The sequence below is a fragment of the Orycteropus afer genome, unplaced genomic scaffold (assembly GCF_000298275.1).
Source record: "Orycteropus afer afer isolate SDZICR_OR568_19922 unplaced genomic scaffold, OryAfe1.0 scaffold00013, whole genome shotgun sequence".
NCBI lineage: Eukaryota > Metazoa > Chordata > Mammalia > Tubulidentata > Orycteropodidae > Orycteropus > Orycteropus afer.
The window spans coordinates 23263935-23335522 of record NW_006921600.1 but is presented as its reverse complement, the minus strand read 5'-3'; the positions used below and the strand labels follow the sequence as shown (position 1 = coordinate 23335522).

Here is a 71588-nt window from a genome sequence, read left to right as displayed (position 1 = left end):
CAAATCTGACTTCTAGTCTTGACTTACTATTGTATAACCTTGGGCAAGCCATTGACATTTCTGAATCTTTGTGTCCTCCTTAAAATGGGGATAATAATAGTACCTGCTTTATATGGTAATTATGAGAATTAAAATGCAAAAATAATGTATGTTAAATGCTCAGCACAGAGCCTGGCACATAGAAGGCACTCAATAAAAGATAACTGAGATGATGAGGATGATTGTAAACTTAAGTTCTAATGCTGGCTCTGTGACTTCTGTTAAAAGAGAGAATACAGTTGTTGTGCTCAATGTCACTGAGTTGTTGGGAGGATCAAATGGGCCGCAATAAATGGACCAAACCAAAAAACCAAGCTCACTGCGGTCGAGCAGGATCCGACTCATAGTGACCCCTCCTTGGGTTTCCGAGGCAGTATCACTACGGAAGTAGATTGCCCAAGCTTCCTTCCGAGGAGTGGCTGGTGGGTTTGAACCGCCAGCCTTTTGGTCAGCAGTCAAATGCCTTAGGCACTATGCTACCAGACCTCCCACAATAAATGAAGGTGCTTTGAAAATAAAATCCTATAAAAGTTAACAAACAAGCACGGGGATCAGACGGAAACTGAGTCCAATTCTGGCTGTGCTGCTAGCTTACTCTGTTATCTTAAACTAATTACTGAATTTCTTGGAACCTCAGTTATTTCATCTGTATAGTGGAGCTTGTCTCACAGGGTTGTAAAGATTAAATGACAGCCGTTACCAACTCACCTGGAACATTTTTTGTTGTTGTTGTTTGTTCCCATGGAGTCAGCTCTGACTGATGGCAACTCATGCAGCCCTGTTCTGCACCATCCTCATGACTGTTGGTGTGTTTGAGCCCATTGTTATGGCTGTTGTATAGATCCATCTCATGGAGGGTTTCCCTCGTTTCCATTGGTTCTCTACTTTACCAAACATGATGTCCTTTTCTAGCAATTGATTGTTCCTGACCACACGTCCAAAATAAGCAAGTTGAAGTCTTGTCATCCTTACTTCTAGGGAACTTTCTGATTGTATTTCTTCTAAGACCGATTTGTTCATTCTTTTGGCAGCCCACAGTATGTTGAATATTCTTCACCAATACTACAGTTTGAATGCACCAATTCTTCTTCTTTCTTCCTTTTTCATTATCCAACTTTCCCATGTGTATGAAGCTATTATAAAGACCATGGCTTATTTCAGCACATTAGTCATCAAAGTGACATCTTTGTTTTTCAAACTTTAAAGAGGTCTTTTGCAACAGATTTGCCAAATGTAATACTCCATTTAATTTCTTGACTTCTGCTTCCATGGACGTTGATTACTGATCTAAGTAGAATGAAATCATTGACAGCTTAAATTTCTTCTCCATTTATCATAATTTTTGTTTCTCCTTCAGGTGTAATCCATACTGAAAGCTATAGTTTTTGACTTTCATCAATAAGTTCTTCAAGTCATCTTTATTTTTGGAAAGGAAAGTTGTGTCATCTGCATAGCATAGATAGTTAATGAGTCTTCCTCCAATCCTGATGTAGCATTCTTCTTCATATAGTCCAGCCTTTTGGATTATATGTTCAGCATACAAATTGAAGGAAAGTTAAAGAATACAACTTTTTTTTTCATACCAACTAAAGTCTATAATTTATGCATACCTTCTTAATTTTTATCTAATGTTCTTTTTCTGTCCAGGATCCCATCTGGGATATAACATTATATTTGCTCATGGTATCTCTTTAGACTCTTCTTGGCTGTGACAGTTTGTGATAGTTGGAGCTGTGTGTCAACTTGGCTGGACCACAATTCTGTGTGGTTTAAGCAATTGTGATGTAGGTTGTTCCAATGATGGGATCAGATGTATATGTTTTGAGTAGCCAATCTGTTGAAAGGGAGTTTCCTAGGGATGTGACCTGCTTCCAGTATATTTATGGGCATCCTGGGAAAAGAGACACTCTTCTGTGGATCAAGATTCTGTTGTGCTGCCTACAACCGTCCGTAAGTGAACAATCCACCATTCGGCCTGGAGATCTTGGATTCGTCATTCGTTGGAGACAACAGCCAGTATACTGCCTGCAACCTGAGCTCATCAGTCCCTGCAGTTGTGTGTGTCAGGAAAAGCCTCCCGCTTGACGTTTGATCCAAGAACTTGGGACATGTCAGCTTGTATAAGTGTGTGAACCATTTTCCTAAGGTAGATTTCTTTTTCTCTCTCTATATAAGCTTTACTGGTTTTGCTTCTCTAGAAAACCCAGTCTAACACACAGTCACTTAGACTTTCCTTGTTTTTTATGACCTTGACAGTTTTGAGGAACATTGGTCAGGTATTTAGTAGAATGTCCCTCGATTGGGATTTGTCTGTTTTTCTCATGATTAGGTCGAGGTGATGGCACTTAGGGGAGGAAGACCACAGAGGTAAACTGCCATTCTCATCATATCATATCAAGGGAACATACATCAACATGACGTATGTTGATATTAATCTTGATCACCTGGCTGAGGTTGTGTTTGGCAGGCTTCTAAATGGTAATGTTGCTCTTCCTCTACCACTACCCCCCTTCAACTGCATGTGCTCTTTGGAAGGGAGTTATTATGCACAGCCCACATTTAAGAAATGGGGAGTTAAAATCCACCTCCTTGAGGGCAGATTATTTATGTAAATTATTTGGAATTCTTCTGTACATGAGATTTGTCTATTCTCCCTATTTATTCATTCCATCATTTATTTATATCAGTACTGACACATAAATATGTATTCTATACTTTTAGTTATAATCAAATATTTATTGATTTTACTGCTTAAATGTTCCATGTTTGGAACATTGGCTTCTGTGTCATCTTGACATATCCTTACTTTGAGTTTATTTCTTTTTAGCATTTCCTGACTTTCTGCACTACAAGATGCTACAGGTTCATTTTTGCTATTTCCTGCTCCAATCCTAGAATCAGCTATTTCTTCATGGAGCCCTTTTTCTTTCATTATTATATTATTATTTTCATTTTTATTGTGATTTGGGTGAAAGTTTACAGAACAAATTCATTTTACGTACAGCAGTTCATATACATTTTTGTTTCATGACATTGACTACAATTCCCCATAATATAACAGCTCTCTTCCCACTTCCTCCCTGTAGCTACCTCTTCTCTGTGTCCGTCTTTCCTATGCATTCCTGCCCCCTGAGCTATCTCCCTGTGCAAATACTACCCTTCTGTTCTCCCATGATTGATCATTCTAAGGAGTGTATCTACCTGATATAAATGTTCACCCTATATGCCTGTCTGTTGTTTGGCTGGAAGCTACAGGAGTGAGTTCAGTTCCAAACCTGACATGTAACTAGGGGTGATAGTCTTGGGGGTCTCACCAGGCTCTATAAGTCCCGTAAAGCTGGTCTTTTTATGATTTTGAGCTTAGTTACACATTGTTCTCCTGCTGTATCCAGGATCTCCTATACTGATCCTCTTCTGAGTGGTTGACAGTGGTAGCTGGGCACCATCTAGTTCTTCTGGTCTCATGGTCACATAGGCTGAGGTTTGCATGATCCACTAGTCCATGCATCTTTGGTTTTCTTCATTCTTCTTTGCTGTGGATGAGGAGAGACCCATTGTTGCATCTAGATGGCCACTTTAAGACCCTAGTTGCTACTCACCAAAGTAAGATGTAGAACAATGTTTTTGTGTAGTGTCTTATGCCAATTGAGCTTGATGTCTCCTGCAACCGCAACCATGGTCCCAAGCCCACAGGTCCAAATACTGACTCCCTCAGGGTGGTTGGCTGTGGCTAAAAGAACCCTTTTCCTTATATTGGAATGATATTAGAGATCAAGATCTGGGTGGTAGATGTGCTTGTTTTGTGTCATTGTTTGTAGGCCCTCTCAGCACCCTTGACGCACCAATTTTGAACCATGCATCATCTTCTTGTTCTGTTAGAACCACTGCCTCTTGATACATGTACAGGTTCCACATGAACATAATTAAGTGTTCTGAAGTTCCCATTCTCTTCAATAATACCCACAATTTATTATGATCCACAGAGCTGAATGCCTTTGTGTAGTCGATAAAACACAGATAAACATCTTTCTGGTATTGTCTGCTTCCAGCCAAGATCCATCTGACAACAGCAAATGATATCCCCCATTCTATATCCTTGCCTGAATAGACATGCTTAATGAATTTTCTTTCCTACCTAGAGTAATTACTCTTATGCAGATCATAAATTTTTCCAAAGATAATATTTCCAAGAATATTTTATTAGTTTTTGTTTGATTATCTACATGAATGTTTATTAATGTGAAGATTAAAAGTCTATAAAACTGAATTGCTAAATGAATTCTATTTAATTATACATCAAATATCTTTGCAATGCTGAATATTTCATCAGTGGCATCCCTGGCTGTTGTGATGTAGGAAACATATGGAGGAAAAACAATCAATTAAAAGGAATTTGTTGTAACCCCAAGTAGAGATAACCTTTGTTTTACTGCCAAGTAGAAGAACAAGGTTTTCCAGAAATGTTTTAGAGTATCTGACCCAAAGCCATGAATATAGTTCTGCCACAATGCATTTTCCATCAGTAAGATTAGAAGATTGGTATTCCTTTTCCAAATTGAAATTGTTTTGGTCTTTTATCTACTGAGCATTGCTGTATGGCCTGAAAGTTCAGTGAAACTCATTTTTTATTTATTTTTGTACCTTCTGAAAGTAAAACCTTGAAACAGATTATATTCTTATTTCACTGGGTTGATCCTGGATTGAGGAAGATGGATAGATTAAAACCCACCAATATCATTTTCTATGTCAACATTAGCTTGATAGAGGTTTTCTAGAAGATTCTGAAGCTTTAGTGCTCAAACATATTCAACTAGCTTAGTTCTGAATCTTTCCATATGTGCCAAGCACAATGCCTGGCACAAGGTGTGTGTTCAATATATGTTGACTGAAAGAAAATACCTCTTTTATTTCATCCCCCTGCCTGTCTTGCCTTTCTCATGAAGCTGGCTCTGCAGTGTGATGGTTTGATGAAGGTGAGGAGTAGGACTCTGAAACAAAGGTGGACAGAAGCCATCCTGGTCATGAGAACAGTACAAAATTGCAGAATTGAGAGGGACCTCTACCTATCAAACTTCACATAAACCTCTAACCCAACCCACTGCCATTGAGTTGATTCCAACTCACAATGACCCTATAGGACAGAGTAGAACTGCCCCATAGGGTTTCCAAGGCTGCAAATCTTTACGGAAGCAGACTGCCTCATCTTTCTCCCACGGAGTGGCTGGTGGGTTTGAACCACAGACCTTTGGTTAGCAGCTGAATGCCTTAACCATGCACCACCAGAGCTCCTTAAGTACTTAGAAAACAGGACTGGAACATAGCTGAGCTGTCTGCCTGTGGGATTCCTATCATTCTCCTAGGGCTGAGCTATGAAGCACCGATCTAGGCTCCTTCTAAAGCAGGGAGGGCTTAGTGATTCATTCAGGCAAATGTGCTGAAGGCATGCACACATTTTTTTCCTCAAGGAGTATGAAATTTTTAAGGGTATGAAGGAATATAGGGAAAACAAAGTACTAAATTTTAAACACCATAAAAATAAATTAACATCAAATGAAAGGAGCTCTGGTGGCATAATGGGTAAAGCATTTGGCTACTAACCAGAAAGGAGGAGGTTCAAACCCACCAGCTGCTCCAAGGGAGGAAGATGAGGCAGTCTATTTCCTAAAGATTTTCAATCTTGGAAAACCAGTGGGTGTTGCTTTGAGTTGGAATCGACTCAGTGGTAGTGGTTTTGGATTTTTTTTTTTTTGCAAAAGTTTCAAGAGTACCATATCCTAGCATAAAACATGATTATTTCTTAGTGCTCCTTCCCCATCTTTATCTGTGGTTTATTATGATTAAACCATAGAGTTTACATCATCTTTGATTCTTACAGCAGCCTTGGAAAGATGGATATTTTTATCCCTATTTTTGAGACTTGGATTAAGTCTACCTGGTTTTGTCTACATCTGTCTAGTTCATGATACAAGTTTGTCTGACTCTAAAGCCCTCGTTTTTCTAACTCTAAGTAAGTTTGCATTTGACTACTTTTATTTTTATATTACTTCATATCAGTTGGTTCTACAATCAACACCAACGGAAGCAGCAGTCAGGACATCAGAAGACATGTAGCACTGGGTAAGTCGTCTGCAAAGGACCTCTTTCAAGTGCTGAGGAGCAAAGATGTCTCCTTGAGGACTAAGGTGTGTCTGACACAAGCCATGGTATTTTCAATGGCCTCATATGCATGTGAGAGAAGGACAATGAATAAGGAAGACTGAAGAAGAGTTGAAGCTTTTGAGTTGTGCTGGTGAAGAATGCTGAAAGTACCATGGACTGCTAAAAGAACTAACAAATCTGTCCTGAAAGAAGTATAGCCGGAATGCTTCTTGGAAGCAAGAATGGCCAGACTTTGTCTCACCTACTTTGGTCATGTTTTAAGTAGGGACCATTCTCTGGAGAAGGATGCCATGCTTGGTAAGGTGGAGGGTCAACGAAAGGGGGGAAGGCCCTCAACAAAATGGATTGACATGGTGACTGCAAGGATGGGCTCAAGTATAGCAAGGATTGTGGAGCTGGTGCAGGACCGGGCAGTGTTTCGTTCTGCTGTGCATGGGGTCACTGTGAGTCAGAGACAACTTGACGCCACCTAACAACAACAACAACATTTTATATTATTTCAAGAAAGTTTTCTTCATGTTTCTATAAGCTGTATGATTATATTTCTCTCTTTTAATAGCAGTATAACATTCCATCATATTGTTATCCCATTGTTACCCACTGCCTGTTCTTAGACATTCAGGCATTTCAAGTTTTTCATTATTATAAACAATGCTGCTGAAACATTCTTTTGTTCATGTCTCTTGTTTTCTTCTTTTGAATTATTTCCTGAAGATTCATTCCCAAGAGGGTGTTAGTGAGTATAAGGGTACATGCATTTATGTGGCTCTAGCTAGATATGACTAAATCACCCTCAAAGAATTACCATGTTATTGCATCTTGAAAGAAAGTACTATCTCCTTTCACCAGCGGCCTGGGAGAGGTGATTTTACCAATGAAGAGAGCCCTTTGTCCCTATGTCTACTTCAGTGTGCCCCAGGGCCATATGAGACTCCCTGAAAATGATTTATGACATAAGTATGCATGATCCAGAATAAAATCTCACATGGCATGGTGTGATTCCCTCTTCCCAGGACAGACTTCCTTGAATAAGTTGTCTTTTTCTCTTTGAAGTCACAAGATCAGCAGAAAGTTTTTCAAGCAACTGACATTCTCCTCTGGTTCAGACAGTAGCTCCCCATTCCAGAAAAGGCGTGGGACCTGGCTTTTAGAAATGAAGACTAGACTTTAAACCGTGTTTGCCATTCCAAACTACATGCAAAAGGGCTGAGATAAGTTGAAGTCCAGTAAGTCAGACTTGAAGAAGATCTCAGGAACTGTCAGGAGGGAATGGAAATTAGAAAAAGTCATTTTAGAACAGGAAATGTTTGTTCTAACCTGTGGAATGTGACTTTGAGATATTTAGCCTTGCTGTCATTTTGGTTGTCTTACATGGGAAGTATGTCATTTGAGGTTATTGAAAGGTTTAGATCAAAATCATATGGTACATTATAAACCCTCAAGTGATGCTGCTGCTGTTGTTAGTCACCTTGGAGTTGACTCTGACTCATGGTGACCCCATGTGTGCAAGAGTAGAACTGCTCCATAGGATTTGCAAGGCTTTTAGAAGCAGATCACCAACCTGTCCTCTGAGGTGAAGTTCAGGTAAGTTAGTATTACTAATCTTTTGACTAGTAGTCAAGTGCTTAACTATTTGCACCACCCAGGGATCCATTCCAGTGATAGTTACTGTTATAAATAAACATGGTAGCTATAATGCAGCCTAGGAAACAGTATGCGTTGTAGGAAAAGTATGGACATAGAAAGCAGCAAGCAGAAGTGATTCAGAATCTTGGCTCCAGTCCTTTCTAGCCAGGTGAACTTGAGCAAGTACTAATCCTCTTTGAGTCTTAGTTTCCTCATCTATAAAATGGGGGTTATGATAGTCACCTTCAAAGTTGATTTTACAGACTAAATGGAGTAAGGTATGTATCCCAAGCATATAGTAAGCATTCAATAAATGGGCGCTAGTATTAAATTCACAAACCTATCAACAAATGTGACTAGCCAAGTCGTCCTCTACATCAATGTTTTTCAAACTTCACTGTACATAAGAATCACCTGGGATACTTATTTAAAATGCAGATTTTCATGTTCCACCCTCAAACATTCAATTTCTATCAGTTTAGGAGGGGACCCAGAATCTGCATATATAATTAAATTCCAAGGTGATAATGTTGCTGGTAGTCCATGAACCATACTTTAAGAAACATTGCCCTACAGACTCAGCAAATAAAAAAAAAAAAAAACACATTTTTCATCACTAATATGGCATGAAAACTCTACAGCATGCAGATGAAATATTAAAGAGATCGAAATATTGAATGGTTCTACTTTTAAGATGACTTATATAGTTCTTATTTACATAAAGACACCAGAATCCGCTTAAAACAACATTTTATGCTTTTAACACTCATGATGTGGGTGAGTATGTGTAAACATTTTTTCCTTGAAGTCATCCTGATCCCTCACTCTTACAGATAGATCACTCTCTTCTCTGGACCTGGGGTGCAGAATTATTTCTCCTTAAAGTGTTGCCAGTCATTACCATTTAAATATTATGTTGTCATTTTACATTTTGTGTCTCATCTCCAACTGCACTTTAAGTCCAAAGGCAGGGACCAATGTTTGCCTTTCTTTATCCTCCACAAGCTGCTTGTAAAACCGATGTACGTGGTATGTGATTCATGAATATATTTGGATGAATGTATGTATATTTAAAGACCAAATTCACTGCCATCAAGTCAATTCCAACTCATAGCGACCCCCACTGGGTTTCCAAGGCTGTAAATCTTTATGGAAGCAGATTGTCTCATCTTTCTTCCTCAGAGCAGCTGGTGATTTCAAACTGCCAACCTTCAGATTAGCAGCCAAATGCTATGTATTTAGCTGTAGACTAATACTCATTGACAAGATCTTCACCACAAGAGTGACTTGGAATTAGACACAAAAGAGTGAGCTAGTAATCTTCTAGGCTTTGTGAGTGCAGATCTCAGGCCTATGGAAGTTCTGAAACCTCTCTGAACCTGTTTTTTTCATTTGTAGAGTGAGATTAATAATACCTTGCCAACTTGTTGTGAGATTAAGAGAGTATTCACAGGTTTCCTAACAAAGTGCCTATTTACTTATGATTCTCTTTAACTGATAGCTGTTTACTTTAAAAAAAAATATATATATATCTGAATATAATGGAATAATAGATGGAACTGCCACAGATATTTAACTTCAGATGTAAAATAGTAAACCGATGGTTCTCTCTGAACAAAGCCGAGACTTTCTTTCTATTTTTTTTTAAGGTCTAACATTTTCAGCTTTAAGTAACAGATTGTCCAGAGGTTTGTATGGATTCCCTATAGAGATGGGAAAGGACACAAAGCAGCCATTTTACAAGTCCTAGGCTTTCACACAGAACAGTACAATCAGGGTTTAAGTTTATACTTCACAAACCCTCTCTGTTCATGGCCATGATCAGTACTGTGACTTTTCTTTCATTACCGAGGAGCAACAAACATCCGGAATGAGAACTATGTGTGCATACTACCTGAAATGAGGAGCAGGAACTTTCAGCTTTTCATACTACAGATATTAGAGTCAGTGTTCCAAGGGCTGAGACAGACCCTGGGATCTCCTGTGCAGGTCTTAGAGATGTTGTGAAAGAAATGGTTACAAGGGTGGAAATCTGCGTTTTCTTACTCTTTTAAAGCATTGCCAGTTATTTATCAAAGGAGCTCTCCTGGTGTAGTGGTTAAGGTATTTGGCTGCTAACCAAAAGGTCAGTGGTTTGAACCCACCAGCCGCTCCATGGAAGAAAGATGGGGCCGTCTGCTTCTGTAAACATTTATACCCTTGGAAACCCAATAGGGGTCGCTGTGAGTTGGAACTGACTCGATGGCAGTGAGTTAAATTTGGTTTAGTTATGTATTGGTGATTCTGTGTTATGGAGGAAAAATATATTAAATTTATGCATACATATAGTAATTGCAACTTTAACAAAGACCAAAAAAAAGGAAAACAACCAAGGGCATAACAATACAGTAAACAGTGGTTAAATAAACCATGATATATTCATTTGTCAGAATGTTAAACAGTCATTTTAAATATTTACTTAGATATACGGAAATATGTCCAAGTAATAATATATGGAAATGCTTCTGAATAAATTTTAAGTAAAAAAAAAAAAAAAGGAGAAAATTTGATTACAATTCTCTTTTAAAAACTCCACCTGTTTAAAGAAGAGAAGAATGGAAAGGACTCTGCAGAATGAGAGCATTGTTTTTATGTTGGAATGGTGCTATTTGCTTTTAACTTTTCTGTTTTCCAAATATTCTTTGAAGAATATGTATTACTACAAAAACAGCAATAGCCTTTATAAGTAGCCCGGCTAAAGTCTGTGGTTGCTCAGGGAGGGAAAACCAATATTCACACAGACATGGAAGCAGCTGAAAAATCCTCCAGATGGGTTAGAAAAACTCACATATCCCCTACCTGACATCACCACCTCCATTCTCTCCTGATATAACAGCGAATATATTTTTAGCTGAGGAATAAAATCTTATGCTTCCAGATAATAAATGAAATCATGGTGAGGGCTGGAAAGTTCTATTAGGTACTGGCTGTGGAACCACTAAATATCAGTCACCACATAGGCAACCGATAGGTCATTAAGGGGCTGAGAGCTTTCTCCAACTCAGGAGTGATGCAGAGCCTTCCTGGTCCTCCCCTGCTCTTACAATAGCCAATAAAAAGCCTGTACTTAGGTGGTGGGATTGTGACATCATCAACAAGTCGAGCCAATCTCCCTGATGGTTATTTGCATAGTTTACTCCTTCTAATCCAACAAAATCCAATTTCTTTTAAGGAGAGCATTGAGTGGAAGTGGAAATCTCCAACACAACGGAAAGAAAATTACATTAACAAAGGAATATTTGTAATGATGTTGGTATCAAAATATAGTGATCAAATTTATCATGTTTAGTTCTTTTACCTTTCAACCACTCAGTAGTATGTTAAATCTAAAAATAGCTCTCTGACAATTACTTACCCATTTAATGTTTAAGATTTTTTTAAAAAAGAATTCCGGCAGAGTAGGAAATCTAGTTTCGTTGAATAATCTGCAAGCCTCTTGCTATAGGCTAAAAGAAAGAGAAGTCTTTTATTTCTCAGACTTAATTGCTTGTTGTTGTTGTTGTTTGCCATCGAGTTGGCCACAAAGAGAAAAAAAAAAATCTACCTGTTGATCTTGGCACCTTATCCTCTATAGTAAACCTTCATTGGTTTACCAAACTAAATGAACTGGCTGTTGACAAGGGAGCAGGATTCCATAAATCTGCTCTTTGTCCTCCTGTTTACACGCTGGTTTAGCAAACATGATGCTGCCAGAAGTGCCCACCTTTCATTAACCTCACTGAGATCTTCTATCCACAGCAGGTATTAAGGTTACTGGGACAATTCTGCCTTTCTTACGTGACAAACTGGGGGCCTGGACAAATTTGCTAACTATGTTTCACTCAAGTTTACTGAACACATACTTTGTGTCAAGTGTTTTCACTTGAATCATCTATGTGAAAATAGGTATTAGCATCTATTTATAGATGAGAAGGTAAGTGATTTGATTGTCCAAGAACACACAAGAAGTAACAGAACTGGAATTCTTACATAGATTTTATGATGCCAAGTCCAGTGTTCAGCCTGTTACACCATGTTATTTATTTGCAATTAACTCCAAAAACAAACAAACAAACTCACTGCCATCTAGTCGATTCAACTCATAGTGACCCCTCCTTGGGTTTCTGAGGCAGTATGTCTACGGAAGTAGATTGCCCAATCTTCCTTCTGAGGAGTGGCTGGTGGGTTTGAACCGTCAGGCTTCTGGTTAGTAGTCAAATGCTTTAGGCACTATGCCACCAGACATAGTTGTGCCAAAACAGAATAAAAAATGCTATTCTTACATGCTGAGTATCACTCTTGCATAGTAAATCTTCAAATTTTTGTCTTATCTTGAACATCAAAATATAGTATGTGCCTCTGTTTCCTCAAAGAAGCTTAGAACAATAGAACAATCCACCCCTTTAAACAAAATTTCTATTACTCAAAGTACTTTCAGGTCCACTTATGTTAGGTACACAAGAATTTACTACAGCTAAAGTAAATTTGCTTCAAACAGGTGGTTGTAGGTCACAAAGGTCTCTACACAGACTTTTCACCCAAGCTTCTCTGGCAGCAGGGTATTTGTTCTACAATATGATGCCCATTGCTGTCAAATAGATTCCCAATCATAGCAATTTGATAGGATAGAGTAGAACTGCCTCATAGGTCCAAGGCTGTAATCTTTATGGATATAGACTGCCACATCTTTCTCTTGTGCAACAGTCGGTGGGTTTGAATCACCAACTTTTTGGTTAGCAGCCAAGTGCTTAATCACTCACTGTGTTACCTGAACTCCTTCTGCAATACAATACTCCTTGGTGAAAACCAGAAATAGGTGGGATACATTTGAACTCCTAAGGATAGAACCACTGGAACTGAATATGTAACCATTTTGAAAATGGAGGTCATGGCTCTCACTGTGCCAGGCAATGTTCTAAGGGCCTTATATATGTGTTTTATATATATTATCCAACACCATATTCTGTGAGGCAGGTACTGTTATTATTCCCACTTTCCAAATGAGAAAACTGGAGCATAAAGAGTTAGGTAACTTGCCCCTGGTCACGTGGTCAGTGGAAAACAGAGCCAGGATTTGTCCCTAAGCAGTCTGATGTCAGAGCCCGAGCTCAATACTACACTGCTCCAAAACAGAATATAAAGTATCAGCTAATTCATGAACACACCATGGACTTTTTTGTAGTCCTGCATCATGGCTTGCTGAATATGGCCATAAATTGGAAATATGGTCATCATGCTGCTTGTATATAACAACATAACAGTCAAACTCAAGGCAAACTTCACCTTAGTATAAAAATAAGGAGTAATTCATAATAATAATGATCTCTGCTTCCTTGGAGATTCACAACTAATCTGACCACTTTTCTTCACTTTAGAGTCAGGTTGTGAACCTGTGTTAACATGTGCTTACCATTTGCTGCCCAAGACTTGCCCAGGGTCTGTGAGGCCTCTGCACTCTTACACTTCTCTGGGGCAAGTCAGGCAGGGGGCAGTATACTCTGCCTAACACCTGACACCATGGGAATCTGTCCCCACTGGTTCTGTCTAGACCTGCCACTGCCTACACTAGCATTCTGCTTTTCCCTGACCATCAAAACTGAGCTTGTAGCTTGATACTGTAGAGGATGTGGGAAATCGATCTACATTTCCAGCCCATCCTAAATTGACATCTTTTCAAGCTGGAGCTGCCCAGTGTACAAAGTGGCTACTTTACTGAAGTAAATTCTTAGCAACACCATCTCTTTTAGGATACACATGAAAATGAGTGGTTGGAATGGGAAGAAGTCAGAGAGCCAGCAAACTCACACACTAGTAGGACGGAAGTGATGCTACAATGACATGATGAGTGTGAAAGAGATTGGCAAACTGTAAAATCCTTTAGAGAGCATTTCTGTGACTCAGAAACAGAGTGGACTCTTTACCACAGTCTAGACCAAATTGTCTGTAGATTTTAGCGTGCCTTAGAAGAACCTGGTGGACTTGTTAAGACACAGGTTTCAGGGCCCATTACTTCTGATTCAATAGGTCAGAGTGGAGGCCAAGAATATGCATTTCTATTAAGTTTCCAGGTGATGGGATGATGCTGGTGGTGTAACCACACTTTGAGAACCACTAGTCTAAGCCTGCTGGATGGGCAAGCCCACCTTATTCACAGTAGATACTCAAATAGGGTTGTTGTTATTCCTAGCCTTCCTATCTTGGAAACCCCAGCATTTTGCTGTCTTCTGCCTCCAGATTACTCAGTGCAGCTTCGCTGAGGTTTACCGGAAAAGAGAGAGAATTATTTTTCTACTCTCCCATATATATCAACCTCCTGCCATTAACAACCTTTCTCATTTAAATACTGCTTCACAGTTTGCAAGACACTCTCACGTACATTATTGTTTATAAATAGAAAATACCTTCCAATTTCTAATCATAGAGCTAAGGATTCAGATGAGATAGGTACTTAAAATAGGGGGAGGGGCGATAGGCCAGAACACCCCCTCCCCTTTGGATTTTGCAGCCCAGAGTGTAGGCAAAGGTTTGACTCAGACTGTGTATCCTCAATGAAGGGACAGATGTATATAATATAATGTGTAAAGTTAGAGCAACAAAGCAGTGATGATAAACATCCCTACTGTGCTCCCTCCCAGCCTAATAAAATGAATGAGTGGGGAAATCCCAGGAGTGCCTTCACTGGAAGGGTCCCTCACTCATCTGCTAACGCCGCTTCTCCCACCGCCCGCGGTCCCTTCTCCTATCCGCAACCAGCTCTCCGCAATGCTAAAACGCAGCAGTGTCGCCTCCAAACCTCTCCTAGGGGACCGCACAGTGCAACCAACCCTAAAAACGTCGCGGAGCGACGCCCCCTCAGTCCTCCGCTCCTCCCATTGGTTTGTTGCCGTTGTCACTCCCCCCTTGCCTCGCCTTCCCCCTCCCCGGCAGAAGCAGACGGGAGGGCGGGGTAGGTTGCGCGCTCGCCGCTGGGCTGGGGCCGCCACGGCGGCGGCTTTGCAGCAGCCAGCGTGGCTCGCGAGGAGGGGGCCGGGCGAGCTGCAGGCTCCTTAGCCGGCCCATGCGGGGCGGGGGCCGCGCGGCAGGGCTGGGGGCTGCAGTCCGCCGACGCGGCGCTGCCCGCTGGCTGCCCCCTGCCCTGCCTTGCTCAGCGGTTGGGCCAGCCGGGAGGGATGCGCTGTGCCGCCCAGCTACCCTCCTCCCTACCCATCCCTGAAGCAGAAAGTTTGGGGCCAGGGGCTGCCTTCCTCCTCCCCCTCTAATGACTGCCCAAGGACTTCTGCTGCCTAGCTTCGACTGTGACCTGCCTTCGGCTTCCCAGGCCGTAATGAACTATTCCAAGCTGTAACCAAGGCTCCCCTTCCGTGCCCCTCCCTCACCCTCTTTTATGTTTTTAATTAAGAAATTATGGTCTGTTGACTCCTCTCCTTGTTCATAATTTAACTCCCCGGCCTCATTCCGGAATATAAGAGGGGGTGCGGTTTCCCCCAAGGCTGCGCGCTGGAAGGACAGTTTCCCCTTGCCGACCCACATACACCATGAAGAGGTGCAAATCGGACGAGCTGCAGCAACTGCAAGGCGAAGAGGATGGACCTGGGCTGGAAGATACCGCTTGCCACCTGCCGGGCGCGGACCTCCGCCCTGGGGAGGGCACGGGTGCTAACTCTGCTGGCGGGCCAACTTCAGATGCGGGTGCTGCCGCGGCGTCCAACCCGGGACCTCGCAACAAGCCTCCTGATTTAAAGGTGAGAGCAGACCTGGCAAGCCCAGCCAGAAACTAAGCTTTTCCCAGCCCACTCAGAAGTGCTTTAACAGTATGAAAGTGATGGGAAGAGAGGCAGAGGTCAGAGAGGATGAACAGATGTTCAGCTAGAACCCGGGGCAGGACGTCAGGTACCGTCTGTGCCTCTTTCAGATACATTTCAGGCCTATGCGTTTATTCCCTATTATTCAGAAGATGTTCTAGTGACTCACCTATCCAAGGAGATTGTTTGAATAATGTGTGAGAAGTACTATTCGCAGACAAAGGGCTGGAGAAATCCAAGATGCTAACTAAAAAAGTTGACATCAGCTTCCCTCCTTGTAGAAAGGCCGGGGAAGAAAATTACAATGTGAGAGGCAGAGCAGGCGACCAGTAGTTATCTTTGCTGAATTAGTTAAATCCCTTATAGATCTCTGAGGGCCTTCCTAGAGCTCAGTTTGCCAATCTGAGAAAGGGGGGTGTGGATTTCTTGCCGTTAGGTGGAGCCAGAGGTCTAGCTAGTGCTTGGAGATCGCTGCCTGCTTGTGAACCAACCCCCAGGGTGGAGAACTGACAGGTGGTGCGAGTGGAGCTTGGGCTGGTTTGGGGCCTCGGTTCAAGTTGCACACAGGCTGAGCTGGCAGCTAGAACGAGGATCTGAAAGAACGGTTCACATGCAGCAGGGAGTCGTTTATTGTCCTTCCTGGGGTTGCTGAGACCGTTGGTGAGCTGCAAATATACACCTATATCAATTAAAATAGCAGCCAGTATAAATAATGCACCTTTGCTGGAGCGGTTACAGGGAGTGCAGGCTCAGGCTTCTCAAGCTGACTCACCTCAAAGCTGAGAGAGATGTCAGCCCCAGGAAGGAACTTCCACACCTTGGAGAGTGATACCTCAGGGAGATTTTCTCTGGAGGGGGTGCAGGGTCTGGGGTAGGGGAGTGGAAAGGACTAGGTTACATTAAATAAAGCCTGTATCCTATGGCAGCAGCCACTAAGGAGCTCAGTAGAATAAGCCAATGACATTCCTTGTTTGGCTTGAGCGGCTCAGCATCAGGAAGCCACTGGGGCGCAGGTGAGTATGCTCTTACTTGTGAATGTTACCTGTCTGTTCTTGGGGAGAGGTGAGAAGCCAGACAGGTAGCTCTTTGTTTTGTGCACTTAAAAAAAAAAATGTGGCACTTGCTTGAATCTGATCTCTGGTTCTGCTGCTGTCCTTTTCAGAGGTTCGGGGCTTGCCTTATGTCTCTAAAAGATGAGCTCTGTTGGAAGAGCTCTGCATAGGAGGCTTGTGCTTTAGTCAGGCCCAAGGAGTGTGGTCAGAAGATGTGTTTTCTGTTTTATGCGAGAGGGTGAAGGAAATGGAGTCCCCCTGACACAACTGTGGGCAGGGGTCGAGCCTTCTGCGGCAGACTTCAGCCTCATTCTGGGTGGGTCCAGATGATGCCTTGATCAGACAGGACCCTCTCCCTGAGTCCATGAGAGGCAGCCTTGGAAACGCCCCCCAATATACCCTCCTCAGCTCAGAGATTCCAGACACAGCACTGGAGACTTGAGCTTTATTCCTTTCCCTCTGGGCTGGTTGTGGGGTGGGGGCTACACTGTCCTTGTGTCTGTGGGTAAGACTGCCTTCAGAGGACCATTCTCAATCCTCCTCTATTATTTCTGTCTCTTTTATGGTGACGCCCTCAGGGGCAGATAGAGCACTTGATATTAGCTACTGAACTTCCCTGAACTAGAATTGATACCAGGTATGAAAAAAAAAAGCAAAAAAACAAAATAAAAACCATGAAGTCGATCACAGCAATTTGGACTCAGACTGATAGCAAGGAGAAGAAAACACAGCTACTACTCAGTGGGAGCAGGGGAAACAAGCAGGGCCTTTTCCTGTTTATCTCTGTCTGCTCCATCACAACATGTTTACAGGGCATGAACTTGAGAAACAAATATGAACTTAAGGCCATAGCAGTCTGGTTTCAGGCAAATCACTCAACTTTTCTGAGCTGCTTTCCTGGGAAAGGGATGAGGAATATTGGAAGGTGTCCCAACTTCTTTCCCAGGCACGATTTTCCAATAATGCACATATTCCATCATTGGCTCTGGAGTTGGGTAGAAGCTGACTGGTTTTTTATTCGATAGTAGTACCAGAAAGGGGCAAATTTGATTTTTCATTCCCCCACCTCACCCCCACCCCACACCTGTGTTTGGTCAAGGCTGCTCAGCAGTTCTAGCTTGCTTTTGTTTTCATTTTAAACTTTGATGATAGGTAACTTTCAGTCCCTTAGCCCCTGCTTCTTTTTTCTCATGACAGCTTCTGGTGTTGTGATGGATTAAGTGCATTAGAGGAAATTATCTTTGAGAAAGGGGCAAAAAATAAGAGACTATCTGAAACACCTCCATAGAGGAGAAAATCTTGGTCTTTGCCAAAGAGGTTTGGATGATGGCCTAACTAGTGTAAGCCAGAGATTCTCGGGACTCCTGTGGGCTTTCTTCTGTGGCCCTTCATCTTGCTCTGCACTGCACATTTCTGCTCCGGTGGCCTGGGTGAGGAGGAGCAGTGAAAAGAAAAAAATATTTAAGCAGCAATCTTAAAGAAGCAGGTCTCAAACCATAAGTGAAAAATACCCTGAAAATGGGACTTGTCCTCCAGGAGTCACATGCATATATTTTGAGGGCCTTCTCATCTCCTCCACACCCCTGATGTGATCTTCAGGGGAGATCTCAGCAGATACTCTTGAAACAGGAATTCAGCAATTCAGTCACATCCCCAGCTACTTGTGGCTCGGATTCCTCTTTAACCATGTGTATTCATTTCTTGATTAATTTGTTGTCATTATCCAGACCTTACAGAGCCCGGGTGGCATAAGCATAATAAGCACTTAGCTGCTAACCAAAAGGTTGTCAGTTTGAACCCACCCAGTGACTCTGTGGGAGGAAAAACCTAGCAATCTGTTCCTGTAAAGATTACAGCCTACAAAATTCTATGGGATGGATCTACTCCATCACAGGAGGTTGATATGAGTTGGAATTGACTTGATGGCACCTAACAGTAACATACCATCCTTTGCTACTACCAGGCTTCATGTTAGTTTGGAGGAGATGCTGCAGAGAGTTTTGATGGGCCAATGTCTACCAGAAATATCCAGCCAGAACACTGAGCTCCAGTGAGAATGAGATAGGAGGAGCTTAGAGAAAAGGGCAGACAGAGACATGGAACACACATTGCTGTTAAAAATACAGCATGTGGTCGAAATTCTGAGGTCTAGGATGAGTGTCTGAGCACAGGCATCAGCTAGTTTTGTCCTGATGCATGTTAGAAGCTAGAAGGCAGTGGAGGAAATTGCCAACCTTAAAGTACTTCCATCCATGTGCAGCCTGAGGAACTCAGCCTTTGCTGAAATGCACGACACAGAGGCCTTTTCCCTGGGCTTCCTCTGAGGTTCTCCTTCCTCCTCACCAAACAAACAAAAAAACCTGTGAATCGTTTCCCCAGGGACCTCTTAATATTTTTCTATCTGAATAAAGATGGGGAGCTCTGAATTCCATGATTCCATTCCTGGTTGTGAGTGCTTTTAACTCAAGACTCATTTGATGGCAGTTTGTGTTCTTCTATTCATGCCATACACTGGTCTTCTTGCCTGTTCACAGTGAAGACCAGGAAAAGCAATTAGAAGCCAAATACCAAAGAACCAAACCCACTGCCATCAAGCCTGTTCCCAAGACTGCTACATCATTCTCCCAGAGAATGATGGTGGGTTTGAACTGCCGACCTTTTGGTTAATAGCTGAATTTTTAACCACTGTGCCACTAGATTCCTCAGAAGCCAAATAGCTGAGAGAAATTCACAACCGAATCCTCTGTGATTCTCTCTGCTGGCTCCTAACCTTTACTGTTGATCCCAGGCACTTCAGCCCCTGCAAATGGCCTGAGTCTTGTGAATACACCTGTGGAGAGTCCACTGGAGAAGGGCTCGTGTGGTCAACAGCTGGACACCTTCAGTGAAATATGACATCTATAGAAAAGTATCTGAAAATATATATGTTGTTGTTGTTAGGAGCCATCGAGTCAGTTTCAACTCATAGTGACCTTATGCACAACAGAAAAAAACACTGCCCAGTCCTCTGCCACCCTCACAGCTGTTGCTGTGCTTGAGCCCATCATTGCAGCCACCACATCGGTCCATCTTGTTGAGGACCTTCCCCTTTTTTACTGACCCTCTACTTCACCAAGTATGGTATCCTTCTTCAGGGACTGGTCCCTCCTGACAACATGTCCAAAGTACATGAGATGAATTCTCATCATCCTCACTTCTAAGAAACATTCTGTCTGTACTTCTTTCAAGACAGATTTGTTCTTCTGATAGTCCATGGTATATTCAATATTCTTCTCCAACACTGTAACTCAAAAGCATCACTTCTTCAATCTTCCTTATTCATTGTCTGGCTTTCACATGCATATGAAGGTATTGAAAATACCATGGCTTCAGTCAGGCACACCTTGGTCTTCAAAGAGACATATTTGCTTTTTAAGGAGCTCTGGTGGTGTAGTGCCTAAAGCATTTGACTGCTAACCAGAAGGCTCAGAAACCCAAGGAGGGGTCACGATGAGTCAGATCTGACTCCACGGCAGTGAGTTTGATTTTTTTTTTTTTCTTGAATGCTTTAAAGAGGTCTTTGCAGCAGAATTCTTGACTGCTGCTTTCATAGGCATTCATTGTGGATCCAAGAAAAATGAAATTCTTGACAACTTAAGTATTTTCCCGGTTTATCATGGTGTTGCTTATTGGTCCAGTTCAAGGATTTTTTTTTCTGTTGCAGTGTAATCCATACACTTGAACGTAAAACAAAAATATATATACACAGTTTAAATTATAGTAGCAAAACAGATACTCCTGCCCACTGCCCGAGTTAAGAAATATAGAACATTGACATTACCAAGATGCCCTTGTTTGATTTTCTCTTTTTTGTTTGTTTGTTCTACTTTTATTTTTTATGGCACAGGAGTTTGATAAGATTTCTGGGTTTCCATATCTCCAGTTTTTTAAACGGGCTAGAAGATAAGTTACTGCATATGAGTGGCCTGAAGAAGTATGCATGCTATGGGGCTCGAGCAGAGATTTCTGATATAAAGGTCTGACTCTGTGGCCTTGTCACATTATGACATTCCTAGCTCGACGGCAAACAACAACAACAATAAGCTCTGCTTTAGAAGGGGTAGGTTCAGGCTGGAAGATTCTTGTGGTCTCAAGTGGGAGCTCTACCTCTGGGATAGATTTTTGTCTCCAAATTCAAAACCAAACCCATTGCCATCGAGTTGATTCTAACTCTTAGTGACTGAAAAGAGAGTAGAGCTGCCCTGTAGGATTTCCAAGACTGTAAATCTGTACAGAAATAGACTGCTACATCTTTCTCCCACAGAAAGGCTGGTGGGTTCAAACTGCTGACCTTTTGGTTGGCAGCTGAGTGCATTAACCACTGTGCTACCAGGGCTTGTTAGATTTCATCAGGTGGAGAATTGAGATAAACCTAAGAACAAAGAAATAGGAAATTAGTTATTTGACAGCAGCCACTGCCTTCACCTTCAAGGGAACTCTCAGCCAAACAGGTAGAAATACTTGGAAGAAAATCACTTGCAAGAAGGACATAGAAGTTTAAGGGTACTCCAAGCATGCAGTAGAATGAGAAACTCTTGGGGTCAACAAGGAAGGTGCTCTGAATGAGGTGGGTTTAGAATGAGATATTAAAGAAAAAGAAAACAAAACCCAAACCTGTTGCCATTGAGTCAATTCTGACTCATGATGACTCCTTGTATTACAGAGTAGAACTGAGCTCCATATGGTTTTCTTAGCTGCAGTCTTTACAGATACAGCTCACCAGGATTTTCATCTGCAGAGCCACTGGCTAGGTTTGAACTGCCAACCTTTATTAGCAAACTAGAGGAGAAGGGCATTCTTAGTGAGGGAAGTAAGGTCGTAAGTCCAAGGCTTTTATAGGACTTGTGCCAAGCTCGTGTGACTGGAATGGTAGTTGTTCTTGCAGCCTGTGAACAGTCAGGAAAGCAGAGGGTGGTGAAGAATTTTGAGGTTGCCTCTTTTCTCCATCTGCACCTATGTGATAAAGGCAGAGGGTCCCAAGGCCCATGGTTGCTCTCTGCCCTCCAGTACATTCAGAGCAGCTGTGTATGTGGGCTCAGAAAGAATTGAGCCCACAAAGCACGTGGCAAATGAAGCTCTCTGTTCTGTTGCTACACATTGGGTTCTAGATGAACTCCCAGATGCCTTAGTTTTTCTTCTAGTGGGAACTGTGTTGCAGGCTCAGTATTTACAGAATGTGCTTCTCTTTCTGTGTACCTAACTGTGTCTTGATTGCCAATCTCATTAACAAGAAAATCTCTCTCAATAAAAAATTGAAACATCTAGTAAGATCTAAATTTTGAGTTGAAGTTTTTTTTAAAAAACATGTGAGCATCAGGGGCTGGGGGAAAAGGCTCAGATGGTTTCTCAGCAGTGGTCTTAGAGGCAATTTGAAACTCATCTCTTATTTTCATCTCTCATAAATGGAATTTGCTCTTGAAATTCCCATAGATTAGACCAAAAATCAACCAAACTCATTGCCATGGAGTTGGATCTGACTCATAGCAACCCCTCCTTGGGTTTCCGAGGCAGTGTCACTACGGAAGTAGATTGCCCAACCTTCCTTCCAAGGAGTGTCTGGTGGGTTTGAACTGCCAGTCTTCTGGTTAACAGTCAAATGCCTTAGGCACTATGCTACCAGAGCTCCTCACCCCCACCCCCAGAGTAGGATGGTGCATTTTTGGAAAGAAGCTGTGACCAGAGAGAGTCCAGCTTTATTAGCCAATCACTTAAGTTTCTGTCTGTGTTAAGAAGTTGGAAACAAAACTGTTGAAGGATGGTGGGTATGTTTTGTGATTGTTTTAGAAACACAATTATTTGTCTTTTCAGACCAAGTGACTGATGACTTCCTTATTCTAGCCACGTTAGCTGAATGATGGCCACCCTGGAAAACAAGGCTGGGTTTAAGGACATGATCCCCTACTGCTCTCCCTCAGCCATTTGTGAAGACAGTAGACAGGCACATTTGGGCTCTTTGGTCTGTTTTCACATCTTCCTAAGCCCACTCAATCTTGGCAGTAACTAAAATGCTACACTGAGGTAAGAGTTTAAGCTGCAGCAAGAGGGATCTGGGTTAGACACAAGAAAAAGCTGCCTAATTGAGCATTTTCAATCATTGAAAAATATAGCTATCTAAGGATTAAGTCTAAGGATTAAGGGTCAGAAGGGACCATTCCCTGGAGAAGGATATCATGCTTGGTAAAGTTGAGGGTCAGCGAAAAAGGGGAAGACCCTCAACAAGGTGGATTGACATAATGACTGCAACGATGGGCTCAGGTATAGCAAGCATTGTGAGGATGGCACACGACCAGGCAGTGTTTCATTCTGTTGTGCATAGGGTCGCCATGAGTCGGAGCCATCTCGATGGCACCTAACAACAGCAACAACAACAAAGCATTAAGTCACCTTGTTTAATAGTTTTGTAGACTTGGCTAGTTTTCTGCTCAGAAAACAAACACATAATTAAAAATAGAAACCACTGTGTTTGCATTGAGGTCTCTACTGGATGATGTTGTTGTTAGTTGCCAGTTGCTATCAGTTAATTCTGACTCATGGTGACTCAACGTGTACATAGAAGAAATGCTCCATAGGATTTTTGAGGCTGTGAGCTTTTAGAAGCTGGTCGCCAGGCCTGTTCTGAGGTGCCTCTGGGTGGATTTGACCACCAACCTTCTGGCTAGTAGTCAAGTGCTTAACCATTTGTGCCACTCAGGGACCCTCTGGGTAACATAGACAGTATAGCTCCTGTCCTCCAATTGCTTCTGTTCTCACCAAGAATTCAGTCTGTAAGCAGGTGAAAAGTTGGATAACAGTTTGAAAGAGCACTAGAAGCGATGTCACAAGGCAGTGCGTGATTAATTGCAAAAGAAGTGGTGCAGATAATGAGCTCTCTTGGGTTCAGAGCGGGTGAGAGCGCTGCAGACTGTGTGATCAGACAGAGGGCTTTCTGGAGGAGTGAGGTAGCAAAGGATGAGTAGGATGTGAAGAGGCAGGGAGAAGGCACACCATGCAGGTAAATTGAATAAGAATCTTCTATGCCGGTGCACGGGAGCTCTGGTAGCGTAGTGCCTAAGGCATTTGACTGCTCACCAGAAGGCTGGCAGTTCAAACTCACCAGCCTCTCCTTAGAAGGAAGACTGCGCAATCTACATCTGTAGTGATACTGCCTCAGAAACCCAAGGAGAGGTCGCTATGAGTCGCGTCCTACTCCGTGGCACATAACAACAACAACAACAATGCAGGTGCACGTTGGCTCTGTTCTGCTGAAATACCCAGTGGACGAGGTGACCTTTCTCAACTCGCATTGGCTCCTGGTAGCATTTTCTAAGCAATGAAGGAATAAAAGATTCAAATAAAATTTGGAATGGGAAATCATTTGCCTCCGACTTGAGATCTGTCTTTTAATGTCAATTATAATGCGGTGAAGGAGCCCTGGTGATGCAGTGGTTAAGAGCTCAGCCGCAAACCAGAAGATCAGTGGTTCAAACCCACCAGCCACTCCATGGGAGAAAGATGCAGCAGTCTGCTCCCATAAAGATTAGTGTTGGAAGGCCTATGGGGTAGTTCTAGTCTCTCCTATAAGGTGGCTATAAGTTGGAATTTACTTGACAGCAATGGGTTTGGTTTTGGTTTTATGATGCTATAGAAGTAAAAATGTTTCAAAAAATCTTTCATCACCGTGTTCCCAATAGTAACCCCAAACAGGCCTGAACAGTTGCAGCTGTTCACTCTTCATCATTGTGGTTGTCAGTGCCAAACATTATGGTTCTACTCCTCCCCTAATCCCTCATGAAGAGCTTCTTAAGGGCACCCAGAAACTTCCTCAATCTACTTCCTATCCTGAGAATAGGGTCTGTGGGTTTTTATAGTGACTAGCTTTCTAATGCTGGCCCTGCTTCTGTAGGGACCCTATAAATAGAGGAACATTGTTGACCTAGGTTTGTCAAGGCTCAGGTTGACCCAGTCACCCCACTGAATCCTTGCAGCTAAATCTGGAGCCAAGATGAGAGGAGGGGATATGCAGTCAACTACCAGGTGTGAAAATTAGCTACAGGTTAGTGTTACTTTTTAGGATCTTTTCTGCCTTTTCTGGGAGTTGTTATGGACATAAGGACCTGTAGGAATGAAAAGGGAGCTCTGGTAATGTAGTGCCTAACGCATTTGACTGCTAGCCAGAAGGCTGGCAGTTCAAACCTACCAGCCACTCCTCATAAGGAAGGTTGGGCAATCTACTTCCATAGAGATAACACCTTGGAAATCCAAGGAGGGGTCACTATGAGTGAAACCCAAGGAGGGGTCGCTATGAGTAGGGACTGACTCAATGGCAGTGAGTTTGGTTTTTGGTTTTGGAGGAATAAAAGCTGCTATCAACCATTTTCCAACCAGATAATGCCAAAGATGCTGTGCCCTGAATGTTTTAGTTTTGGCCTCTTGCAGCTGTGTTTGCAGAATTTGCAGCAGACTTCCCCTTTAGGGGACCCACACCCAGAGAGGAAAACGGAGAAAGCCTAACTGTTCAGAGACCACAGCCTTCTCAGGAAGGATCTTTCGGAAACCATCTAGTCCACCCTTTCTTCCTGAAAGAGCAATGGCCTTAAAGACAACTGTCCTTAAAGACAGTTCCAGTGGAGAAGACAGCTGACCTTCTTCATTTACATCCCCAGGTATAGGCACCGCACCCAGGAAGCTCTCCCTTCCAGTAATTCCTAGGGTAATACTAGGGGCAGCTCTTCTTGCTCTGTTCTCATGTCTTGTGAGCTGTGTTTGTGTCCCGCCTTTAACTCTGAAACAGCTCAGCTCTCTTTTCCTAATGCATGGCTTAGTTTGGCCACCAAAATGAATTCTGGCAGTTGGGGAAAAGTCAATGTGGAAAAGCAAGTGACATTTAATAGCTGGAACCTGTTAGTCAGAGCAGGTGGTGCTTTCTGCTGCGTTGGCGGCTAAGTTCCCTCAAGCTAATCACCATGGTTTTCCTCACTTCCAAAACTTGTAACTGGTTATGTGTATGTGCTGAGTTTTTTTTTTTTTTTTAAAAAAAAAAAACAAAAAAAAAAACACTTACTGTGTTATGTCAAAACTCCTGAACCATCTCCTCCCTGACACCCACGTGCAGAACAGCCCAGCCCCAGTGTATCACCCTACTATTCCTGCCTCATGCTTGTGAGTGCATTTGGAACAGTCCCCCACTCCACGTTAATCTTTGACTTCCTTTTCTTTAAAGGATGTATTTTATTATTGCTGTTGTTGTTGAAAATACATAGAGCAGAATATATGCCAACTCAATGATTTCTCCGTGTACAATTCAGTGACATTGATTACATTCTTCAAGCTGTGCAACCTTTCTCACCCTCCTTCTCTGAATTGTTCCTCCCCCATTAACATATACTCACTGCCCCTTAAGCTTTCTGTCAAGCTTTTGAGTTGTTGTTGTCAATTTCATGCCACATAGGTAGTTCTTTAAAAGAGCACAGTGCTCAAGGCAGAAATTTGTTACTAAATAAGTTCAACTATTGTTTGGTTTAAAGACATCAGGGGATATTTTTGGTTTAAAGTTTAAAAGGCAATAATTAGCTCAGGGCAATAGTTTTAGAAGTTCATCCAGCTTCGGTGGCTCCAGAAAGTCTGGATTCCATGAGAATTTGAAAGTCTACTCTATACTTCCTCCTTTTTGATCAGGATTTTTCTATAAAAATCTTTGACTAAAACGTTCAGTAATGGTAGCCAGGCACCATCTATTTCTTCTGGTCTCATGGCAAAGGAGACAATTGTTCATGGAGGTAATTAGCCACACATTCAGTTTCCTCCTCCGATCTTAGACTTCTTTTTGTTCTTTTCCCTCTTATCTCCCATAGACTTTAGCAGACTCTTTGGTACTGCTGAGGAGAAGGTCCTGAAGTTGCACAGTCACCATCCCTGGCTTCCTTTTACCTGCAAAACAGACAAGGAGGAGAAAAATGCAGACCCACAGTGGCCTTGCCCAAGTCCTGTCATGTGGTATGGGCAGATCCATGACTATAGTACAGGGGGCCTAATGCCCTCAGCCTGAGGCATTATTTATTTATTTATTGTGCTTTAGGTGCTGGTTTACAGAGCAGAGTTTGCTTATCATTCAACATTTTGTGTACATTTGGATTCACTCCCCAATTACTATCCCCAACCCTAACCCAGTTTCCTTCCCTACCTGCCCAGTAAACTCACCCCCTGCGCCCCTTAGCTCCTCATAGTTATGCACTCCTGTGTGTCCTGCATTTCCTCCATGCGAATGTTGCCCCTCTGGTGCCCCGTGGTCGATTGCTCCAAGGGATGCATCTCCATAGAGTATGGGGGTGCATCATCCTGGTTTGAGTGGTGTGTGTGTACATCTTGTTTACCATTAGGCTGAGAGCCAGCCTCTGGGAGTGAGTTTTATTCCAGGCCCAAAGTGTATCTCAGGGCCATAGTATTGGGGGTCCCACCAGACTTCATCTGACCAGTAATTCTGGTCATTATAGTGTTTTTTGGATTTTGTCCCATGTTTTTCCTCCTTCTCTATCCAGAATCTCCAGTTTTGATCCTTTCCTGAGTGGTTGGCATTGCTAGCCAGGCACCATCTAATTCTTCTGATCCTGAGGTCCATCATGTTGACCCAGGCATTTTTGTTTTGTCTTTATCCTGCTTTTGATACTGTTCTAGGGCAAATATAAATATCATATCTAGCTTAGTCTTGGAGTCCCTGAGTGTATAAACAGTGCTTAACTGTTAACCAAAAGGTTGGAGGTGTGAGTCCACCCAGAGGTGCCTTGAAAGAAAGTCCAGGCAGTTTACTTCCAAAAGATCAACCATTGAAAACCCTGGGGAGCCATGACACACAAGGAATTGCCCTGAGTCTGAGTTGACTCCACAGCAACTGGTAGTCTTGGAGTCAGTGCATGGGTTATTGAAGTGCATGGGTCATTGAAAGTAAATTAGACTAGAAGTTGGGAGTTAGTTTATGTGGCTTAGATGATACTGACACTATGATCTATCACATCCAACCTCCTAAGGTTAGGCTAGACTTAAGCTAGAATGACAGCATAAATTGGAAAACACTTTGAAAAATGCTGCTATGTAATTTTAAAATAAACTGATCAAATATTTTAGGATCCAAGGCAAGATGGCAGACAGTAGTGGGTGCTATTCTTCTCCCAGCATCTCCACTATCTTTAGGGGTGAGCGAGGGGAAATGCCTCATAGCTCCAGGCTGTCTGGTGAATTCTTTTTGAAGGGTAACTCTCTTTACCCACGTGGATGTAGAAGAAGAACCTCAGTATTAGAGAAGCCAGGTCAGGAGTGGGGGAAGGGAGGGGAAGAAGGGACCTGGAATAGAATGCTACAAAGACAGTTTGTAATATGTAATGTGACCATTTGGCAGAAGCGGCTGGGCAAATGCCAGAGCCAGCTGGCCCCATCCACAATGCTTAGAGGGAGGTCTTGTATCAGCTGGGAACTGGGGTGGTATCCTGGTTCACCCCTGGTCTGGAGGCCCATGGAATCTGGCCAGGTTCAATTCATGGTGGAGTGTGCTCCCAAGTCAAGCTGCCTGAATGCTTCTGTTCTATCCAGAGCAGATTCAGATGGGCCTCATGGTCCTGAGAGGATGGAAACTCCCAGGGGAGGACAGGGGTCTGCTGGATCTTTGTAGCCTAATGAAGGTCTGCTCCAGAATTAAATTCTTCTTGGGGAGGAATGGAGGTAGCCTTGATTTCCTTATCTTAAAAAAAAAAAAAAAAATACTGTTGATGCTATTGTATTTGGGAAAATCTTTTGAGACAATACAGGAGAAAAAGCACCTTGAACACTTATAAATGGTTAGTTCACAGTTACCTGTGATTATGGAACTTGTCTATAAAATGGGTACTCTAAGGGCCCTGCCTATTTCTGAGGATTCTGGTGAAACTCAAATGAGATGAAGAATGAAAATCCTAAATTTGTATACAAACACATGGTGCGATCTACTTCCAAAAAAACCAGCCACTGCAAACCCTTTGTAGTACAGTTCTACTTTGACATCCATCGGGTCGCCATGAGTCAGAATTGACTCAATAGCAGTTATTTTACATCCAGATGTAAAGCACAGCTGTCTATACAAACCATCTGTGCTGAGGTATAAATTAACAGTGAGAGCAGCCTAAACATTTTAGAAGATCTAAGGCTTATTTTCTCTTGGCTTCTGCATAGTCTAAGTTTTCTGCTCTGAAATTTTGCATTTAGAAAATCCAATATGTGTAACTTTTTTAGAATGTTTTAAAAAATGGATGAGGCTGTTTCATGAGATCATGGGCTGTTCTGCACAGATGAAGACCTGCTAAGGCTCATTGAGCCTCAAATTGCCAGGTTCTGAGTGTCTCTCTTAGGAGTTATAAGAGGGTGGGTTCTCATCCGGCCTTCCAAGCCCTGCACCCGCCTCCCAACTGCTCGGAGCTCTGCAGAGGGCTTGGCCTTGCCAGATAAGCCATTCTTCTAGTAGAACAACTGTCTGGAGGTAGACCACATGTTGCTTCATGCTGGTTGGGACTTCCGGCCGCCTCTCTCTGAGCAGTCTTGAGGAGCTGGTGGGGGATCTCAGTGACAGTGCTAAGAGGGAGACTGGACTAGGGCAGCACTGGGCTCCAGAACCTCTTGGGTTTATTCCAGTCTGAGCAGAAAGACACTTGTTTGAATGGCTAGTTCTGTTATGTCTGCTAAAGAATTAGTTCTGTGGTCAACTGCACTGCAAGATATGCTCACAGAAATAAAGCTTATTTGATTGTCAACTGTATCAGGAATTAGAGTGACTACAAATAACAGGAATACAAGGAAGACCAGTTAATACTACTGTTATTCAAATTCATGCTTCTGCAGTCTGAAATTGACCAAAAAGGCAATCAAAATGTATTGATCATTACTGGTGACTGGAATGCAAAAGTTGGAAACTAAGAAGAAGCATCGGTAGTTGGAAAATATGGCCTTGATGACAGAAATGATGCCAGAGATTACATGGTAAAATTTTTCAAGACCAGTGACTTGTTCACTGCAAATATATTTTTTCAGCAACATAAATGGTGACTGTACACATGGACTTCCCCAGGTGAAATACACAGGAATCAGATCAACTACATCTGTGGAAAGAGGTGATGGAGAAACTCAATCATCAGTCAAAACAAGGCCAGGAGCTGACTGTGAAACAGACCATCAATTACTCATATGCGCAAGTTGCAGCTGAAGAAAATTAAAAAACAAGTCCCCAGGAGCCAAAATATGACCTTGATTATATCCCACCCAAATTTAGAGACCATCTAAAGGGTAGATCTGACACGTTGAACACCAAAGACCAGATGAGTTGTTGGATGACATCAAGACATCATCCATGAAGAAAGCAAAAGGTCATTAAAAAGACAGGAAAGGAAGAAAAGACCAAAATGGATGTCAGAAGGGACTCTGAAACTTGCTCTTGAACAGAGAGTATCTAAAGCAAATGGAAGAAATGATTAAATAAAAGAGCTGAACAGATTTCAAAGGGTAGCTCGAGAAGACAAAGTACAGTGTTATAATGAAATGTGCAAAGACCTGGCATTAGAAAACCAAAAGAGAAGAGCATGCTCAGCGTTTTTCAAGCTGAAATAACTGAAGAAAAACATTAAGCATTGAATTGCAGTGTTGAAGGATTCTATGGGCAAAATATTGAAAAATGCAGGAAATAATCAAAAGAAGGTGGAAGGAATACACAGAGTCACTGTACCAAAAATAATTGGTCAGTGTTCACACATTTCAGGAGGTAGCATATGATCAAGAACCAATGGGGTCGAAGGAGGAAATCCAACCTGCACTAAAAGAATTAGTGAGAAACAAATTTCCAGGAATTGATGGAATACCCACTGAGATGTTTCAACAAATGGATGCAGCACTGGAGGCACTTACTTGTTTATGCCAAGAAATATGGAAGACAGCTACCTGGCCAACCAACTGCAAGAGATAGATATTTGTACCCATTCCAAAGAAAGGTGATCCAACAGAATGTGGAAATTACTGAACAGTATCATTAATATCACACACAAGTAAAATTTTGCTGAAGATAATTTAAAAATGGTTGTAGAGGTATATTGACAGGAAACTTCCAGAAATGCAAGCTGGATTCAGAAGAGGATGTGAAACAAGGAATATGATTGCAGATGTCAGATGGATCTTGGCTGAAAGCAAAGAATATCAGAAAGATGTTTACCTGTATTTTATTGACTATGCAAAGGCAGTTGACCATGTGGATCATAACAAATTATGGATAACATTGTGAAGGATGGGAATTCCAGAACACTTGATTTTGCTCATGAGGAACCTGTACATAGACCAAACAGAACAAGAGGATATTTAAAATCAGGAATAGTGTGTGTCAGGGTTATATCCTTTCACCATACTTATTCAATCTGTATGTTGAGCACATAATCCAAAAAGCTAGACTATATGAAGAAGAATGTGGCATCAGGACTGGAGGAAGACTCATTAACCATCTGCAATATGCAGATAACACAATCTTGCTTGCTAAAAGTAAAAAAGACTTGCAGCACTTACTGATGAACATTAAAAACTACAGTCTTCAGTGTGGATTACACCTCAACATAAAGAATTCTTTTTTTCACAACTGAATGAGTAAGCAACATCATAATAAATGGACAAAAGGTTCAAGTAGTCAGGGATTTCATTTTACTTGGAGCCACAATCAGCACTCATGGAAGCAGCAGTCAAGAAATCAGATGTCGTATTGCACTGGGCAAATGTGCTACAAAATACCTCTTTAAAGTGTTTAAGAGCAAAAGTGTCACTTTAAAGACTAAGGTACATCTGACCCAAGCCATAGTATTTCCAGTGCTTCATATGCATGTGAGACCTGGACACTAAATAAGGAAGACCACAGAAGAATTGATTCTTTGGAATTGTGGTGTTAGTTAAGTATATTGAAGGTACTAAGCTAGAAGAATGAACAAATCTTTCTTGGAGGAAGTACAGACAGACTGTAGTTTGGAAGTGAGAATGACTAGACTTCGTGTTTCATACTTTGCTCATGTTGTGAGAAGGGACCGATCCCTGGAGAAGTTTATCATGCTGAGTAGAGAGAAAGTCAGCAAAAAAAGGGGAAGACCCCCAACGAGATAGATTGACACAGAGGCTACAGTGATGGGCTCAAGCGTAGCAAGGATTGTGAGGATGGTACAGGACCAGGCAGCGTTTCATTCTGTTGTACATAGGGTTGCTCTGGATTGGAAGTGACTCGACGGCTCCTCACAACAACAACACAAATAGCAGAAAATTGTACTACAGTTGTATAAGGATGTTGTTGTGTGTTGTCAAGTTGATTCTGAATCATAGCAATGGTGGTGCAGCAGTTAAGTGCTTGGTTGCTAACCAAAAGGTTGATTGTTTGAACCCATCCATTGGCTCCATGGGAGAAAAGACCTGGTGATTTACTCCCATAAGGATTTCTGCCTAGGAAACCCTATGTGGGTCAGTTATACTGTGTCCTATAGAGTCACTATGAATTGTTGTTAGTTGCCATCAAGTTGGTCCCTGATTCAAAGTGTGGCCCCATGTACAACTGAATGCTGCCTGATTATGTGCTAGCCCCGTGATCAATAACGGATTGCACCACTGTGATCCATAGTGTTTTCATTGGGTAGTTTTTGGAAGTAAATCTTCTGGCCTTTCTTCCTAGTCCTTCTTAGTCTGAAACGTGTTCCACATCATAGCAACATACAAGCTTCCACTGCCATGAGTGGTGGCTGCACTTGAGGTAGGTTGGCCAGAAATCAAACCCTGACTCTCTCACATGGAAGGTGAGAATTGTACCACTGAGCTACTACTGTCCCCGTAGATAAATAGAGATAGATTTATGTATTTCATGCAACAAAAATATCAGAATAGGCAGTTCACAGGTAGTGGGGTGGCTCCACAAGCTATCAAGTTCCTAGGCTTGTCCTTTGGGATGTCGCCATCGGTGGAGCCAGTCAGGCTAGTCACCTTGTGGCTGCAAAATGGCTGCTGCATCTCCAGGCACAACCTACTGTGGTGGTTAAGGTTATATGTCAGCTGGGCCTGGTTGAGTGGCTGGGCAGCGGGATGTAGTATTCCCCATGATGAGACTGGTAACCAACTCCATGGTGGAATCTACTATGAGCAGCTGAGTAGCTGCCTTAGGGATGTGGTCTGCTTCCAGTATATAAGGAGATGATTTAGGAGTGGTCTGTAGTTTTTTGGCGTGCTTAAACCCTGCATGTAGCCAAGGCATTATTCAGCAGCCTGCTGTGCTCTGCCGATCTTGGGACTTTTTCTGGACTTGAATTAGTGGCCTGGCGTGTTGTTTGGTAGTATTAGGACTGTCTTTTTACTCGCTGACCTTGGGTTTGTCAGCCTTAGCAGCCAGCAGCTGCCTGAGTAAAGAAAAGCCTCTAGCTTCAGTGGGCCAGGAGCAGGAGGCAGAAGCCCAAGGTTGAGGGGCTTTCACCCAGCCCCTAGAGCCTAGCACTTTGAACTTGGACTTAATAGCCTCTAAAACTGTATGAGAATAAACTCCTGTTTGTTAAAGCCATCCATCTGTGGTATTTTCTGTTAGAGCAGCATGAAGTAGCCAAAATACCTCTGTATTCCAGAAATACAAAGAAATAGGAAAGGCCAGTGCCTTTATCAGGAAAGCAGGTGTTCCCAGGAAACCTCACCTTGCTTTTCATTGACCAAAATTGTATCATGTGGCTACTCCTAGCTGCAAAGGAGTCTGATGAAATAAGAATTTTTAGCAAGGTTTGGTTGGCAGGAGAGAAAGGGGGAATAGATAACAGGGTAGACAATTAGTACTGGAGCTCTGGTAGCATAGTGGCTAAGACACTTGCCTGCTAGCCAGACGGCTGGCAGTTCAAACCCACCAGCCACTCCTTGGAAGGAAGGTTGGGCAATCCTACTTCCGTAGTGATACTGCCTCGGAAACCCAAGGAGGGGTTGCTGTGAGTCGGGTTTGACTCAACGGCACATAACAACAACAACAACACAGCAATGTAAGTTTTATGACCCCGATTTTTCCAGCGAGTGTCACAATGAGATAGATACCTTGGCTTGAAAAGGGGCCTAACTTAGAAAGAGGGAAGGACTATGGGCAAAGAATCCGTTGAGAAGAATATAGCCCAGTGAACCACGTGCTACCAATTATGTCACTGAGCCTTACATCGTAGTCGTAAGAACATCATTGTCATCAACCCTGAACCCACATGTTGATTTGGAATGTCCTATTGGGGACCATGGGAGTGCATTTCTTTGGGAAAGAAAGGAGTGAGTTGCCACCTTTCTGCAGGGTCCCTTTTAGACATGATAGGCCATTCACAGGGACCTTCCAGATTTAGATGGCTGGAGCAGCTATGCTGGTCTCCCGAGGACAGACACCCCCGCCCCACTTTCACCCCAACTGACTAGGCCTTCAGTAGTTTTCCACTCACCAGTATTCTTTATCTCCTCCCCTTCAGAAAATCCAGCAGCTCTCGGAGGGCTCCATGTTTGGTCACGGCCTGAAGCACCTGTTTCATAGCCGCCGCCGGTCGCGGGAGAGGGAACAACACCAGGCGTCTCAGGATAGCCAGCAACATCACCAGGGCTTGTCTGACCATGACTCCCCAGATGAGAAGGAACGCTCCCCAGAGATGCACCGCGTCTCCTATGCCATGTCCCTGCATGACCTGCCTGCCCGGCCCACCGCTTTCAACCGCGTGCTGCAGCAGATCCGCTCCCGGCCTTCCATCAAGCGGGGCGCCAGCCTGCACAGCAGCAGTGGGGGCGGCAGCAGTGGGGGCAGCAGCCGGCGCACCAAGAGCAGCTCCCTGGAGCCCCAGCGTGGTAGTCCCCACCTGCTGCGCAAAGCCCCTCAGGACAGCAGCCTGGCTGCCATCCTCCACCAGCACCAGGGCCGCCCCCGCTCCTCTTCTACCACTGACACAGCCCTGCTGCTGGCCGACAGCGGCAACGTGTATCTGCTGGCTGAGGAGGCTGAGGGCATTGCAGATAAGGTAAGGCAGGCACGAGGAGGGTTTTCGGGGTAGGCAGCTACTTGGAGGCAAGAGCTATATGCTGAGGGACCTCCAGGCCTGAGGACTTGAACTGGGGTTCAGATGGGTGCTGACATCCTGCTGCCTGCAGTTATCAGCCCTGGTTGAAGGAGTCAGAGGTGTCACTAAGCTAAAAGCAAGAGCTAATTCCCAAAATGGCAAATTTGTATTTGTTGGTACAGGTCTGTTTTTCAAAATTATGTTTTGCTCAGGCTGCTGTTAATTTTAGTCTGTTTTCCTTCACATGCCATGAAGAGGCTGTGAGTATAGTGGTTAAAAGCACAGACTAGAGCCCAGCCTTGATTCTGCCATATACTAGCTGGATAAGTTACTTAACCTCTTTGTGCCTCAGTTTCCCAGACTGAAAATGGGAATAATAATAGTAGGGTTGCTGCAGGATTAAATGAGTTAATATATATAAGATACTTGGAACAGAGCCTGGCATGGTTTTGTTTTTATTATAACTACTATCCAGAGAAGATGGGGGAGGAATCCATGATTTTTGGTAAGGAAAAGAGCCAATTTGACAATTCATAAATGTATGTATTCATTCTTTTATTCTTATAGCAAACATCTACTGAGTATTTACTATTACAAGGAGCTCTGGTGGTGTAATGTGTAAGGCATTTGACTGCTAACCAGAAGGTTGATGGTTCAAACCCACCAGCCACTCCATGGAAGGAAGACTGGACAACCTACTTCCGTAAAGATTTACCACTTGGAAACCCAAAGGGGGTGGCTATGAGTTGGAATCAACTCGATGGCAATAAGTTTGGTTTTTTTGGTTTTATTTATTATTATAAGACTACATGAGCTGGGGTGGCTGTCCATTGTCTAGAGGGGGAGACAGATAGGTAAATGGACTAATTGCACACAATAGAATGATAGGGATTTTATAAATGTGTAGTGCCTAAGACATTTGACTGCTTAACCAGAAATTGGCAGTTCAAACTCACTAACCACTCCTTGGAAGGAAGATTGGGCAATCTATTTCTGTAGTGATACTGGTTCAAAAACCCAAGGAGGGATTGCTATGAGTCAGATTCAACTTGATGGCAGTGAGTTTGGGTTTTTTTGGTATGGGAGTTATGAGGAGAGTATGTAGTCCAGGGGGAGTGGGGAGGAGAAGTTGGGGAAGACCTTCTAGAGGAAGTCATTGAGATAAGTCTTAAAAGAGTATAATTTAGTCAATAAAGAGTGAGGTGGGATGTGGGGTGAATGGGTGGGGGGTTCATTGTGGTTGGAGCATACATTGTTTCTGGGGGCTGGTAGGTAGGCAGAAGCAAGATCACCCAAGGCCTTGCCATGGTATGTCTGGTGGGGGGTGGGAGGGCAGTGAAGCTATTGAAGGGTAACAGGTGGAAATTGGTGGGAGGGTATCTTTCCAGGACTCAATGGAGACAATAGATTGAAAGGTGAAAGAGGAGTCAAGGAAATCATTTTGAAGCTATGTAGTTGTCTGGGCTGTGGCAGTGAGAATGGGAAGAAGAGGACAAATTAAAAACACATTTAGAAGTTAGAATCAGTAATACTAGGTGGTGAATTAGAAATGGAAGACAAGGGAAGGGTAAGAAGGAAAGGAAGGGCTTCTGGCTCAGCAACTTCAAGTGTAAGATTATTTTCTGATGGAGGAATATTTAAGGAGGAGCAAGGTTTTTGGGGGGATGATGATGAGTTCGGTTTTGGACACGCTGAATTCCAGGTGTCCTTGGGAAGTATCCAGCTAGAGAAGAACAACTGGCAGTTGGATTTATGGGAGAGAGGACTAGGCTGGGGCTAGTGCTTTGGGAGTCAGCATCAAGGTTGCAATTGTGGGTATGGATGTGGTCTTCTAAGGGGCATGTGTTGAATGAGAAGGAGGCCAAGGGCAGATACAACATGCAAAGGACAGGCAAGCACAAGGGTCCTGAGTGGAGCAGCCACGTATGTAGGCATAAGCCTGGAGAGTGACCCTGAAGCAAAAAGGAATTTCAAGTAGGGGACGTAGTCAACAGTGTGAAATGTGGCAGAAGTGACAGGTAAGATCTGGATTTGGAAATAAACACAGTCAATACCAAGCTGTGAGGGTCATTGGTATCAGTGGCAAGGAACAAGTTTCAGTGCGTTGAGGAGTGGATGGGACAGCATGTGTAGCTGGGCTGGGAAAGAGAGAGGACTACAGAATGTAGTGTTCGTTTTTCAAAGAAGAGAGAGACCTGAGCAATCTCTGTGTTGACAGGATAGGGTCATGTGGAAGGAGGGATTGAAGACAGCGATGAGGAAGGGAATTTCTCATTGTGGTGAAGTCAGTGAATGGGTGAGAGGAGATGAGATCCAGAGGTCAGCATTGCTCTTGTCATGAAAAAGGTCACCTGCCAGTGATCTTCTACTCAGAGTGAATGGTGTGGATGGAAAAGCTACAGGTTAGGCGGTGATGGGACAGACATGAATTCTTACTTTATCCCCATTTTCTGTAAAGACAAAAAGGTAAGGCTGTTTATTGAGGGTAGCCAGAGAGGGGTGCCAGCTGGAGGAGGACAGTAAAGGTTTGGCTTGGGGAAGACAGAGGCTTTGAACAGGAAGACATGAGTGACTTGCCTGGTGTAGCGGAGGCTCCAGCTGAAGTGAGAGGCTCTGAATTTGTACTGGCAGCACCCCCAGTGGTTGTGATTTATTTTCTCTATAGTGGTCTTCCCTTCCAGTTGCCAGAGGATAGGAGCAAAGCTGAAAGGCTATCAGACTAATCTGGGATTGAGAGTTTGTTGGGTAGCTGTTAAAAGGTCATGGGTAACAAAGGAATTGGCGATTTGGGCCAGAGAGTGTTCAGAGGTTTTGACCTTGGAATCTTGGCTGGCAGAGAAGGAAGTAAAGATGGGAGAAAGCTGATAGATGTTGAGAAAAGGAGGCAGGAATACTGAGGGGTTGGGACAAGGCACATGAACAGTAAAAGGGAGAGAGATAGGCTGTTGGAGTTTAAGATTTTTGGGGTTGAGTAGGGGAGAAGAGAGTCAGTCATGGGAGGATGGCTGACATGGAATGAATTAAAAGATATTTTATTTTAGAAGGCAAGAGCTGAGCAGTTATGTTACTAGGTAAGTTGTCCAAGTAACATTGGAATCCCCCAACTGTTGGCAGGACTTACTAAGAGGAAGCCTAGGCACAGAGGCCAATGTGTTGGGGGATTAGGGATAAGGGGGTGGTCAGGAGGAAGGGCAGTGGTGGCTTTGATGAGTGTTGGGCAGAAGGTGGTAGAATGTGGCAGTAGAGACCTTACAGGAGGATGGGCTTGTTCATGAGAATGAAGGTGTGATGCTGCCAAAGCAACACTGAGGAAGTAGAATGCTGGTCCTGCCTCCAGATTGATGAAAGGATGAGGGGAGAGAGTAACTTGGACTTAAGGGGGCTGCCAGGGAAGAAGAGCTGCAATGGAAGCCTAGAGTGGGCCATATGCCCTTGGACTGGTGGAGTTCCAGACACCTTTGGGAAGAATCCAACCAGAGAGGACCAGCTCGCATGGGAGAAGGGTCTGGGCTGGGGTGGAACTTTGGAAGTCAGCACTGAGGTCGAACCATGAATGTGGATGTGATCCTGTAAGGTGCATATGTTGTGGGCAGGGGCTAACCTGTTTGTTGTGGAATGAAAGAGGAGAAGAGGTGAAGGAGAAAGAACCTGAGTGATTTGGAAATAAGAGTGGGAGAACCAGTAGACGACCAGAGTCATTTGGTGGCTAGGAGGCTGGTTGGGTGAATTTCCTGTGGCTGTCATAATAAAGGACCACCAACTGGAGGGCTTAAAACAACAGAAATGTATTTTCTCACAGTTCAGGAGGTTAGAAGTCTGAATTCAGGGTGTCAGGAGGACCGTGCTCTCTCCAAAGATTCTAGGGGAAGAAACTTCCTTGTCTGTCCCAGTTTATAGTGACCCCACCCCTTCCTCATCTATCTCTACCTCTGTCTTCACATGGCTGTCTTCTCTCTCTGTGTCTCTTCTCTTTTTATAAGGGCACCAGTCATCTTGGATTAGGGTCCACCCTATTCCAGTATGACCACATGTTAATGCAACTAATTATCTGCAAAGATTCATTTCCAAGTAAGGTGACATTCATGGGTACCCAGGATTACGACTTTGACATATCTTTTTGGGAGATACACTTAACCTGTAACAGTGGATTACCTAGGATAAAGTCTCCAAGAGCAATTCTGGTATCAAATGGTTTTTTGCCATAGATTGTCACCAAAACCAAACCAAATTCACTGCCATCAAGTCAATTCCAACTCATAGTGACCCTGTTAGACAGAGTAGAGTAGACTGCTCTACAAAATTTACAAGACCGTTAATCTTCATGGAAGCAGACTGCCTCATCTTTCTCCCAGAGTGGCGGAGAGCTTTGAACTGCTGACCCTTTTGGTTAGCCTCTGAATTCTTTTTTTTTTTTTTTTTTTTTAGGATTTGGGTGAAGATTTACAGAGTAAATTCACTTTTCATACAGCAGTTCACATATACTTTGTCTCATGTCATTGACCAAAATTTACAATGCAGCAGCTCCCCTCCCACTTCCTCCCCATAGTTACCTCCTCCCAATGTCCATCCCTTCATACTCAGCCTCTGAATTCTTTAAGTGCTCTTCTACCAGGGCTCTTTTAGGTTGTCACCAGAGCAGATAAACGTCCACATGAAAGATCTAGAGTTGTCCGCACATCAGTTCTGGAATGCTTTTGGAAGTTCATTTATTCAGCAAATATTTGTATGCATGCGATATGCCAGGCAGTGTCCAGCAGCTCATGTTTGTTTTGTACAACTAGTGCCTAAGGCATTTGACTGCTAACCAGAAAGCTGGCGGTTCAAACCCACCAGCCACTTCCTCAGAAGGAAGACTGGGCAATCTACTTCTGTAGAGATACTACCTTGGAAACCCAAGGAAGGGTTGCTATGACTCGAAATTGACTTGGTGGCAGTGAGTTTTTTAATTTATGAAGTGCTTTTGTAGACATTGTTTCATGAACTCATTAAAACAGTCCTGTGATATGGATAAGCCAGGTCATGTGATGACATCTAACTGTTATAAGTAGGCTGTGTTAGACTGGGTTCTCTAGAAAAACAAAACCAGTAAAGCTTATTTATATAGAGAAAGAGAAATTTATCTTAGGAAAATGGCTCACACACTTATAGAAGTTGGCAAGTCCCAAATTCTTGGATCAAATGTCAAGCTGGAGACTTTTCCCGACTCACACAGCCACAGGGGCTGACAAGCTCAAGGTTGGCAGGCAGTATACTGGGTGTTGACTCCAACAAATGATGACTCCAAGATCTCAAGGCTGAATAGTGGATTGTTTGCTCATGGACAGTTGTAGGCAAAATTCTGATCCACAGAAGAGTGTCTCTTTTCCCAGGATGTCCATAAATATACTGGAAGCAGGCCACACCCCTAGATAAACTCCCTTTTAACGGATTGGCTGCTCAAAACATATACATCTGATCCCATCATTGGAACAACACACATCACAATTGCTTAAACCACACAGAATTGTTGTCTAGCCAAGTTGATACACAGCTCCAACTATCACATAGGCCCAAAGAGTAGATGTGACTGTCCCAGGTCACATTACTACTAAGAGACAGAGTTGGGGCTGGAACCTGGGTCTTGACTCCAAGTCCAATGCTCTTCCCACCATGCTGTGCTGCCTCTGCATGTGCCAGCACTAAGCCTGGGCAGTGATGGGAAGCCGTAGCTTTTACCATGGTCAATACAGCACAACTCCCAACACTCTGCCTCAGCATCATCATTCTCATCCAGCTCATTCAGCAGCATTTCTGAAAACTGGATGTTGAATCCTTTCATATATTCTATAAATGACCTTGGTTCTAGATTTCTTTAAGAGGAAGGGACTTTCCTACAGGTATTTATGATCCATTGCAGAGCCTCACCGTATCAGCCTTCAAGTCAGCAGCTGCCCTCTTGCTTTCCTCATGAGTACTTTAGACATCTTCACCATGTACCCCCCAGCCACCACTTCATTCAACATATATTATTGAGCATCTTCAATGTACCAAGCACTGTTGTAGGCACTGGGGATATAGCAGTGAATGAAAACAATGCATCTACTCTCATGGAAGAGTCGTACCCACTACCATCAAGTTGATTCCAACTTATAGCGACCCTTTTTAGGGCAGAGTAGAACTGCCCCATAGGGTTTCCAAGGCTGTAAATCTTTACAGAAGCAGATTGCCTCATCAGTCTCCTGTGGAGCTGCTGGTGAGTTCGATTTTTTGGTTAGCAGCCAAATGCTGTAACCACTACGCCACAGTTAATGTGCTTGGCTGCTAACCAAAAGGTTGTAGGTTTGAGTCCACCCGGAAGCACTTCAGAACAAAAGCCTGGAGATCTACTTCTGAGAAATCAGCCACTGAACACATGGAACACAGTTCTGTTCTGACATATATGAGGTCACCATGAGGTAGAATAGACTTGATGGCAATTAGAAACTCGTACTCTCATGGAGCTTGCATACTAGCTAGTAGGAGGAGACAAACATTAAATAAATGAGTACGTGATGTAGTGAGTACTGAGAAGCAAAATCAAAGTCAAGTGAGCGGGGGCTCAGCACGCTCTTTTGACAGACTGGTCGTAAAAGGGCTCTCAGATAATTGAAAGAATGAACAATGGGGATAATTGGGACAGAGCATTTCAGGAAGAGGGACAGGTAAGTGCAAAGGTCCTGAGGTAGGAATGTACTTGAGGTGTTCTGGAAACCAAGGAGTGCAGTATGACTGGAGTGGAGTAAACAAGTTGGAGAGTATAGAAGAGTCAATACCAGAGAGGTAGGCTGGGAGTGGGAAAATGGGGAAAGTGTGAAGAGTGTTGAAGATTAAATAGGGCTGTAGTGCCTAAAACATTTGACTGCTAATCAGAAGGCTGGCGGTTCAAACCCACCAGCCACTCTTCGGAAGGAAGACTGGGTAATCTACTTCTGTAGAGATACTGCCTCAGAAACGTAAGGAGAGGTCACTGTGAGTTGAAATCAACTCGATGGCAGTGAGGGTTTTTTTTTTTTTTAGTGGCTCAGGAAAGGAGCTCTAGTGGTGTAGTGAGTAAAGCATTTGGCTGCTAACAAGAGGGTTGATGGGTCAAACCCACCAGCTGCTCTGCAGGAGGAAGATGAGGCAACCTACTTCCATAAAGATTTACAGTCTTAGAAACCCAAAAGAGTCAGAATTGACTCGATAGCAATGAGTTTGGTTTTGGTTTTTAGTAGGCCAGGAAAAGGACTTTTTCTTTTCTTTTCTTTTTGAGTGAGATGGAAAGTTTTATGCAGATGAGTGACACTTTTGATCACTCTGGCTGCTGTGTATAAAATAGACTGAGTAAGCGTATGCACAGGGGGTCTAGTTAGGAAGCGGTTGGAATAAGTTCGGTGAGATAGATGATGGTGGCTTGGAGCAGGATGGGAGTGGTGGAGGCGGTGACAATGGCTGGCTTCTGGGTTTACTTCAAAGACAACCACAAAGGTTCCTGATGAATTGGACGTGGGGTCTGACAGAAAGAGAGCCAAAGATAGCTCCCAGGACTTTGGCCTGCGCTGCCAGAAAGAAGAAGTGGCCACTGAGTTGGGGAAATCCACAAGTGGACTAGATTGGCAAAGGCAGCAGGGCGTGGAGGATGGAGAGGGTTGAAGGGATGTGTGGAAATCAGAGCTCAGTGTTTTGAGCATGTTAGGTTTGTAATAGCTATTAAACATTCATGTGGAACTGCCAAAGAAGCAGTCAGATGCATAAATCTGGAGTCCTGGGGAGAGATCCAGGCTGGAGGCATAAATTTGGGAGTTGTCAGCATATAGATAGGATTTAAAACCATGGGACTGGACCATCTGTAAGCAAAACTTCAACTAGGGAGAAGTTTGTTCAAAGAGTGAAATCCAATGAGTTGGCTCAGAGGGTCACGGGGCTCTGTGAATTGGAGCGCTAGAGGGGGCCCAGCAGAACGAACTGGATTGTTCAGCCCTTGGTGGGTCACTGCCTTGCATGGGGCAGCAGCTAGCCCCTGCCTGCCTAAAGGTGAGTCAGTGAATATATTTAAAAATCAAATTAAAAATCCTGTCAATCAAGGGACCCTAGTATTAACAGCTGTTTTGCAAGGAGAGAACATGTGAACCTGTGGCTCCTGGGTACCCATGGACTCCCAACTACCTGAGCAGATGGAGGGATGGGCAATGGGTGGTGAGTACTTGCCAAAGGGGATGCTTGCTGACTGGGAGTCAAGTGGACCAGGAGCTGCAGGGGCAGGAGTATCAGCTGGTGAGCTGCTTTTCCACATGGCTTCTATCTGCCTTCACGCTGTCCCTGAGATATCTGGAGCACAGGGTGGATCCTCTTTTTGCTGCATGGGGACAACAAGGCCCAGAGACTCTTGGGTGAACTGATTGGAGGACAGTTCCCTGGGTTCTGGGAGGTAATGGGGAAAATGTTTTTTACTGTGGCTGTTTTATGTCCTCATTTAGAACTTTTAGTTTTCTAGAGTTTTGTCACATGTGTTGCCTGGTAAATGTTAACAACATATCTGTGAAGTAGGCAGAAACCAACCCAACCCAACCCACTGCCATTGAGTTGATTCTGACTCATAACAACCCTATAGAATAGAGTAAAACGGCCCCATAGGGTGTCCAAGGCTGTAGATCGTTACAGAGGCAGACTGCTTCATCTTTTCAGTTAGCAGCCGAATGTATTAACCACTGCACCACCAGAGCTCCTTGAAGAAGTTCCTGTGAAGTAGGCAGAGCAGGTATTATTATCTTCATTTTACAGACAGTAGACTGAGGCCTAGGAGTCCCAGCATGGTGCTCAGCTGTTAACTGGAAGGTTGGAGGTTTGAGCACACCCAGAGGCACCTCGGAAGAAAGGCTTGGCAGTCTGCTTCCAAAAAATCAGCCATTGAAAACACTGTGGAGCACAGTGGTATTCTGACACACATGAAGTCTCCATGAGTTGCAATCGACTCAGCAGCAACTGGTAGTTTGAGGCCAAAGGAATCAAGAGCCTACTTGCCTGAGGGCACCCAGCCAGTTAAAAGCAGAGACTAGATCCATGGTTCTAGAATATTCACTAGATCAACTTGAGATCTGAAGTCACTAAAACCCCTGGGGATTATTTTTAGGTACCATCTACAGGTAACAGGTTTGCCTTAGCTCAGGGAGGGAACTTTATCTCTAGGTTGGAGTTTCCCCTTCAATTGTTTGGCTTTCCTGACCTGAGCTGACCTTCCAGGCATGACCGTGGCCCTAGGAGTCCTGAGGAGGATGAAGCGTTTCCATGTACTGAGAGTAAATAGGTCTTCCAGCCATGGGGAGGCTGTGCTATCAGCTGACCCCTCAGACTTAGAGGCCATTGGTTGGCTTGAGCCTTGTGGTGGCTCTGCCCCTGGTATCTGGGCATGAATAGAAAGTATTCTTCTCTTTAGTAAACAAATCCCCACTTTGGCTCAGCAAGAGCTGCAATTACTAGCATCTATTTTTAATTCATAAGCACCCCCCCCCCCAAGGCCCACACCCTTGCTATTGTTCAGAGCTCACCAGCTGCCTTTCGAACCAGAGGACCAGAGTTGCCCAGGCAGGGGTGGAGTCACCGAAACACCCTGGAGGCAGCTAAAGTTCCTCCATTGTCCTGGAAAGGCTCACCCTGCCCCCACCCTTAGAAAGTAAGGGACTTTGAACCGTGAGGAGAGCAGGAGTACCACAGAGGGACAGAGAGGCTCCTGGTCCAAGGAAGCAGGCTTGTCTTGGTGATGAAGTTTGGTGGGAGTTTGGCCGTCATTTGATCCCTCCAGACTCAGCTGTCTTCGAGGTTGTGCCTTAAATTATTTCCCTACAAAAACAAATTGTCATCTCTGCTTCACCATTGTGCCTTTTGCATGTTTTTTTTTTTCTTGGTACGACTTATATCTGTAAAGTGGATTAAAAAATTGTGATCATTTGTTGGTGCATCAGAGCATTGGCCCATGACTAGAGAGTGCAGGTGACAGCTGGGCTCCCCATGGGTGTGTTGCCTCAGGCTCTGGGAGACACAGGCCCTGGATGGAGGCTGCAGCAGTGCCGCTGGTTGTACGTGGAGGAAATGGAGTCGAGCCATCTGGCTGCTCGGAAAGCAGAGGAATCCACGCCCCCCCCCCCAACTCTTTGGAGTTTTTTGCTGAGTGTTTTGTTTTTTGGAAAATGTGTAGTCTCTCAGAAAAATCTAGCAACTCTTCCCTTCTACCTTCATCACCCACTTCTCAGACTTTCGGGGAGTGGATCAGCCCCTGTGAGAGTCAGTCGTTTGTATTCCTTTGCTTTCATCTCTTCCGCAACTGACTTGGCCATTGCTTCTCTCTCTGCCTTGTTTAGAACCTCCCAGCTGTGTCCGCGTTCCTGACCCAGTCTTGCCCCTCTGGGCCTAAGCAAGGTGCATCCAGGTGGAAGGCTCAAGAGGGTGACAGTTGGAGGGGAGCGAGCCAGGATACTGGTTTGCAGCCAGCTTTGCCAGGCTAGCCCCTGTCCTAGTTGCTTTTCCTTTTCTGGCCAGTGTGGCTGATCCCCTCTGAGAATGAAGAGGAGCATGGAGTGGGAGCCAGGAGCACACAGAGGCATCAAGGTGGCCTTGGGAGACCAGCATGGAGGTGCTCAGTGCTGAGTGGACTTCTGTTGGCAGGCCAGTCTATTGCTCTCCTGGCTTAGAGGGGAGGGTGGCAGAGAGGGCCAAGATCTCCACTAATGGTGGTGTGGGATGAGGTTTTGAGGGCAGAGAGATGATGTCACTACTGGGCACTTTCCTGTGACTCACAGAGGTGTTATCTCCAGGCACCAGAGAGGGAAACCAGGGTAGTTCAGCTCATTACCTAAACCAGAGCCGACTCTGACATCCTGTCCTGTTGGGACACTCCTCCTCCAGATTTACCCAACAACAAAATTTCTTCCCTGCCCTGGTACAAATAAACACTCCTGCTTATTTATGCAAAGGGATGGTGAGTGAGGGGCTGCCCTTAGCTATGGGCATGTGCCAAGAAGACTGAGATATTGGCAGACTCCAAAGGCCCTTGGTTTATTTATGTCTGGGAACCTGCAGGGTGGGGCCTGCTCTGCCAAAGAGCCTTCTAAACATGTCCCATCAGTAGGTAGCAGAGGGCAGTGTTTTCTGTCATGAAGCCTCCTATGTGTTCATAGGCCAGGGTACATGGGAGCAGAGGTGTACCTAAGGCATGGCAGGTATGACCTGTACCCTGGGTACACTTGAAGGGGAGGTACCACTGAGCAGTTTCTATGAACCATCTCAATTTCTATGCCAGTTGTGAGAGATCATTCAGCAAGTTGATACTAATACTTTCATGTTTGAGAGCCTCCATGGATCAAAGCAGACTGTGATCTTGCTCTGCTGAGTGTAGAAAGAGAAGAAACAGAAAAAAAATGACTTTGAGGACATCATTGACCAATTTTCATCAGTGAAAGCAAGGAAGGTTTAGTGATAATTTTCATGTAGTGCCATAATGTGTCAAGTAAAAGATTAATGAGATTGACTTGTATTTTTGAGCTGATAGGATAGTAAAAAGGAGCTCTGGTGGTGTAGTGGTTAAGTCATTTGGCTGTTAACCAAAAGGTCAGTGGTTTGAACTCACCAGCTTCTCTGTGGAAGAAAGATAAGGCAGTCTGCTCCTATAAAGATTTATAGCCTTGGAAACCCAATGGGTGTTGCTATGAATTCGAATTGACTCAACAGCAGTGAGTTTGGGTTTTGGTGTTTTGAAGACAGTAAAGTTATCTAAATGGTGTTTAGATGGGCATAATTGCAGTGTTTGCCAGAGGTGCTGTTTTCCATAGAGCAGATTTTCCATGAGCAGATTGGCTGCCTCCGTATGGGAGGCCGAAGGGGCCCAGATTTGGGGTTCTAACTGGGTCCCTTGGCCTGTTCACACATATGTGTCACTTCTATGGCCACCCCTGCACATGCTCAGACCTATGCCAGCCTGGACTCACACAGATGCCTTCACTGTCCCCTCCCCACCCTATCTCATCTTCTTACTCTCTGCCATAGACATGGGCAGAGAGCCAGCCTGCCCAGCAGGCCTCAGAACAGCCTCCTAAAAGGGTGTCCCTCCTGCCAGCCCACTCACCAGGCCAGGCAGGGTGCCTCTGGGATTTGCCAGGAACCAAAAGCCATGTTTCCTACCACAGCAGACAATCTTTATTGTGTTTTAAAAAACAAACAAATAAACACACTGCCCTCAAGTAGATTCGGACTCATAGTGCCTCTACAGGACAGAGTAGAACTAACTGCCCCACAAAGCTTCTAAGGCTATAACTTTTACAGAAGCAGATTGTCCCATCTTTCTCCTATGCAGAGGCTGGTAGATTTGAACTGCGACTTTTTGGTTAGCAGCTAAACAGTTACCAATGCGCCACCAGAGCTCCCTTGCAAATGTCTAAAAAACCAAAACCCGTAGAGAGAGACTGGTGAATCTTCCAAGACTATGGGTCTTAGTCACCCTATAAACCTAGACTGAACTCAGTCCCACAGCTCAACTTTCAGCCAAACAATAGAAAGGCCAATAATGTGAACAATAACATGAGAGAGGTACACACGCCCTAGGACAATCAACCATACAAGATCAAAAGGGCAGCGTTTGGTCAGGGACAAAATTCAGAAGGAACAGGAAAGAAGGAGAAATGGAAACAGGAACACAAGGAGGAAGTGGGAAGAGTGCTGTTACATTGTGGGGATCGCAATCAATGTCATGAAACAAAATGTGTATGAAATGTTGATAAACGTTGATTGGAAAGCTAAGTTACTCTGTAAACTTTCACCTAAATCACAATAAAAAGTTAAAAAAAAAATCAAGTCAAATCAGTTCTGACTCATGTTGTTGTTGTTGTTGTTATACCACTCCTTAAGTTTCCAAGGCAGTATCATTATGGAAGTAGATGCCCAACCTTCCTTCCGAGGAGTGGCTGATGGGTTTGAACCTCCAGCCTTCTGGTTAGCAGTCAAGTGCCTTAGACACTGCACTACCAGAGCTCCTAGTGATCTTATAAGAGAGTAGAATTGCTCCATAGGGTTTACAAGGTTGTAGAGCTTTACAGAAGCAGACTGCTACATCTTTCTTCTACAGAGTGGGTTGATCTACTGACTCTTCAGTTAGCAGCCGAGTGCTTAATCACTGTGCCACCAGGGCTTCTTTATTGTACCTAGCACATTAAAAAGTTCTGCCATTAGTCTGATATGAGTGCCTCATATTCAGGTGAAACCCCTTGCCTTTCAGAGGTCCTGTCCAATCAGGAGGAGTCCCTAGGTGGTATGAACATTTAATCTGCTTGACTGCTAACCAGAAAGTTGGAAGTTTGAGTCCACCCATAGGCACCTCAAAAGAAAGGCCTCATGATGTACTTTCAAACAATTAGCCACTGAACACCCTATGGAGCACAGTTCTATTCTGACACACATGGGGTCGCCATGAGTTGGAATGAACTAGACAGCAACTGGTTTTTAGTAGTCCAATGAGGAGAGAAGCCAAAATATAAGGCACTGCCCTTTTCCTAAAGCTATGACACCAGAAATATAAACCCTAGCATCCTATTGGCTTTTAGAACAGAATAGTGGGCTCAGTGAATTGTCTCAGCAGAGAGCAACAACAACAAAAAAATCTCACTGCTGTTGAGTCAGTTCAACTCACAGTGACCCCTCCTTGGGTTTCCCAGGCAGTATGTCTACGGAAGTAGATTGCCCAATCTTCCTTCCGAGGAGTGGCTGGTGGATTTGAACCACCAGCCTTCTGATTAACAGTCAAATGCCTTAGGCACTACACCACCAGACCTCCACTGGAATTTGCCTTTAATCCTTTTTCCCACGACACCCTTGACTTTCTTTCTAGTTAGAATAGAGACCAGTGTTCTTCAAATTAGCTCTGACTCCTGAGAGAATGGAATTCCTTGGGGCACAGGGGGTGAAGTTTGATAATTTCCCAGTTATCCGGGGCAGAGGCCAAGTCTTGCTGCCCTTGTCTCTTAAGCTCCAGCCAGAACCTTGTGGGAGAGGCCTCTGGCTCTCTGTGGCCCTGAGGGCTGAGAGGGTGCCAGCCTAAGCACAAGTGACAGCCACCAAGTCAGGGCTCCAGCCATCTGCCTCAGCATTGCCTACCTCGGCTCAGTTTCCTCAGACACCCTTCAGTGCTGCCTGAGAGAAAGATGTGCTCAAGGTTCAGGTGTCAGCACCCCACCCCACCCCAGGCCAGAGCCGATAACAGTCAGCAGCCAGAGGAGCTTTTACTCCTCAGGTTCCAGACGGCGAGGAGCCGGAGCTGGTGGTGTGGGCACAGGTCATGGGAGTTGGCGCAGGTCTCCCCAGCCACTGAGCAACTTCCTCCCTGGATCTGCCACATCCCTGAGATGTGAAACGTGGCCCTGGTCCCCTCTGGTGCCAGATGAGGCAATGGAAATACAGTATCATGAACCTGATCCCTGCCTCTTTGTTTTCATAGGCACAGTTTGAGCTTTCTCTAGTGACACCCCAAGGGGCAGAGGGCTCTGAAATAGAAGCAGAGGTACACACCTTCTAGGCTCCTAGGGAGCCCAGGGCACCCCTGAGCTGAAGTGAGGGCCTGGGGTAATGAGCGCAGCTGCTGCTACGGACGCTGGCCCTTTCCCACTTCCCTTCTCTCTCCAGTGACAGGCAGTGGGAATGTTGTGAGCAGATTGTCTAGCTGCTTTTGGCTCCCCAGCCTGTTTCCTACATCCTCCAGAAGCTGAACCACATACCCCCGATTCTTTCGTCCCCTATAACCTCCTCCAGGTCTGGATGTGGGCAAGTTCTCACTGCATGACTTTTCCTTTCTTTTAAAAGGGTCTCTAGATACCCTAATAGGAGCTCTGGTAGCATAGTGCCTAAGGCACTTGACTGCTCACCAGAAGGCTGGCAGTTCAAACCCACCAGCTACTCCTCGGAAGGAAGGTTGGGCAATCCTACTTCCGTAGTGATAGTGCCTCGGAAACCCAAGGAGGGGTCACTATGAGTCGGGGCTGACTTGACGGCACATAACAACAGCAACAACAAATACCCTAATACTGGGACCCCAGAACTGGGCCATTATCCATCCATAGCTAGTGAATAATTCAGCATGTTCAGCAAAAGCTAAATCAGATCCTAGCTGATACTGTAACCAGGAGGCTCCCTCTGGGTGGCTGGAAAGGTGAACTCTGCCTTGGAAAGACAAGTGCTCTGTAATATTAACTTCGTTATATAAGGTTTCTTCCCTGCTGGAGCAAGCAGCTTCAGACCCAAATATTATTTGGACCCTGTTCCTGTCTGCTAAGTCCTCACGGGGTGTGTGGCATAATGGGCATGTGTCCCAGCATGTGCCATTCACAGCCCTTTGAAAGCCTTCCTGACATCTGACTGTCAGCTGAACAGCATGCTACCGTTTGCAGAGTGCTTTCACATATATTCGCCATTTAATCACATCAACTCTGAGCTCTCAATAAGCAAGACCCTACAAGGATTCTGTGTTTCCATCTGCTGCTTTTAGAAAGGAATCATTCCAAATTAAAACCATTGCTGTCAGTTGATTCTGACTCATACCGACCCTATAGGTCAGAATAGAACTGCCCCACAGGGTTTCCAAAGCTGTAATCTTTATGGAAGCAGACTGCTACATCTTTCTCCTGTGGAGCGGCTGGTGGGTTTAAATCACTAACCTTTTGGTTAGCAGCCAAGCACTTAACCACTATGCCACCAGAGTGCCTTCGTTCTGAGTTATTCTGGGCAATAGAGTGAGGTAGAGGGTGCTCTAAGGAGCTTTGGTGGTACATTGGTTAAGCACTCAGCTGCTAACTGAAAGGTTGCTGGCTTGAACCCACTCAGGGGAAAGACCTGGTGATCTGCTCCTATAAAGATTTTGGCCTAGAAAACCCAGTGCTATGTGGCAGTTCCACTCTATCACAGGGGGTTACTATGAGGCCAGTGCCACCTAACAACAACAGGCTACTCTGATTCTTCAAAATTGCCCAGAAAGGACATGCTGCTTCCTCTCTGGCCTTCCACTCCTGGGCCTGTTCCTAGGAGTGACTGAAAGGCATAAAACTACTGGTATTTTCCACCTGTCTAGCACACTATTTGACTTGCCTGAGTCCCTGGGTGGTACAAATGTTTAAGCGCCTTTTAGCAGAAAGCTTGGCAGTTAGAACTCCCAAAGATGCTCCTAGGAAGACTGGCCTGGCAATCTGCTTCCAAAAGGTTTTCAAAAACCTTGAAAACCCTACACAGCAGTTCTACCCTGAACACATGGGGTCGCCCTGAGTCAGAATCAACTTGATGACAACAAACAGCAACAACAACGATGACCTAAATGAGTGGTTGTCTGTGCCCAAGACTGGTTGCCAGAGAGTCAACCCTGACTCATAGTGACCCCATGTGTGTCAGAGTAGAACTGTGCTGCTGGAGATTTTCAGTTGATGGTTTTGTTCAGAAGTAGATTGTCAGGCCTTTCCTGTCAGGACCTCTGGGTGCACTCCAACCTTTTGGTTAGCAGCCAGGCCTCTTAACTCTTTGCAGCTCCCTGAACAGGAGTGTCTGTGGCATTAGATTGGCAAAGGACCGAGGGTGAAGAGATGCACTGTCTCCCTGGTAGCAGCTGTGGGGGGCAGGGGTGGAGCGTGGTGTGTGCACCTGGGTGTTGTAGCTTCCCTGCCATCCTCCACCCTACCTTTTTCTGTCTTCTTTTCTAGCTCATATGGCTGTGTCTCTGTACTTGCTCCTAGGAAACATACCCACCTTGGTTGCTTTAGATCATGCTGATGAATATTAACCTTCCTCCTGCATTTCTCCTAGGGAAGCAGAGTTCTTAAGTAATAGGGGTTTCTAAGACAATGCACCTTCTGGCTGGGTCTGAAAGTGTTGGGGGAGTGAGTTCTGAATACTGACTGCTATCCCCAAACCCCATTCCCAAGAGGGGTTGGTGAGCATTCGAGAAACTGGGCCTTTCAAAGAGGAATCCTACCTAGGATATTTCCACAACACATTTGGGGCCTGAGGGATTTTTTTTTTTTTTTTTAATTGAGGCCTCACCTTATATTCGAAGCTACTAAATTTAGCTACTTCTCAGCATTGCTCTTTGCTCTTAAAGCCTGTGACTTCTTGGGTTTCCCACCCTTCAGGATGTGTGGCTTATACTTTTTTTTTTTTTTTAAATGAGAAAGAACTGCAAATAGGAAGATTTTTTTTAAATGGGGAGGAGAAGTTTTAAAAATAATAATGAGGGCAGAGGAAGACAAAAGGAAAAATGTAATGTTTAAAGAGTGTCTCGGTTTCTTAGTGCTGCTATGACAGAAATACCACAAGTGGGTGGCTTTGATGAACAGAAATTTATTTTCTCACAGTTTAGGAGGTTAGAAGTGTGAATTCGGGCTCCAGGTCTAGGGAAAGGCTTTCTTTGTGGGCTCTGGAGGACGATCCTTGTCTCTTTTCAGCTTCTGTTCCTCTGTTCCTTGGTGATCTTCATGTGGCATCTGTCTTCCCCTTGTTTATACTTCCTTCTCTGTGCCTAATCTGCTCTTTTTATATCTCAAAGGTAACCCTACCCTTCTATGGGTTCAGTGTAACACAGAAGACCCTATTCCCAGACAAGATTACATTCCCATACATTGATAGGGGTTGGGATTTACAACACATATTTTTTTGGGGACACAATTCAATCTGTTACAAAGAGTAGTAAAGAAAGAAGGGGCATGGCAGCACTAACAGCAGAGTTCAACAAGACAGAAAATAACCAATGCTGGCGAGGATGTGGAGACATTGGGGCTCTCATACACTGTTAGTGGGACTGTCAAATGATATAACCACTGTGGAAATGTGTACAGTGATTCCTTAAAAAGCTGGAAATAGAAATACCATTTGATCCAGCAATCCCATTACTAGGTAAATATCCTAAAGAATTGAGAGGCAGGACATGAACAGATACATGCACACCCATGTTCATCGCAGCACTATGCATAATAGCAAAGACGTGGAAACAACTTCAATACCCATCAATGGAAGAATGGATAAACCAACTATAGTACGTACACACAATGGAATATTATGCAACCCTAAAGAATAATGTAGAATCTGCAAAACACCTCATAACGTGAATGAACTTAGAGGACATTATGTTGAGTGAAATACATCAATCACAAAAGGACAAATATTGTGTTAGTCCACTATTGTAAAAAGTCAAGGAAATGTTTATACATGGAAGGAAACTTTCTTTGTTGGTTACTGGGGATGGAAGGGAAGGGAAAATTTCTAGATAGATTGAAAAAAAAAAAATGATTTTGTATGTGTGTATATGTGTGTGTGTATACACACATCCCAAAGATTATTAGTGGTTGCCAGAGCTAGGAAGGAGAGGGAAAGTGGAAGCTTTTGTTTGGGGGGCAGCATTGAGTTTATGCTAATAGGTGGTGGAACATTTTGGAAAAGGATAGCAATAATGGTGGCACAACATGAAAATGTCCCTGAGCTGTAAATGTGGAAGTTGTTATGTTGGCAAATGTCTTGTCTATGTTTTCACTACAATAAAAGTGAAAAAAAAAAAAAAAAGAAAGAAAGAAAGAAGGGGCATAGCATAACAGTTAAGGGAAGAGAAAGAAACAGGAAGGATATGGAAGAAAAAACTAAACTCAAGGGAACCCAGTAAAAGGGAGGGCTGAAACTTGCTGAGAAGAGCTCTGTGAGCAGACCTGGCCATCCTCCCAGCCTCCCTTTGCAGGACAACCGGAGCCCATCTGCCACCCCTGGACTCAGGCTCAGTGTGAAAGAGTGGACAGAGTAAAGCCAGAGACTGCCAGTGCTCAGCTGCCTGGTCCTGTGAATTGATTGTGACTGCCCTTCTTCAGCTGACATGTGGCCTCTGTCTCAGCCAGGCCAGAGAGGAGGCAGCAGGGAACAGGGGTGGACAGGACTTAATAGGACATATGCAGGACTGGCATTTACCCAGCCTCAGCTTTTCTTTGTAAAAGAATAGTTGCTTTGCCACCCTTGTTCTTCCAGAGCCTGTTGCTTTAGCTCTCGCTGCAGCAGTTGCCATGTCTGCCTGTCACTGTCTCAGCTTTGCTCCATGTGGCACCTCCTTTTCTGGCTTTCCCTGTCTGAGACAAGTCTTCCAGGTACAGTCTGATTTGTGCACCAGCCAGTATAGTTTGGTGTGGATCGTGTACATGTATGTTTATACATACATGTGCATTAAGGAGCCTCAGAGCTAGTGCTCTGTCAAGGTAAAACCTACTGTGTGCCAGACACTTTTACTCAGATGCTCATTTTATCCTTGCTAAGGCCTCAGGGGAGTCCCTGAGTGGTATAGTTAAGCACTCAAAGACTAACCAAAAGGTTGGCAATTCAAACCCACCCCAGAGGCACATCAGAAAAAAGGCCTGGTGGTCTGCTTCTGACAGGTCACAGGCTTAAAAACAGTTCAACTCTATATACATGAAGTTGCTATTAGAATCAACTTGATGACAACTGACTTTTTTTTTTTTTTTTTAAGGCCCTGGGAGAGAATTATCATTTGTACCATTTTGCATCTAGGAAAACTGAGACTTGGCTGCAAAAAGGCTCAACTCATTCACCCTATCCTCAACTTCTCGATGCCATGGGCCTCATTCACTCAGGCCTTTCCATCAAAGCTACTGCGTAGTAGCAGTTGCCTCCTCTTGCAGTTGTGAAGAAACATGTGAAACCTCAGATTTCCAGGGCCTGTTCAGGCTGTAAGCTGGCAAGACAAGGGATGAAGATTCATGCCAGGTCTGACTGCCGAACATGCAGCTTTGCCACTGAGAGCCTTAGCCAGCACCCAAGGAACCCAGCCTTGGTGTGTCTTACTGCCGAGCACATCCAACTTCAGCCAAAGCTTTCCAAACTCCCCACACTTCACTTACTCCTCTCATTGACTCTGTGGTAGGGGGGCCTACTCATTTTGCAGACATGGAAACTGAGTCTCCGGGCAGTAACTTGACCAAGATCCCATAGCAAATAAGTGGTAGAACTGGGACTCAGAGCCAGGGCATTTATTTTCCTACCATGCCACAGTGTCTTGGGCTCCCTGATCCCCACCCTCAGAGCAGGACGCTCTGCATCCTTGGCAGATTTGGAAACATCTCTTTGGTCCAAAGATAAGAACAGAATTGTAGAGGAAGAGTGAATCTCTCTCTGGCTAGCTTGCTTGGCAGGCATCCCCTTGGTTTCTCATTGTCCCTCTTCTCTTACTGGACTGTTGGTTCGCCTCTGAGCCCCCATCCCCTTTTCCTGTTACTTAGTTATTGTGCTGCTAGGTGAGCTGTCCCTGGAGTGGAGCTGACACTTCTCTCACCAGGGAGATGCCTTTCTTGGAAGTGATGCTCCCCAATGTCATCTTGGTGGTACAGCATGGCCTCATAGGAACCTCTCTCTGGTTCTTCTGAGCCTTCACGATTCTGGGCAGCTAGGGAAGTGAGATCTCTGGTGCAGAGAGAACCCCAGGGCTCAGCCTCCTCAGTCCCTTCCCTACCTCTCCTGCTGTTGCTACCTCCTCCTCCTCCTTTTCTTTCTTCTCTTCTTTTACTTGTAAAGAAAAATTAAGAACATTAGCTTGGTGAGAAGACCAGCTGTTTCTCTTGCTACCTGGGACAGAACAAGCACTGTCCATACTGGACTGTCTTCTTTTGTGGCTAAGTGAGATAGATCAGTCAATCATTCTACAAACATAAATATTGATAATCATATGCCAGACACATTGAAGGGCCCAAGTATATTTAAGGTCTGATGATCCCTGCCTCCTTGTAGTTTAATGGATGCAGTAAGACCTGTTTGCAAATAACTATTATGCAACACAAACAATTGTTGTTGTTGTCTTGTGCCATCTTGTCCATTTACTACTCATGGACACCCCATGTGTTACAGAATGGAACAGCTCCATACAGTTCTCTTGGCTGTGACCTTTACCGAAGCACATTGCCTTCCTGTGGTGTAAATGCCAAAGTGTAAAGTAAAAACTGAGTACCACAGGAAGGGGACCATTAATAAGTGTGGGGAGTTTCTGAAAGTATCCTCCAGTCCTATTGGTCTGAGCTGGCCCTAGAGCCTGAGACCTATATAATGTGCTTTTCTGGGCTCCTGTCCTCACAAACCCCAAGTCATTGGCCACTACAAATGTTTGTGAGGTTTCCCTGAGTTCAGGGTGTGGGGGCTCCTGCTGTTGGTGATTTTGGCTGTAGGCCCTGGCATCAGAACCGCAGAGATAGCACTGGGCCCTTCTTATCTCTTTACACCTCCTTGAGTTTAGCCCCACCCCATCTGCGGGACCCACATTGGCCCTCGTATTTAAACCCTGAGTTCCCTCTAGGCTCAAGCTGGCGCAGAATCAGAGTCCCCTTCGGCCAGTGATTCTGCCCCAGGGAGCTGCCATTACAGAGCCCCACAGGCCCCCCGTCTCCTCCGCACTTGCTGTTCTCAACTGTGGGTATCTGACCCCCTCTGCTGGCCACTCATAGAACTTCTTGCTGGGTCGGCCAAAATGAAGTCCAAGGAGAAAGAGATTGTTGTGAGTTTGCCATCATATTTCTTCTTGGGTGTTTTGCCTGGACAGTGCTGGGGCACAGGGACAGTGGGGAAATGGGAAGTGGCCACAGTGGCAACCAGGACAGAGTACATTTGGGAAGGGGAATTCCCCTAGAGGAGCCTGGTGAGGCTCTGCCTCCCTGCAGGCATTTATTGGAATAGAGAAGCGGCTGGGTGAGTGGTGGTAGCTTGAGGAGTCAGTGGGCAGGGCAGCAGAGAGAGAAGGAGAGGCATCCTGGCTGAGCTGGCTGAGCTGGGATCCATCATGGAGCCTGCTCCAGGCTTCAGTCTTCTTGGCTTTGGAGAGGTCCTCCACAGCCCGGCAGTCTGGCTGGGAGGCCCACTCCATCCTGAGGCTGCAGCAGGGAGTCAATAGAACTGTGCCTGGGGTGTGCCTCTGTGAGAGGAGCTTCTGATTGTGGGAGGCATTTCTGGCCGTGCACGGTGCAGGGGGCGGGGCAGAGCTCCCATCTGGGTGGGTGGAAGATGCAGGCACAAATGCCCCCAATGCTGCCAGATGTGCATCCCCTGTGTGGGCTGACAGAGCTGCCTGTCACATCGGGGTGTCTTTATGCACACTGAACTCAGTGGCAACAATGGACTTGAGGGGGGCGGGGTAGAGATACCTCTTCAGAGAGCTTGGGGCATCCACTTGATGATCTCCATAGTCTCCTGCCAGATGGGAAGGAGCAGCCTGGGTGCCCCCGGGGGAGGGAGGAAATCTCCCAGAGCAATCGCCCCTAATCCCTGGGCTGGGCCTCAGACTAGAGATGGCGGCTGTGGAGCTTGGGAGTTCAGGCACACCTGCTCGCAGACCCCGGCTTCCTGCAGTAAGCCCAGCACTGCCCAGGGACGGTGAGCCTAGGACCCTGGCCCAGTCTGTGGAAAGCTGGGCTCTCAGAGCCCCTGGGACCCCATCACCAGCTTGGCTGTTGGAAATGGCACCCACACAGGTGAGGCCCCTGATGGGTGAAAGGAGAGAAGTTTATTGGGGGGGAAGGGGTAGTGCCCCACAGAGGCAGGGTGGGGTGGAGTGTGGAATGGAGAGAAAGCCATTTCTGAAGTTTGTCAGGTTGGCCATGCTCACACTGTGGTTTCTCAAGGGTGCAGTGCCCTCTCCTCTCCGTGGCAGAGTCTGTGTGGCTGGGAGAAGGGAGGGGAAAGGGCCTACACCAGGTGTTCCCAGCCTTAGGCTATCAAGGCAAGTGCAGAGAGAGCCCCTGGGGCTGAGGTCTTGGGGACCTTGTGCAGGAGGATGAGTGAAAGAGGGCGAAGACACCTCCAGAAACCAGTGGTTGTGTATCACTCCAACTGCGGCCAGAGAAGCTGATATGAAATTAAGTGGAAGAGGTGTTCCTGACGTTGTAGTAGCTTCTGTCTACAGAAAGACAGTAGGGAGAGGGAGCATGGAGGTCCACATCCCCATTCACAGAGGAGCAGTGGGCAGTGAGCCCAGGTGGACAGTGGGAGAGACCAGGTCCAGAAGGAGCAAAGTATTTGGGCATTTGAAGCTTTTGGAGCATTTGGAGGTGGAGATCTGAGGAGACCCCAAGGTGAGAGGGCAGGTGTAGAGGATCAACCAGGGGTCTGTGGGTGTAAGGAGAGGAGAGTGCAGGATATTTTTGTGGACAAAAACACATTGTTCTCAGCAGAAGGGGTTGGTTTGGACCAGGACCTAAGTGGCAGACCTAACACAACCCAGAATCCAAGAGTTAGATGAGAAGAGTGTGTCCACCAGGAAGACAGGCCAGCCCTTGGGGTGAGGGTGGAGGAAGAATCACTGCTTACTGGAGACCAATTGAAGCCTCCAGCCAGGGCCCTGGGCTGCTGGGATGGTAGGCACTAGCTGCACTCTGCCTTGAGCTCAGTAGGTGCTATGTGAAAGTGTAGGTGGATAGATACGTGAACATGTGAGTGAGTGAGTGAGTGAGTTTCCTCATCTATATGTAATCTGTGCCAGAAATTCCCTTGTCAACAACCAACCAGTTGCTGTCAAGTTGACTCCAACTCATGGCAACCCATGTGTGTCAGACTACAGCTGTGCTTCCATAGGGTTTTCAATGGCTAATCTTTTGGAAGTAGATCACCAGGCCTTTTTTCTGAGGTGCACCTGGGTGGATTTGAACCTCTAACTTTTCAGCTAGCAGCTGAGTATTAATAGTTTGTACCACCAGGGTCTCCAGTCCCCTTGTGTTGTTGTTGTTGTTATTTGCCGTCGAGTTGGGACGGACTCATGGTAACCTCTCCTTGGGTTTCTGAGGCAGTATCACTAAGGAAGTAGATTGCCCCATCTTCCTTCCAAGGAGTGGCTGGTGGGTTTGAACTGCCAACCTTCTGGTTAGCAGTCAAGTGCCTTAGGCACTATGCTACCAGAGCTCCTTGTAGCAGAGTGAAATTCCTTATAAAGCCATCAAGGGCATGCTATACCACAAGGGAAAGTGCCCTGCAGGAAAAGCTAGGCACCTGGGGCCCCTGCCTCTCTAAGCTCCTGTATGGTACCTGTGGCCTTGCTGTGGGGACTGGTTTCACCCCATCCTGTCCCACATGTACCCCATTAAGCATCTAAGCATTTGCCTCTCAGCCCTCTGGAGAAAAGCTGCTTAGGCTCCCAGGTACCGACAGAACTCTTGGTGGTCCTGTGCCTTCCTGCCTCCCCCCTCCTTCCACCCCTCTGCCTACCCAGGAGAGCTTGGGTCAGCTGTGGTGATGTGTCCAGAGCTGGGGTGGAGCAGCTTCATGCTTCCCACATCTCTGCCAGAAAGAGGAAGCACCAATAGCCCACCAGGGCTATGTCAGCTGGTTAGGAACCTGATGCAGGCCCTGACTGCAGAATAATTTTTCCAACTTGCTCTGGCTGAAATGTTTGGTTGGTATGGGGCATGTTGGGGTCCCTCCCTCTCAGCTTCAACATAAGGATAAAGACTGTCAAACTACCTCTTTGGGCTGAAGGATTTTAGCTGAATTTGCCTCTCCTTCCTGGCCCTGGCCTGCCCCCTTTTCCTTTTGAGAACTAGTGAAAAAAAGAGTCTGAATATTCCCCATGCCAAGATGGGCACTCAGCTCAGAACTAAGGGGTCAGAAGTAAGCAGTTGGAAGCATCTCTGCTGAGTCACCTGGGCCTGACAGCCTCCCAGGCCACACTTACCTGTGGGCTGTCACCTACTGGAAGCCCAGACCCGGCTCCCAGGAGCAGCATCCTGCATGGCCCCTTGACCTGCATGGCCAGACCCACAGACTAGCCAGAGTTGGTGCTGGGATGAGACCCAAGGGCCACTATCCCTGGGTGATAGGGCTGCCCTCTGCTCTATTCTCCTAGAAGGAAACATAGAAGCCCAGAAAGCCCTTGTTTTTCTCCCCGCCCCTTACTCTTTCTTCCCTCCTTCCCTTCTTCGTCCCTCTCTCCCTCCCTCCCTCCCTCCCTCCCTTCTTTCCTTCCTCTTTTTTAATCTAAGAGTCACCATGATGTTGGCTTTCCAGCCCTCTGAGCAGATAACTAAGACGGGGAGGACCTTTCTTTTTCAGCCTGCTCTGGTGACTCCAATGGGAACCCACTTTGTAAATCTAGGAAGGGGCTACTTGACCCTGGGGTGAGGGAGGTCACAGATTTGGGCTCTCTGCAGTCCCTCTTACAACCCTGGAAGCCCAGGTGTGGTACACATACCACTTGGCAAGTGGTCCCTGTTTGTATGGTCCATCTTAATGAATGTTTGTGCTTTTTATACTGTTGCTGAATAAATAGGATCACGAATCACATTTCACAGTTTGTAGAACTTTCAAGTCCATCGTATTTTCAAGTCCATTTGATAGTCTTATCACCTGGCAAGGGAGGTGGGAGTATGCATCCTGCTCCCCAAAAATGCTTCACTTAAGCCTGATGCTTTCTTCCTGGACTGTGTCTTCTGGGTGCCTCACAGAACTTCAAGGATCTAGGCTGCCGGGCTAGGGCACAAGAGGAAGAGCAGGCTTCCCAGGTCCAGCGCCGGTTAACACAAGGCCGCTGAGCTCAGGTGGGGAGAGTCAAGATTCCTGGGAGGGCCTCAGAAGCCCAGTCTGGGAAGCCTGATCCAGCAGCTCCTGTAATCTGGCAGAGGGCCTAATCCGGCTCTGCTTAGCATTGCTGGAAAGGGACCAGGAAGAGTCCCTTGTGCTGCGGGGCCTGGCAAGGGGTGCCTTGCAGGTGTATGTGGGTGCAGTCAGGTTTCACTGGAGCGGGGAGAAGATGAGGGGGACATTGGGCCCTGACCCTTCAGAGAATGCCCCAGCTCTGGCTCAGTCTACATGCAGAACATTCATTGAGCACTTCTTGGACTCTGTCTTGGTGTATAACAAGGTCAATGGCCTGTGTACTGCCTGGTGGACACCCTAATCACCTAGCATGAGTGGTGGGAATTGAAGAATGGGGTATGAGCCTCCTACCATAATTCTTAGCTTCCTAGAACTCATCCAGCCTTTGCACAGGGGTTAATTCTGGAATCACTCCAGCAGAGTGGGGTGAGGAGGCCATCTGGCTGGGGGTCACCTCCAGACATGGTGCTAGAAGTTGGGCACGGATAGAAAGCTGGGCTGTGGGGGCCACGTGAGGCTCTGTGGCAGTTTCCAGAGGGGAGTGGTGGTGCCTGGGTAGCCCAGTGCCATGCTCCGAGCTGGGGGACCCTGAGAGTTTCACCTGCTAGTGACCAGGAGTTGAGTAAGGTGTATTTCTCCTTGTTTCAGTCTCCCAGCCCTAGGACAGGGGGATTGGGAGGGAGTGAGGGAGAGTATCTGCTCTGTTGAAAATGAGACACTGAGGTGAAGGCCCACGTGCCCTCCTGCAGACTCGCTGAGTCATAGGACATGAGTTAAAGCACAGCCCAAGCTGGCAGGTTGGGGATTCTGGCCATCCATACCAGGTCTTCCTCCTGTCATAGCATCCTTCCTTGAAGCTCTCTTACTTTGTCTTCAAGCCCCTACTGTGTGCCCTGTGGTTGTACTGTGTTCATTGCCATCCCTCAATCTCATTTTATCCTCCTGGTAACCCTCTGGAAGCTCTGGTAGCATAGTGCCTGAGGCATGTGACTGCTGACCAGAAAGCTGGCAGTTCAAACCCACCAGCCACTCCTCTGAAGGAAGGTTGGGCAATCTACTTCTGTAGTGATACCACCTCAGAAGCCCAAGAAGGGGTCGCTATAAGTTGGGTCCAACTCCACAGCAGTGGGTGTGTGGGTGTGGTAACCCTTTGAGATAGGTAAAATTAATCCCCTTTTATAGATGAGAAAATTGGATCCTGGAAAGGTAGGTGATATATCCAAAGTCACACAACTGGTAGTGGCAAGGCCAAATTCTAAGTCAGTGTCTCAGTCCAAATTTAGTGTCCCCTCCGTTGCCCTACACAGCCGTGTATCCTGTGTATTGCAAATCTTGGCAGATCGGTCTCTTCTCTGTCTTGCTCCACCACTCTCAATAGCTTGCTCACCCTTTTTCTCTCCCTCCCTCTCCCCCTTCTTTTTTCCTTCCTGTGTTATCCCCCTTTTTATATCTCTCTGCCTGTCTGTCTGCCACCTCTTATCTTTCTTATCTTATCTTATCACTCTGTCTCCCTCCAGTCCTGAAAGGGAACAGCTGCAGTGGCTGTAGGGCAGGGAGAGCTGCTGTCTTCCACCTTCCTTCAACGTGAGACCTGGGTCCTGGGAGATCTAGAGTTCCCTCCAGGGATGGAGGTCGGGCCTAGAAAACTGGAGAGGGTGTGTTGAGAGGAGGGGGCCTCTGGTATTTCCTGTCAGCATGTAGGGTGTTCCTTGTTCTTCAGAACCTGGAAACAACCTTCCCTAGGTTCAATCAGCCTGTGTGTAGGGAGGGCAGAGCTGAGTGAGATAAATGTGGGGGCTGCACCAGAATGAGGTCATCCCATCCCTGGTGTTGGGAGTGCCTCAGACAAGCCCTTCCCTGCTCCCCAGCTGCCATCTGTGTGAGAGAGAAACTGAGGAGCAAGGGGGAGGACTGCAGGCCTGAGGAGGAGGCAGGTGAGGGAAGATCTCTGAAATACTTCACTGAGGATGGACTCTGGGCTAGAAGCAGTGGTGAGCCCAGTCTTTGAATTAGAATCTCTCTTCATAGGTCACTCAGTCTCTCTCTCTCTCTCTCCCTATCTCTCTCTCTCTCTGTGTGTGTGTGTGTGTGTGTGTGTGGTGAATTGGCAGAGGTAGTTATTCAGATGTCAGCGGCTGCTGAGGTATTTCAGTCTTGAAGAAAAAACCACAAACAGGATCTTGGTATATCCCACACAGTATTCTCCCAGGCCACCCTACCTCCCCACCAGCTCTTCTTTTCTCTCTCTCTCCCTCTCATTCTCTTTCACACAACCTCCCCACACACACACTCACACACAAATGGGCTGCAGGACCTATGCTAGCAGCAGAGCCCCCCTCCCCCAGGTAGCTACAGAAGGGGTAGATGCTAGGGGAGGGTGAGAAGTCTTCCTGGAGCTCTCTAGGATTAGGGGTTAGTTCCAATGAGGACAGCTGGAAATGTCACAGTGATACAACTTCAGAGGTGATTTTCTTTGCTGTAGCCACTACATGGACATTTCCAAGGATTTGTACTTGGGAGCTCTGGTGGTGCAGTGTCTAAGGCATGACAGCTAACCAGGAAGTTGGTGGTTCAAACGCACCAGCTACTCCATGGAAGGAAGACGGGGCAATCTACTTCTGTAAAGATTTGCCACTTTGGAAACCCAATGAGGGTCGCTATGAGTCAGAGTCATTCAATGGCAGTGAGTTTGGTTTGGTTTAGCACTTGGGTATAGAGGCATCAGGATAGGGCTGGGAAGAGCACTTTTCTTTTTCCTTGCTCACGTGGGGTGTAAAAGCCCATGGTCTCAGTAATAGGAAACCTGATTTAGTCGCTCAGAGTTGAGAACCATTGGTCTAGACTTGTACATCCCAAAGAGGTGGTAGAGGCTAGGGAACTGCTGGAACGACCAGGCTTCCAGAGGGAGGCCCTCAAAGGCAGAGGTGTCCCCAGTAACTCCGTGGATCTGAGGAGCTTCCTGGCCTCATGGTGGGGTCAGGGCCTGATTGTTGGAAGGGGCTAGAGTTCAAATTGCATGTCTTTCATTTACTGGTTTGTAGTCCTGGGCAAGTGACTGACCATCTGTGGGCCTTGGTTTCCACTGTTATTCCCTCTGTAAAATGGGAATAATAATGATACTGACCTTATGGGCTTGTTATTCTGTTGTAAGTGAACTAGTATACATGAAACACTTAGAGCGTACCTCGCACGTGTCAATAAGTGTTAGTAATGGGCATTGTTGTTATAGCTTTATCTTTCATCCAAGACATTTGGAATAACAATTTGAGAAGAAGAGAAGAGGCAAGAGGCCACTGGGAAAAGAAGCTGCCTCCCCAGGGACCCCTGGAGCTGAGTCCTCCCAGAAGGAGACCAGAATGGGCTGCTCTGTGACTGGAGATGGACCAGCATGACTGCAGGCATTATATCTTCTCATCACCAGGAGGGCTCCAGGCCTCAGGAGCAGGCAGACAGGAGCTAACGTCCCACTGCAGGACTGCCCACTTGAGCCTGAGCCAGGAGGGGGCAGGACCCCCAGCCACAGGCCACTCCACCTTGACATCCGGCCATGGTTACAATCTCCCCGTGTCTGTTCTCCTCCCATACATGAGAATTTAACAGCCATCCTTCAACTCTGAAAATCAAGTTGGGGAGACATGCCAAACTGTCAAAGAGGAGCCATGACAGGTGGAGAGTTTGCTGTCTTACACTCCCTTAAAGTCCTAAAGATGGTTAAGTCAGTGGTTAAATGCCTGACTGGTAAACTGAAAGGCTGGCACTTTGAACCCACCAGTGGCTCCATGGAAGAATAGACCTGGTGATGTGCTCCCATAAAGATTATAGCATAGGAAACCTTATGGGGCAGTGAGTCTCTGACCTATAGGGTCGCTATGAGTCAACTAAACAGCTAGCAACCACATAGTCCTAAGGTGTCCCTGGGTGGTGCAAATGGATTAGTACCCTCAGCAGCTAATCAGAAGATTGGAGGTTTGAGTCCACCAAGAGGTGCTTCAGAAGAAAATTTTACTTCCGAAAAATCAGTCACTGAAAACTACAGAGCATAGTTCTACTCTGACACCATAGGGTCGCCAGGAGTGGGAGTTAGCTCCTTGGCAGCTGTTCATTTGTTATAGTCCTAAAGCACTTGGCTTTCATGGAGTTTCATACCCATCTTCATGTGCCCCTCCTACCCTCTGAGTAGGTGGGGCTGATGTGGCCCCATGATAACGATGTCCACATGACCTGTCACTGCTTTGAGCAGAGATACAGCCAAAACTCAAAACTCATTTCTGTATCTTCTTTCCCCCACAGAGATAGTGGAAGCATGGAAAAGGGGGTTGCATGCTTGCTAGACATCTATCCTGTGTCACCTCACAATGACCCTAGAGTAGACAGGATTATTCCCATTTGACAAGTGAGGACACTGAGGTTCAGGGAGGCTGAGCTTTTGCTAATGCTGCAGGGCCAGCCCTGTTGAAGTGCATGTTGGTGTTTTATTTTTTTTAAACTATATGATCTTTTTTTTTTTTTTTTTTAATTTTAGATTGGGTTTTAAGTCAGACTGGTGTGACAATTAAGGAGCTCTGGTAGCTCAGTGGTTAAGCACTCAGCTGCTAACCAAAAAAGGCTGATGATTCTAACCCACCAGCCGCCTCATAGGAGAAAGTCTGCTTCTGTAAAGATTTACAGCCTTGGAAAACCTATGAGGCAGTTCTACTCTGTCCTACAGGTTCAGAATTAACTCACTGGTAATGGATTTGGCTTGTTTGTTTGTTTGGTGTGACAGAGTTTGATGATTGAAGGGAGGCTAGAGACTTTGGCTCCTTTGGTAGAAGAGGTCAGGAATTTGGAGGAGCAGGGTTTTTAAAATTTTTATTGTGATTTGGGTGAAAGTTTACAGAACAAATTCATTTTCCATACAGCAGTTCATACACATTTTGTTTCATGACATTGCAGTGTCCCCTAGTGTAACAGCTCTCTTCCCACTTCTTCCCTGTAGTTACCTCTTCCCTGTCTCTTTCCCTCCCTTGCACTCCCAACCCCCCACCTGCCCCCAAGCTGTCTCCTTGTACAAACACTGCCCTTCTGTTCTCATTGATCATGGAGGAGTGGGGTTTTGAAGTAGGAATATCTGAGTGGGAGGGCAAGGGGACCAGCGGGGATACCCAAAGCAAAGGTGAGAGGGAAGTCCTGACTTCAGCAGGGAATGAGGAGGGGTGTCCCAGCAGCTCCACACAATTGTGACCTGAGGAAGCCCACAGAGAGCCACCCACCCAGGCTCCTGAGTTGGCAGGACGGTTGTTATCACATGTTTTCCAATAACTGTGAACCTCACAGAAATGCAGCCAGTGACTTCTGCCTTTAATTGGCACTGGCCATTTCCAATTCCGGTGTGTGTGACTGGGCCCCTTTCTTTGTGTTTGACCCCTGCCTCCACATACACCTCACCCCGCCCCTGCCCCCGTACATCATACAAAGAACGAATGAGCTAACCCGGCTGTTCTCGGGGTGTGCTGTGTGTAAAAATACATGGGGTTGAGCCATTTCCTGCTGCTTCCGCTGTTACATGGCGATAAGACACAGGGACTCAGCTGTGGACAGAGCTCCTCCCCTCGGGCAGAGGGGAGCCAGGCCCCCAGGACAGAAGGCCCCCAGCCTGCCCTTTCTCTTCTGACCTTGTGTTTCCCATCTTTTCTCTCTTCTGTGAACCTCTCCCCTCCTTTCTCTTTCTCATCTTCTATCTTAGACTCTCTGTTTTATGTTGCTTGTGCCACCTTAATGTGCTTGAGAAGCCTGCCTGCTGGTGAGGAGAGGGGACCTGTCGTTTCCTTACTGGGTATCCACCCCCTGCCAACTGGCAGCTGGCCCCCTCAGGCCCCCAGAGCTGGTCCCCACTTCCCTTGGCCTGTGAGTTATTTTTCAGACTTCAAGCCCTGGGAACCTGGTTAGCAGGGCAGGTGGGTGTATGCACTTCGCCCAGGTCTGGAAGACCAGGCAGGGCTGAGCACTTCCACCACTATGAAGCGGAGGAGGTTGCTGACGACTCCAGAGAGCTGGAAGGTAATGTAGGGGGCTGGAGAGCTGTCAGCAGAGGCAGGTGACCCACTGGGCTGCATTAGTGAAGATGGGGTGGGGAGGGCAGGGAGACATCCTGTGCCTGCATGGGGTGAGCTCTGAGGAAAAAGCACCTAAGACAGGAGTCTTAAGGGGAAGATGAGTTCTAAAAATGACCAGGCTTACTGGTCTGATAGAGCCTGGCAAGACCCCCGAGACTATGACCCCTACTCACCCTTTAGGCCTGGAAGTGAACTCACACCCGTGGCTTCCAGCCAAACAATAGGTGTACAGGATGAACATTTATACCAGGTATGTACACTCCTTAGAACAGTCAATCATGGGAGATCAGAAGGGCAGGATTTGCACAGGGAGGTAGCTTAGGGGGCAGGAATGCATAGGAAAGGACACAGAAAAAGGGTAACTGGAGAGAGGAAGTGGGAAGAGAACTGTTACACTGTGGGGATTGCAATCAATATCACAAAACAAAATGTGTATGAACTGTTGAGTGGAAAAGAATTTGCTCTGTAAACTTTCACCCAAATAACAATAAAAAAATAAAAAGGAGGAAGATGAGTACAGAGGGACAGTTTTGTCTTAGCACTGAGAAATCAACCCTGTGACTCTTTAGTGAGGTCTTAGACCTGCTTGGCCTGTGTGATGGAGCAATAGGAGTTCTGGGTTGGAAGTGCTGTCATTCTGTAGCTGTCCATTCCTGAGCAATGTGCTTGACCTCTCTGGGCCAATTTCCTGATCTGTAAAACAAGGAGGAGCAGATGTGTCCAGACTGCATTTTTGGATGTTGTGGGAATTTGGTAGATGGCAGAGATGAGAATGTAAATGGCAGGCTGGAATGCAGTAGGGGAATGCTGTTCTTCTTTTGGGCTCTTTGCCTGAAGAGTCCTAACCAGTCTGCATCCACTTTACAGGTAGAGAAACCCAGTCCAGAGGTGTCCAGGGGCACATGAGAGAATTCTGCTGAATTGCCTGCCTGTGGTTTCCTGATTTATCCATGTTTCCTCTGCTTGCCTTCCTCTCCAGGTGGACAAAGGGGACCTTGTGGCCCTGAGCCTCCCTGGCGGCCCTGGCCATGGCGACACCGATGGCCCCATCAGCCTGGATGTGCCAGAAGGGGTACCAGACCCCCAGCGGACCAAGGCCGCCATCGACCACCTGCACCAGAAGATCCTGAAGATCACAGAGCAGATCAAGATCGAGCAGGAGGCACGGGACGACAATGTGGCAGAGTACCTGAAGCTAGCCAACAACGCGGACAAGCAGCAGGTGTCACGCATCAAGCAGGTGTTTGAGAAGAAGAACCAGAAGTCGGCCCAGACCATCGCCCAGCTGCACAAGAAGCTGGAGCACTACCGTCGGCGCCTGAAGGAGATTGAGCAGAATGGGCCCTCGCGGCAGCCCAAGGACGTGCTGCGGGACATGCAGCAAGGCCTCAAGGACGTGGGTGCCAACATGCGCGCCGGCATCAGCGGCTTTGGGGGCGGTGTGGTGGAGGGCGTCAAGGGCAGCCTCTCAGGCCTCTCACAAGCCACCCACACCGCCGTGGTGTCCAAGCCCCGGGAGTTTGCCAGCCTCATCCGTAACAAGTTTGGCAGCGCCGACAACATCGCCCACCTGAAGGACCCTCTGGAGGATGGGCCTCCCGAGGAGGCAGCCCGGGCACTGAGTGGCAGTGCCACACTGGTGTCCAGCCCCAAGTACGGTAGTGATGACGAGTGCTCCAGTGCCAGCGCCAGCTCAGCTGGGGCGGGCAGCAACTCAGGGGCAGGGCCTGCTGGTGTGCTGGGGAGCCCTAAGTCAAACACGCTGTACGGTGCCTCTGGGAACCTAGACACTCTGCTGGAGGAACTGCGGGAGATCAAGGAGGGGCAGTCACACCTGGAGGATTCCATGGAGGACCTGAAGGCTCAGCTGCAGAGAGACTACACCTACATGACCCAGTGCCTGCAGGAGGAGCGCTACAGGTAGGTGCCTGCTCAGCCCCACTGCAGCCTTGGGACCCAGGGACGCCTGTGAGCCTGTGCCACAGACTCCAAGTTACAGACTTGGAGTTACAGAGGTGGATGAAGGACCCTTTAGACAGGTCCTGAGCTGCTGGAAAGGTGGCCCTGCAAAGTCTTCCTTGGGATTTCTCAGAGCAGCTAGAAGATAGCAGACATGGATCATAGGACCTGTGGAAGGAAAGCCTTACCTATCTCAAGATACTGTGAGCATCCCTGCCTGGATCATTATATGGTCATTGTATAGAAGGGGAAACTGAGGCAGGGACCAGCTTCATAGCCTCTCAGCTGGAGACACTTTGGTTAAGAGCACCAGCTCCAGAGCAAGAATTCCCCCTTGTCATTGCATCCCTTCCAACTCATAGTGACCGTATAGGACAGAGTAGAACTGCCTGGGCTCAAATCCCAGCCCTGCTATTTACCAGCTATCTTGCACAAAGTACTTAACCTCTCTGGATTTGGTTTTCTTGTCTGTGAAATGGAGATGAAATGAATGAATACTTACCTCATAGGATCATTGTGAGGTCGAGTGAATCTAAACATGTAAAGTCAAAGTATGTGAATACATATACATGGTGAGTATGAACCTCCGGTTGAAATGCCTGAGGTCAGCCTGGAGTCAAGCCAGTTTCGGGTCCTTTGCCTCTGCTGGCCTCTGCTCTTTTGCTCTGTATCTCTCATTGTGGCATTTGGCACTTGCTCCCTGGTATTGTTGGGGGTCTTTTCATTAGTCAGTCCTTTTTCTATTTCTTCTCTCTTAAATGGGAAGAAGGTTTGGAAAGCTGAAGGGAAAGCTCATCTAAAATCATACCACACCACATAATAGTCATCTTTTGATCTTTCATATCTTGAGAGAAGAGACCATGTCCTCTACACAGTGTGTAGAATTGTGTAGCAGTGTGTCCCTGTTACCCAGGAAGCATCCTAGCTCAAGGCAAGGTTGAATGAAGTCATTCAATCCCCAGCTTCTCCATTTACAAGGCATGTGATACTAGGCAAGTTCCTTAACCTCTCCAGACTTCAATCTTCCCACCTGTAAAATGGGATCACACTAGTGCCTACCATATGGTGAGGATCATACGAGACACATGGGTTAAGTGCGTAGCACGGTGCCTGCATGAAATAAGGACTGTGTCAATAGCAGCTGTTGTTGTGGCTGCTAAAATTAGAGTAAGGTGGAACATGAGGGGTGGGTTGAGTCATTGTTTGTTGAGGAAATGAATGAAATTGATCCTGGGGACAGAAGGGAGATGTGGGGAGCCAGGCTTTGTGGCACGACTTCTCTCCTGTGCCAGGTACGAGCGGCTGGAAGAGCAGCTCAATGACCTCACTGAGCTGCACCAGAATGAGATGACCAACCTGAAGCAGGAGCTGGCCAGCATGGAGGAGAAGGTGGCCTACCAGTCCTACGAGAGAGCCCGAGACATCCAGGTGAGGCCAGAGATTGACCCTGGGGACGCCCTTGGCAGCAGCCAGAGTAGGGGCTGGGGAGCCCAGCCTGTTCTGCTGGTCATGGCAGATAGGTACAGGGTTACAGAGTGCAGTGTGGGGTGGGTGGAGCTGAGACAGTATGAGAGTGCAAGGTGTAAAGGCAAGCTGACTGCCAAGGGCTGCTTATGCCCTCACCTCTTCCATGGCAGGGAGCTCTAGTAGCATAGTGGCTAAGGCACTTGACTGCTAACCAGAAGGCTGGCGGTTCAAACCCACCAGCCACTCCTTGGAAGGAAGATGGGGCAATCTACTTCTGTAGTGATACTGCCTTGGAAACCCAAGGAGGGCTCACTATGAGTCGGGTCCAACTTGACGGCACATAACAACAACAACAACAACTTCCATGGCAGCCTTAGAAATGAATATTTGGAAATTCCCCATTCAGTAACAACTGGTGGAATTGCTGGGTGGTGCAAATGGTTAAGTTCTGGGCTGCTAACCAAAAGGTCAGCAGTTAGACCTCACCCAGAGACACCTTCTAAGACAGGCCTGGCAATCTGCTTCTGAAAGGTCACAGCCATGAAAACCCTACGGAGCACAGTTCTACTCTGAAACACATGGGGTGGCCATGAGTTGGAATCAACTTGATGGCAACTGGTTGGTAGGTTCGCCTGCCTCAAGAGGGAGCTGGGATTGGGCCAGCTCTTCCCCATCCCACATCATCAAGACTCCCATGTCCTGCAGTCTCAAATACTCATAAAAGACCCAGCCCCTAGTCACAGCTGATCAGCCTGCTCCCCTTTGGAGGGTCGTCCTTGTGCATTGTCACCTTCTCAGTGGGGTAGGCAGGTAGGGCTCAGCCTTGAGGGTCCTGCCTGCCCTGAGCTCCCATGTGCCAACCTCTCTGACCCTGCAGGAGGCCGTGGAGTCCTGCCTGACCCGGGTCACCAAGCTAGAGCTACAGCAGCAGCAGCAGCAGGTGGTGCAGCTAGAGGGCGTGGAGAACGCCAATGCACGGGCACTGCTGGGCAAGTTCATCAATGTGATCCTGGCACTCATGGCCGTGCTGCTGGTGTTTGTGTCCACCATTGCCAACTTCATCACGCCCCTCATGAAGACACGCCTGCGCGTCACCAGCACCGCCCTCCTAGTCCTTGTCCTCTTCCTCCTCTGGAAGCACTGGGACTCCATCAGCTACCTCCTGGAGCACGTGTTGCTGCCCAGCTGAGTGGCCAGCCTGCCCCTGTCCCGTGTTCTCCTGGCCCTGCTGGCCATGCTTCTTCTCCACGAGGGACCTGGGACTGCCAAGTCCCTTGGATTTCTTCATGTGTCCAGTTTGGCTTTCTGCCCAAACTGTCCATTCCAGCAGCTCCTGCCCCTTCTCTGTCCCTGCTTCTGTCTGACATCTTCTCCCTGCTGGCCTGAAGGGAGCCTAGAGTATAACCCTAGTGGAGATGGAGATGACATGTGTGGCCTGTGCAGCAGAGGAGGACATGGAGGTTCAATTGTTTTGATGATTTGTACTCACACTAGGACTTCTCCCAGCTGACCTCAGGATGCTCCCAGTCAGGAAGGCCATAGAGAGGAGTGAAAGGCAGGGCTGTGCCTCACCTTTCCTGGGGAAGAGCCTACCTTGGCGACGGCCAGAATGAAGGCAAGAGAGCGAGGGAGCAGGCTCCTCCATTGGCCCAGTGAGAGTAC

The 71588-nt window shown here is 45.9% G+C and overlaps 1 protein-coding gene across 1 annotated transcript; it reads left to right on the top strand.

Moving 5' to 3' along the window:
- The first annotated feature begins 15377 nt into the window (after window positions 1-15377).
- TMCC2 (transmembrane and coiled-coil domain family 2) lies at window positions 15378-71115 on the top strand. Its single transcript, XM_007953451.2, has 5 exons — window positions 15378-15584; window positions 34207-34743; window positions 67480-68420; window positions 69752-69887; window positions 70804-71115. Exons 1-5 carry the CDS (start codon window positions 15378-15380, stop codon window positions 71113-71115), a joined length of 2133 nt encoding a protein of 710 aa, XP_007951642.1.
- Window positions 71116-71588: the final 473 nt, after the last annotated feature.

Coding starts and splice junctions, on each gene's coding strand:
- TMCC2 (XM_007953451.2), top strand. CDS start 15,378: ATGAAGAGGTGCAAATCGGACGAGCTGCAGCAACTGCAAGGCGAAGAG. Junction 34,744..67,479: donor CTGAGGGCATTGCAGATAAG/GTAAGGCAGGCA, acceptor CTTCCTCTCCAG/GTGGACAAAGGGGACCTTGT. Junction 68,421..69,751: donor CTGCAGGAGGAGCGCTACAG/GTAGGTGCCTGC, acceptor CTCCTGTGCCAG/GTACGAGCGGCTGGAAGAGC.